Raw genomic sequence first — 72,089 nt, 5'->3', positions numbered from 1 at the left:
TTAGGTATATAAGCAATCAATGGTAGTAGGTGTGAAAACCTACTCATGAACTGGGCAGCTCCCATAACTAGAACAGGTTCAGATCTACACCAGGGCTGCTACATGGTCAGATAATATTTATGGACAAAACAGGGAAAGTAGTGAACAGCAAACAGACGTGAAGTACAACAGTGAGATTACTTACAGCTCCGTGGTTGCCTTATTTGAACACATCTGAACAACTGGCCACCTGTGACTGACTGAAACTCAGCTGCTGTGATTGGCTGAGACTCATCTACTTGTTTCCACATCCAGTTAGGTTACCGTTCACTATATATATATAGAAAAACCTTAAATCCAAACTCAAAATATGTAAGAAGGCAGCTTTAAGCTAAACTTAATTTAACACTGATGGTTTTACCCATTTTTAAATGTTTTATTTTATACATTTATTTTGTTTATTTGTTCCTTTGTGAGTTGCATCTGTCTTGTTATTTGGCTCTTCTGACTGGTTTCAGGAATTCTTTATATGAACTTAGTTCTATATATGAACTTTATATGAACTTAGGAGTTCTGCATATAAAGCCTATTTTTTGCATCTTGTAATATGTTAGTATAAAAATTACATATGTGGATTTTCTAAGCAAACTTCACAATTCTTGAAACTCAAATGTCTGTCTGAAACACAGATTTTAAAGACAGTCACCCCTGGTTTAAACTCATCCCTCTTATGAACTGTGTTATCTTGGAAAGTATATGAATCTACTTGAGTTTGAGTTTTTTCACCTAGAAAATTAAATACTAAAGTTAATAATTACTATACTTAAGTTTCCTAAGTCCTCAGTAAAAAGTAGCTATTATTAATTTTGTTTCTGGATATGAACTAATTTTTTTTCTGAACTATTATTCTTCCAAGTGTAGCATCATTGCAAACAAGGCCAGATTTAAGTTTAAAGCCCCTCCCAAAAATGTGCCCATTCATCCATTCATTCTTCAACATCCACACATATCATTTTGGATAGTTTTTATTTCAGCAACAAACAACTCTCAAATCTCCATCCTCAGCCAGCTGAAAATTCTGCTCCATGTCATTCTCAATCAGCTAGAAAGAGCAGTCTGTACCTGGAACATTGCTGGTCACCATGTCAGAAGGAAAGAGAGCATGGTGAGTAACACACTGGCCAGTACACAGCATCCACTCAGAAGTGACACAAGTCACTTTTGCTTATAGAGCAAGTCACAGGCTAGACCTCAATTCAAGGAGAGTGTGTGTGGAAGTGCAGTCTTTTCATGAGCTTACTGGTAGAAATGGAAATATCTGGTGCACTACTACTGGCACGGTATCTATTAAGCTCCAGCCTCTGTGCCAGACCCTGTTGTAGGTGCTGAGAATACAGGGTGAACACAATAGACAAAGTACTTATCTTCACGAACATGATATTGTCACTGGGGAGAGACAGTAAATCAGCATTGCAGAAGGGCCTGAAGTTTCAGAATGGCTTGTAACCTTAGAACATTGCCTGCTATCAAAACTCTCCTTGGACCAAATCCACCTAGCACCAGGAATCAATTTAATTGTGACTCTAGAATTCATAACAAAATCAAATAATACAGTTGAAGTGACTTCGTGTGGATTTTATAGACCAACTTCATGGCAGAGTTGACTGAAATAAATTTCCAGAACATTTTTAATTGGACTTCAAGCTTGTATACATGGAGGATACAGGGGCAACATATTCTCCCTTTGTTTAGATCACAAAGTTTCCTGCATGAACCAGCATGCAGGAAACTATCACTTGTGAATCTATCACTCTACATGGGTTCTTGATCTGAGTTCTTCAGGAAAGCAATAGCTGTCACTTCTTTAAAGTGCTGCCGATATAGGTGGGAATTGTATTTCACTGCATCTCATTTCAACCAGAAGTACAAGGGCAAAAATCACAGGATCCTTATTCATTGACAATACCGTCAATCCCAATTAATCAACACCTGGAGGATTCTCCAATAACACAAGTGTGCTAAATTCCGTTCCTATATACTCTAATAATAGTCTCATTTATATTCTGAGTGCATGGTTAGTGATTCTGCATTGCTAAATTTCATTAAGAGATACATGGGAGGGAGTTTTTGAAAAAAAGATCATCTTTTTGTTGCAAAATAAAAAAATATATAACTTGAATTGAGTCTATTCTCATTAATCATTAGCAATCAAATGACCTGAGCTTTCTCCTAAACTACACAAGCTAATAACTGACATTACCATGAACATAAGCAGAAACGTAACAGCATGGTGCCAGCCACCACTGTTTCTGTTAAAGTATAAACACCAAAATGACAGAAAGCCTTTGTAACCTAATAACTAAACATGGTATCCCTAGAATTCTCATAATATATAAAAGTCTAGAGATTCATGAATTTGGAAAACAAAGTTCTCTGGGGGCCAGCTTCCCATCTATCTGGAGAGCACTGCCTCATGAGAGTTAGGAGGGAATACCGCCTAGCTTGGCAGCTGGCTCTAAATGACTGTGCAATGTGCTAGACTCCTTACATAATTAAAAATGATGTAGAAGTTTAAATTCTGCTTTGTTCTTACATAAGCAGAATCTGTACAGCAAAAGAGAAGGACAATTTTTTTTTTTTTTGAGACGGAGTTTTGCTCTTGTTGCCCAGGCTGGAGTGCAGTGGTGTGATCTCGGCTCACTGTAACCTCCACCTCCCAGGCTCAAGTGATTCTCCTGCTTCAGCCTCCTGAGTAGCTGGGATTACAGGCATGCACCACCACACCTGGTTAATTTTGTATTTTTAGTTGAGACGGGGTTTCTCTGTGTTAGTCAGGCTGGTCTCAAACTTCCAACCTCAGGTGATCCGCCTGTCTTGGCCTCCCAAAGTGCTGGGATTACAGGCGTGAACCACCGTGTCTGGCCAAAACTTTTTAAAAGTAATTAGTCTGAATTAAATATACCAAGAAGAAAATGCTGGCATTTTTCTTTCTTTTTTTTTTCTTTTTTTTTTTGGCTTTTGGGGATAGTTTATTTAGATTTGTTTTCAACAAACTTTAACAGGCTTCACTGCCTTCTAGCTGCAGGCACTTATTCTTTGACCTCTTCAACAACATCCTAATGAGACTCCTGGCTTCCTCACTTAAGCACAACCCAACCCATTCTCCACATAGCAGCTAGAGTAAACTCTTTAAAAATATGTAAATCATATTAAATCAATCCCTCCCTAAAATCTTTCATACCCTTGTCATCAGAGAGTTCAAAACCCTGAATCTCCTTACCGTAACTGACAAGTCCCTGCAAACAGTGAACTGCATTTCCCATCTCATCTCTATTCTTTTCGTCTCACTGCGTACTCTTGTGGGTAGCAGTGGTTCGTTCACTTTCAAGCTGTAAGTTGGTTCATTTTATAAACACACGAAACATGATTGAGCTATTCACCTCTTGGTGGACATTCAAGTTGTTTCCAATTTTGGCAACCATGAATATTGCTGTTGAACACATTCTCATATGTAGGCACACATATTTGTGCACTTCTGTTGGGTATATAGCAAGGAGTGAAATTGCTAGCTTAAAGGGAAAGCTTTTATTCAGCTTTATTAGACAATACCGAATAGTTTTGCAAAATGGTTGTACCAGTTGACACCCAAACAAGAGAGAATGAGAGTTAACTGTACATTCTCTCCAACATTAACTGTTGTTAGTCTTGGGGTTTCAACCAGTCTGTTGTTGTAGCTCATTGCCGCTCTCTCCCTATGGGCATTTGTTGTTATTGTTGTTAATGTATAATTATATTCAGTTTGTGGCTTGCTTTTTTATTGTGTGTTCCTTGAAGTTTTAATTTTGATTAAATGTAGTTTTTTTTTTCTTTCGTGATTTGTTCTGAGTTCTCTCTAGGAAATCTTTGCATAACCATAGATTGTAAAGATGTTCTATATTTTTCTAGGAGCTTTATAGTTTCAGCTTTTCAATGAAAAAATGTTTCAAGTTAATTTTTAGATATGGTGTAATATATGGACCAATTTTCAATCGTTTTAATATATATATTTAATTGATTATGTGTTTTTGGCTGAACATTTTCCTTACCTTATTGAATTATTTTGTTGCAGCTGGGCACAGTGGCTCACATGTATAATTGCAGCACTTTGGGAGGCAGAAGCAAAAGCATCACTTTAGTTCAGAAGTTCAAAACCAGTTCTGGCAACACAGCGACACACACAACACACATTGGTCACAATTGGAGAATGCAAAACTAAATATTTTGAAAACTTATAAATAAAAGAAAACATTCAAGCATTTATTATGTCATTTTTTACCAACAATTTTAGGGAGTAACCAAATGCTAGATGAGGAAAAGAGTACATGAAAAGAAACAATAAAACTGAATATAGTAATTTAGCAACTTCTCATGAATTAATGAATGCCACTGATATTTAAATGGCTACTGACACATTTAAAAAAAAGATAACCAGAAATACATGATTCCTGATGAGAAAGACATAATTTCAGAAATAGTCTTGTCCTCCCCAAATTAAATCAACCAATCAAGCAAAATTATATCAAGCCTTTATATTCAACTACCAATTTACTAAAAAAATACTGAAGATGGAGGAAGACATTGTAAAGCAGACCAGGATGTAATCTGGAAAATCCAGACTGTGATTGTCAAAAATTCTATAGCAAAGATAATCTATTTTCTTCAATAAATAAAGTGTAAGAGAAAAAGAAGATGGATGAGAATCTAGAGAGCAAAATAAATGTAAGCCATCCTTTTTTTTTTTTTTTTTTTTTTTTTTTCTTTTTTTTTGAGACAGAGTCTCGCTCTGTCACCAGACTGGAGTGCAGTGGCACGATCTTGGCTCACTGCAGCCTCTGCCTCTGGGGTTCAAGAGATTTCCCTGCCTCAGCCTCCTAAGCAGCTGGGACTACTGTCGCGTGCCACCACGCCTGGCTAATCTTTTGTATTTTAGTAGAGACGGGGTTTCACCATGTTAGCAAGGATGGTCGCAATCTCCTGACCTCGTGATCCGCCAGCCTCAGCCCCCCAAAGTGCTGGGATTACAGGCGTGAGCCACCGCACCAAGTCTAATGTAAGCCCTGTCTTTTTAACCCATCATACCAGGAGACATATTTGGATCCTGATTTGAACAAATCATTTTTTAAACGACATTTATAAGATGATAGAAAATTTTAATACGGACATGATATTTTATAAGTTAAGAAATTGTTAAGTTTTTAATATGAGATAGTCATTTGGTGGTTGTTTTATTTAGAGTTCTTATCTTCTCGAGATATCCTAAAAATTTTCAGGATAAAACTACATAATGTCCGCGGCTTGCTTACTATGGGGGCCAGAAACTGGCGGGATGTAGATGAAGCAGGATATCTTGAACTGATGATTTTGGATCCTGGGTGATGGAAACACAGGTATTGGCATGCTATGAAGTCAAATGTACACATATTTGAAATGATTATTCAATATGAAAATTGAAAATACTATTTTTCATAATAAAAAGCTTATAAGTTCACAATCAAAGCAGCAATCTGGAAATCCTCAGGTGTTATTTGTCACAGAATAATTGACTCAAAGTAGAACTTGTCGGACCCCGCACTGTGTTGTGTATGAACAAAAGCAGAGTTAATTTTGTAGTGGTCAGATTCTTTTTATAACGTCAGGGGAAAAAAAGTGGTAACAGGACTGAAATATAGTGGTGTTACACTGAGAACCATTGAATTTTAAAGGTGGTAAAGAAAATATTAATGACAGTTTTAAGAAATTCTATATACCATATGCTAATAAGTTGCTTTTATGCTTTTTCTAGGGTGGTAATTCAAGCAAAATTCGTTAACATGAATGAAGACTATAATTTTTGCCATGTATGCACAAACATCTTACATATCAAAGAGAAATATAGCAATAAGAAGACATTAAAACAGAACAGAAAAGCTTTCAAATTTATTGTTTATTGGGTACAAAGAGGTATAATTTAAAATATATTTCCAGATTTCCGAAATACATTACCATAACTGAGTTAACCAATATACTCTACTTTGGCCAATGATATGCATTACCCTAAAAGATCATAGAAAGGAGACTTTTAAGAGACCGATCGTCTTGGCGGACAGGAGGCAGGACTAGATTGCCGCTCAGGACAGAGCAGAGTGCGGAGCTCACATTGTGAATTTTAGCTCCGGGTCAACGGTAAGAACAAGCCAGCAGTCCTGAGAGGACCCACAGACCTTCTGAAGGAAGCGGACTGCTCCTGCAGGACCCCGGAGACCCCCGCAAAAGTGTGAGGGCCCCAACTGCAGAAGTGGAAAAGGGAGACCCTCTCTCCCAAACACACACCCCACTGGGGAAGCTGAAGGTCTGTTTGCGGGAGGATTTCCAACTTCACCTGGAGCTGAGTCAATCCGGAGAGCCAGGCGAAATACAGGGGTAGAGAAAGCAGTGGAAAGGCCCGGGGGGCTCGCTGGGTCCCAGAGCAGCCCATTCCTGCTGGCACCACAGGCATCCATGGGGAGAGGAGGAGGGCAAAACTCCACAGGGAGAAGGAAATCTCTAGCTGAGCTTTGTAACAATTTGAACTAGGTGAGAATCCTCCTGGCCAGAAGTCAGAGGAGGGCACGAATCCGGGGTGCAGCCTCCACAGGAGGGGGAGGAACCAAGGCTTTTTCTCTCGCAGCTGGGAGGCGGGTCGCCTGGGGTAGGTTTTGAAGCCCGTTTCCCTCTCCGCCTGTAAACGGACTGGGGACTGCTGGGGGTGCACGGGGGCAGTGAGACTGGCCCTTTGGTTTGCATGGGAGCTGGGTGAGCCCTGTGATTGCCGTTTCCCCCACTTCCCTGACAACCTGCATGACTCAGCAGAGGGAGCCATAATCCTCCCAGGTACATAACTCCAGTGACCTGGGAATCTCACCCCCAGCCCCCACAGCAGCCGCAGCAAGGCCAGACCAAGGAGAGCCTGAGCTCAGACACGCCTACCTCGCCCCTACCTGAGGGTCCTTCCCTACCCACCCTGGAGGCAGAAGACAAAGGACATATGATCTTGGGAGTTCTAGGGCACCACCCACCACCAGTTCCTCTCCACACCACCACAGCTGATGCTCTCTGGAAAGCGCCACCTCCCAGCAGGAGGCTGTAACACCAGCACAAAAATAGAGCATTAAACCTTCACAGAGTCCATTGCACTCTCCTTGCCTCCCATCACCACCTCCACTGAAATAGGCGCTGGTATCCACGGCTGACAGACCCATAGACGGTTCACATCACAGGACTCTGTGCAGACCAGTACCAGCCTGGAGCTGGGTAGACTCACTGGGCGGCTAGACCGGAAGAGAGACAACAGTCACTGCAGTTTGGCTCTCAGGAAGCCACATCCATAGGAAAAGGGGGAGAGTATTACATCAAGGGAACACCTCGTGAGACAAAATCAAGAGGAAATATAGCAATAAGAAGACATTAAAACAGAACAGAAAAGCTTTCAAATTTATTGTTTATTGGGTACAAAGAGGTATAATTTAAAATATAATTATACCTTATATTATATTTTATATATAATATATAGAGAGAATCCAAATAACAGCCTTCAGCCCTAGACCTGCTCTCTGATAGATGCTACCAAATGAGAAGGAACCAGAAAACCAATCCTAGTAATATGACAAAACAAGGCTCTTCAACACTCCCAAAATCACACCAGTTCACCAGCAATGGATCCAAACCAAGAAGAAACCCCTGATGTACCTGAAAAAGAATTCAAAAGGTTGGTTATTTACCTAATCAGGCAGGGACCAGAGACAGGCAAAGACAAATGCAAGGAAATCCAAAATATCATACAAAAAGTGAAGGGAGAAATATTCAAGGAAATAGATAGCTTAAAGAAAAAACTAAACCAAAAATTCAGGAAACTTTGGACACACTTTTACAAATGTGAAATGCTCTGGAAAGTCTCAGCAACAGAACTGCACAAATAGAAGAAAGAAATTCGGAGTTCAAAGATAAAGTCTTTGAATTAACTCAATCCAACAAAGACAAAGAAAAAAGCATAAAAAAATATGAACAAAGCCTCCAAGAAGTCTGGAATTATGTTAAATGATCAAAGCTAAGAATAATTGGTGTTCCTGAGGAAGAAGAGAATTCTAAAAGCTTGGAAAACATATTTGGAGGAATAGTCAAGGAAAACTTCCCCAGCCTTGCTATACACCTAGACATCCAAATACAAGAAGCACCAAGAACACCCGGGAAATTCATTGCAAAAAGATCTTCACCTAGGTGCATTGTCATCAGGTTATCCAAAGTTAAGATGAAGGAAAGAATCTTAAGAGCTGTGAGACAGAAGCACCAGGTAAACTGTAAAGGAAAACCTATCAGATTTCTCAGCAGAAACCCTACAAGCCAGACGGGATTGGGGTCCTATGTTCACCCTCCTCAAACAAAACAATTATTAGCCAAGAATTTTGTATCCAACGAAACTAAGAATCATATATGAAGGAAAGAAACAGTCTTTTTCAGGCAAACAAATGCTGAGAGAATTCACCATTACCAAGCTACCACTACAAGAACCGCTAAAAGGAGCTCTAAATCTTGAAACAAATCCTGGAAACACATCAAAACAGAACCTCTTTAAAGCATACATCACACACAACCTATAAAACAAAAATAAAAGTTAAAAAACAAAAACAAAAAAACCGTAAGTACACAGGCAACAAAGAGCACAATGAATGCAATGGTACCTCACATTTCAGTACTAACATTGCATGTAAATGGCCTAAATGCTCCACTTAAAAGACACAGAACTGCAGAATTGATAAGAACTAACCAACCAACTAGTTGTTGCCTTCAGGAGACTCACCTAACACATAAGGACTCACATACACTTGAAGTAAAGGGGATGGAAAAAGGCATTTTATGCAAATGGACACCAAAGACAGCAGGGGTGGCTATTCTTATATCAGACAAAACAAACATTAAAGCAACAGCAGTTAAAAGAGACAAAGAGGGACATTATATGATGGTAAAAGGCCTTGCCCAACAGAAAAAGATCACAGTCCTAAACATATATGCACCTAACACTGGAGCTCCCAAATTTATAAAATAATTACTACTAGACATAAGAAATGAGATAGACAGCAACACAATAATAGTGGGGAACTTCAATACTCCACTGACAGCACTAGACAGGTCATCAAGACAGAAAGTCAACAAAGAAACAAGGGATTTAAACTATGCCCCTTGGAACAAATGGACTTAACAGATATATACAGAACATTTCATCCAACAACCACAGAATACACATTCTTTTCAACAGCACATGGAACTTTCTCCAAGATAGACCGTATGATAGGCCATAAAATGAGCCTCAATACATTTAAGAAAATTAAAATTATATCAAGCACTCTCTCAGACCACAGTGGAATAAAACTGGAAATCAACTCCAATAGGAACCTTCAAAACCAAGTAAATACATGAAAATTAAATAGCCTGCTCCTGAACGAACATTGGATCAAAAACAAAATTGACATGGAAATTAAAAAATTGTTTGAACTAAACAACAATAATGACACAACTTATCAAAACCTGTGGGATATAGCAAAGGTGGTGCTAAGAGCCCTTCATAGCCCTAAATGCCTACATCAAAAAGACTGAAAGAGCACAAACTGACACTTTAAGGTCACACCTCAAGAAACAAGAGCAAGCCAAACCCAGCAGAAGAAAGGAAATAATCTAGATCAGAGCAGAACTAGATGAAATTGAAACAAACAACAAACAACACAAAAGATAAATGAAACAAGAAGCTGGTTCTTTGAAAAGATAAATACAATTGATAGACCAAGAAAAGAAGAGAGAAAATCCAAATAAACTCACTAAGAAACAAAACAGGAGATACTACAACTGACACCACTGAAATACAAAAGATAATTCAAGGCTACTGTGAACACCTTTACATACATAAACTGGAAAACCTAGAAGAGATGGATAAGTTCCTGGAAAAATACAACCCTTCTAGCTTAAAATCATGAATATTAGATACCATAAACAGATCAATAACAAGCAGTGAGATTGAAACAGTAATTTAAAAATTACCAATGAAGAAAGTCCAGGACCAGACAGAGTCACAGCATAATTCTATCAGACATTCAAAGAAGAATTGGTACCAATCATTTCGACACTATTCCACAAGGTAAAGAAAGAAGGAACCCTCCCTAATTCATTCTATGAAGCCAGCATCACCCTAATAGCAAAACCAGGAAAGGATAAAACCAAAAATGAAAACTACAGACCAATATATTTGATGAATGTAGATGCTAAAATCCTTAACAAAATACTAGCTAACCAAATCCAACAACATATCAAAAAGATAATCCACCATGATCAAGTGGGTTTCATACCAGGGATGGAGGGTTGGTTTAACATACACAAGTCAATAAATGTGATACACCACATAAACAGAATTGAAAACAAAAGTCACATAACCATCTCAACAGATGCAGAAAAAGCATTTGACAAAATCCAACATATGTTTATGATTAAAACTCTCAGCAAAATCAGCATACAAGGAACATACCTTAATGTAATAGAAGCCATCTATAACAAACCCACAGCCAACATAATACTGAATGGGGAAAAGTTGGAAGCATTCCCTCTGAGAACTGGAACAAGACAAGGATGCCCACTCTCACCACTCCTCTTCAACACAGTGCTGGAAGTCCTATCCGGAGCAATCAGACAAGAGAAAGAAATAAATGGCATCTAAATCAGTAAAGAGGAAGTCAAACTGTCACTGTTTGCTGATGATTTTACAATTTACCTAAAAATCCCTGAAGACTCCTCCAGAAAGCTCCTAGAACTGATAAAAGAATTCAGCAAAGTTTCCAGATAAAAGATTAATGTACACAAATCAGTAGCTCTTCTATACACTAACAGTGGCCAATTGGAGAATCAAATCAAGAACTCAACCCCTTTTACAATAGCTGCAAAAAAATTAAAATACTTAGGAATATACCTAACCAAGGAGTTGAAAGACATGTACAAGGAAAACTACAAAACCCTGCTGAAAGAAATCATAGATGATGCAAATAAATGGAAACACATCCCATGTTCATGGATGGGAAGAATCAATATTGTGAAAATGACCATACTGCCAAAAGCAATCTACAAATTCAATGCAACCCCCATCAAAATACCACCATCATTCTTCACAGAATTAGAAAAAACAATTCCAAAATTCATATGGAATCATAAAAGAACCCGCATAGCCAAAGCAAGACTAAGCAAAAAGAACAAATCTGGAGGCATCACACTACCTGATTTCAAACTATACTGTAAGGCAATAGTCCCCAAAACAGCATGGTAGTGGTATAAAAATAGGCACATACACTAATGGAGCAGAATAGAGAACCCAGAAATAAACCCAAATACTTAAAGCCAACTGATCTTTGACAAAGCAAACAAAAATGTGAAGTGGGGAAAGGACTCTCTTTTAAAAAAATGGTGCTGGGATAATTGGCTAGCCACATGTAGGAGAAAGAAACTGGATCCTCATCTCTCACCTTATACTAATATCAACTCAAGATGGATTAAGGACTTAAGCCTAAGACCTGAAACTATACAAATTCTAGAAGATAACATTGGAGAAACCCTTCTAGATATTGGCTTAGGCAAGGATTTCATGACCAAGAACCCAAAAGTAAATACGATAAAAACAAAGATAAATAGCTGGGACCCAAATAAACTGAAGTGCTTTTGCTGGCAAAAGGAACAGTTAGCAGAGTAAACAGACAACTCACAGAATGGGAGAAAATCTTCACAATCTATACATCTGACAAAGGACTAATATCCAGAATCTACAATGAACTCAAACAAATCAGTAAGAAAAACCAAACAATCCCATCAAAAAGTGGGCTAAGGACATGAATAGACAATTCTCAAAAGAAGATATACGAATGGCCAACAAACATAAGAAAAAATGCTCGACAACTAATGATCAGGGAAATGTGAATCAAAACCACAATGTGATACCACTTTACTCCTGCAAGAATGGCCATAATCAAAAAATCAAAGAACAGTAGATGTTGGTGTGGATGTGGTGAACAGGGAACACTTCTACACTGCTGGTGGGAATGTAAGCTAGTACAGCCACTATGGAAAACAGTGTGGAGATTCCTTAAAGAACTAAAAGTAGAACTACCACTGGATCCAACAGTCCCACTACTAGGTATCTACCCAAAGGAAAAGAAGTCATTATTTGAAAAAGATACATGCATATGCATGTTTATAGTAGCACAATTCACAATTGCAAAATCGTGAAACCAACTCAGATGCCCATCAATCAATGAGTGGATAAATAAACTGTGGCTGGAATCTATGCAGCCATAAAAAGGAATGAATTAACAGCATTTGCATTGACCTGGATGAGATTGGAGACCTTTTTTCTAAGTGATGTAACTCAGGAATGGAAAACCAAACATCTTGTGTTCTCCCTGATATGTGGGAGCTAAGCTATGAGGACGCAAAGGCATAAAAATGATACAATGGACTTTGCGGACTTGGGGGAAAGAGTGGGAGGAGGATGAGGTCTACAAGACTACAAATATGGTGCAGTCTACACTGCTCGGGTGATAGGTGCACCAGGATCTCACAAATCACCACTAAAAAACTTATGTAACCAAATACCACCTGTACTCCAATAACTTATGGAAAAATGTAAGAAAAGAAAGGAGACGGCCGGGCGCGGTGGCTCAAGCCTGTAATCCCAGCACTTTGGGAGGCCGAGACGGGCGGATCACGAGGTCAGGAGATCGAGACCATCCTGGCGAACACGGTGAAACCCCGTCTCTACTAAAAAAATACAAAAAACTAACTGGGCGAGGTGGCGGGCGCCTGTAGTCCCAGCTACTCCGGAGGCTGAGGCAGGAGAATGGCGTGAACCCGGGAGGCGGAGCTTGCAGTGAGCTGAGATCCGGCCACTGCACTCCAGCCCGGGCGACAGAGCGAGACTCCGTCTCAAAAAAAAAAAAAAAAGAAAAGAAAGGAGACCTTTGTATTTACATATGTGTATGTGTATATATCTATATCTACATATATTTATCTGCCTCTTTATCCATATAGATATATTTAGCCATATATGTATAAATAGATCATAAAAGTAAAGGGCATATATTTACTTTCACTTTCTATGATTTTAGCAAAATACATAACATTGATATATGATTAGGCTGATGCTATTATTTTAAAAGAATTATGGAGGAAGTAAAACCAAAAACTGTATAATCATCTCAATAGATGCAGAAAAAGCTTTTGATAAAATCCAAAATTGCTTCATGATAAAAACCCTCAACAGACTAGGCATTAAAAGAACATACCTCAAAATCATAAGCACCATCTGTGACAAAACCACAGCCAACATCATACTGAATGGGCAAAAGCTGGAAGCATTCCCCTTGAGAACTGGAACAAGACAAGGATGCCTACTCTCACCAGTCCAATTCAACATAGTACTGGAAGTCCCAACAAGATCAATTAGGCAAGAGAAAGAAATAAAGGGCATCGGAACGGAAGAAATCAAACTATCTCTCTTTGCTGATGATATGATTCTATACCTAGAAAATCCTAAATACTCTGCCAAAAGGCTCTTGGAACTAATCATCAACTTCAGTAAAGTTTCAGGATACAAAATCAGTGTACAAAAATCAGTAGTATTTCTATTCACCAATAACATTCAAGCTGGGAGCCAAATGAAAAACACAATCCAATTTACAATAGTCACATAAAAAATGAAATACCTAGGGACACAGCTAACCAAGGAGGTGAAAGAGCTGTACAAGGAGAACTACAAAACACTGCTGATAAAAATCAGAGATGACACAAATAAATGAAAAAAATATTCCATGCTCATGGATTGGAATAATTAATGTCATTTAAAAGGGCATCCTGCCCAAAGCCATTTACAGATTTAACAGTATTCCTAACAAACTACCAACATCATTTTTTCACAGAATTAGAAAAACTGTTCTAAAATTCATATGGAACCAAAAAGAGCCCAAATAACTAAAGCAATCCTAACCAAAAAGAACGAAGCCAGAAACATCTTATTACCCAGCTTCAAAATAGACTACAAGCCTACAGCAACCAAAAAAGCATGATACTAGTACAAAAATGACATGTAGATCATTGGAACGAAGCAGATAATTCAGAAGTAAAGCCACACACCTACAACCGTCTGATCTTCGACAAACTCGACAAAAATAAGCAATGGGGAAAAGGCTCTCTATTCAATAAATGGTGTTGGGGTAGCTGGTTAGCCATATGCGAGATTGAAACTGGAGCCGTACCTATCAACACACACAAACATTAACTCAAGATGGAATAGAGACTTAAATGTTAGACCTCAAGCTATAAAAATCCTAGAAAAAAATCTAGGAAAAACCCTTCTTGAAATCAGCCTTGGCAAATAATTTATGACTAAGCCTTGAAGACCTATCTCTACAAAAACAAAAATTGATAATCGGGACCTAATTACACTAAAGAGCTTCTGCATAGCAAGAGGAACTATCAAGTGATTAAACAGGCAACCTGTGGGAGAAAATATTTGCAAACTATGCATCTGACAAAGGTCAGATATCCCAAATCTATAAGGAATGTAAATCAACAACCAAAAAAACAAATAACCCCATTAAAAAGTGGGCAAAGGACATGAACAGACAATTCTCAAAAGAAGACATACAAGCAGCCAACAAACATGAAAAAATGCTCAACATCACTGATCATCAGAGAAATGCAAATCAAAACCACAGTAAGACACCATCTCACACCACTCAGAATGGCTTTTGTTAAAAGTCAAAAGATAACAGACGTTGGCAAGGCTGCAGAGAAAAAGAGACACTTAACACCGTTGGCAGGAGTGTAAATTAGTCCAGCCACTGGTGAAGAGCAGTTTGGAGATTTCTCAAAGAACAACAGTTGAACTACCATTTGACCTGGCCATCTCATTACTGGGTATATGCAAAGGAAAATTAATTCTACCATAAGGACACATGTGTGTTCATTACAGTACTATTCACAATGGCAAAAACATGAAATCAAGCTCTGTGCCTATCAACAGTGCACTGGATAAGGAAAATGTGGAGGATGTCCACCACAGAATGCTATGCAGCTATAACAATGAGAAAATCATGTTCTTTGCAGCAACGTAGATGCAGCTGGAGGCCATTAACCTAAGCAAACTAACTCAGGAACAGAAAGCAACTATTGCATGTTCCCACTTACAGGTGGGAGCTAAACATTGAATCGACATGGACACAAGGATGGCAACAATTGACACTGGAGGCTACTGGGGCTTGAAGCAAGTAAAGGCTAAACTACCTACTGGGAACTATGTTCACTAACTGGGTGATGGATTCAGCCACACCCCAAACCTCAGCATCATGCAAGATACCTTTGTAACAAACCTGCCCATGTTCTCCCTTTTCCTAAAATAAAATTTTTCAGAAAATAAAATTATGAGGCCAGGCATGGTGGCACATGCCTATAGTCCCAGCTACTCCAGAAGCTGAAGCAGGATTTGGAGTCCAGCCTGGGCAACATAGCAAGATCCTGTGTCTAAAAACATAATAACAATACAATAAAATAAATAATAAAAATGAAAGTAATTTTGGGTAAATCTTCACTTGGATTTAACCCTTGTTGTTTATGTGGCTAGGCATCTGGAAAGCAGGTAACACAGGTGAGCGTTGATGCTGCAGTCTCGTGTCTGAGATCTGCAGGGTAGGTCAGACCAGCTGCAGACTCAGGCAGGATTTCTATGTTACTGTCTTGAGGTGGAATTCCTTCTACTCCCAGAAATTTCAGTTTTTGCTCTTAGGGTCTTCAGCTCATTAGAGTAGGCCCACCCACATTATTGAGGGCAACCTGTTTCACTTTTTACCAAGTCAACTTATTGTAAATGTTAATCCCATTCACAAAGGACCTTCACAGCAACATCTCTAATGATGTTTGACCAAAGTGGGCACTGGAGCCTTGCCGAGTTATACATAAAATTAAACATCACAGGCATATCTTTTCAACCATAAAATTTTTGAATGACAGAGACATTTGGAGTCAAAGATTATTTGTGCTATATAATTGAAATAGGTTAATAAACATGTTTTTCATTTTTTAGCAATAAGGAACCATATTTCTACTATGCTACAGAAACTCTGATTATGCTAAATGGTTACTTACTGAGCACCTACCACATGCCAGAGACTATGGTAAGTGCTGGGCACACGGCAGTGATCAAGTTCGATGTTGCTCTGAGAAGCCTGTAAGGGGGGAAGTGAACCTGACTGCAGCTGCCCGCTTGCAGGTAGATGGGTGGCCTTTTGATGAGGTGACATTTCAGCTAAGACTAGAATAAGTAAGACTTTGTCAGGTGAAGATGGAGATGGATAAGAACATTCTGGGCAAAGGAAGGAGCATAAACCAAAAGCTAGGAGTTAAGGAAATCATTTTAGAGAGCTGATTGGAGTCCCGTTTAGTACAAACAGCAAAGAGAAAGAGGTAGAAAATCAAGCTGGAAAGATGAGCTGAGGCCAGACCCTTACAAGCGACAGTAAGGACTTTTCAATTTTACCTTAAGGGCAGTAACAAATACATGCACTAAGCTGTCCTGTTATTTCCTATTACGTCAAAAAATGAAAGAGGGTAACTTATCAGAGAGGGAATGAATGCAGTGTAGAACATTACTTTCTGTCATCCTCATTGTTTAAAAACAGAGCATGTGATTAAACAAATCAATGAAGTAACACTTTGTCTTTAAAAAGATGACTCCATTACAATACAACTTCAGTCTAAAGAAACAGATCCCCGACGAATGTGGTCCCGGTTATGACATTTTTGTTTGTGATTCTGATCACTTCAAGAACCCCGCAGTACCTGCACTTTGTTTTATGATCCAAAATTATGTGGTTGGCTGTTCTAATCTCAAAAACGAAAACTCCTGGAGCCCCGTGAGCACCGTGGGTGGGAGCTGGGGTTCAGCTACGTCTTCCTGCTAAAATGACCTGATCGCTCCCACCCTGGTGTTGAAGTCCACTTACTTTTATTATAAGGGTTCAGAAGCCTTCTGAGAAAAGAATTCATGGTAGGTACAAGATTGGAGTGCAGATATACAAGCAAGTCTTATAAAGAAGGGCTGGGAGTGGAGAAACCAAAGGCCAATTATAAGGAAGCCCTGTGTGGCCCAGGAGTGTCTTCAACCCAATGGGAAAACAACGTGACAGTGACTCTGCGGGAGTCGCCAGACTTCAGACAGCAGCAGTCACAGCTGTGGAGGAACTGGACTCAACCCTGCCACGCTGGCGGCATGCAAGCTTGGAAGTGAGCCCAGCAGAAGTGTGGCCTTTGTAGGGGGATCAAAGCAATGGGCTCAGGGCCTGAACTCAGAAGAGACGCTGCAGAAGAAAGGGCAGCCTCGGCGGCCCTGTCCCACAGCAGCAGCAGCAGCAGCAGCACCTTAGACATGACCCGGACAACACCGCTGCAGCTGCGGCGTGAAGAGCAGGTCAGCCAGAGCAGGTACTGGCTTCCAAGGGCGATAGGAGGATCGTCCGGAATGTGCAGCGATGCTGTGATTTGCTCGAGAAGGGCCTGTACGGCAGGCTAGTGGTGTGGGTTATTTGTCTAGGCCTGCCCCGCCCTGAGGCTTTTCATCAGAGTGCGGAAAAGAGAGCGGTGAAGCTGTTCTGGGAGAAACGTCATGACTGGCAGTCTGAAACATCTCCTGGGGTGTCACTGTCCCAAGCACAAAGCTCAAGCCTTTGTGGCAAGGTCCGACACTTTATGAGAGCTGAAGCAAATGATAGCAACCCAAACCTTAAAGGAGGCTTCACTCCCCAGTATTTTACTCACCTTGGATGCGCCACATCAAAGCAGGCCTGTGCTATCGCTGTGAACACCTGCCTGCAGAGCCAGGATGGCCAGGGGAGGAGGGATCCAGCCTCGGCCAGACACTGGGCCGGAAACAGCCTCTGCCTATAACCATCAGCCACGATCCAATCGTTGGAATCCCAAAGGAAAATTGGAAGAGAAATCCCAGAGGGTTCCTGGGAGCTCCTCCTTCTCGGCAACTGCTAAACTACATTTTGCTTATAATTCAGAAACCCAGAGGCTTACCAAGGCAAAAAAAAAAAAAAAAAAAAAAACATTGTCTAGCTATGCCATTGCCTAAAAGAGTGGATGGAACCTTCCTGAGATTCACATCACTGCACGTGCCACTCTGGTAATTTGCCGAGGGAGCTGGACTTCTATAAAGGATGTCTGAGCTACTAATCTAAGAGAGAAAACTCTCAGTAGCCCCCAATGGTTGCATTCTTATTTAGCTGATAATTGGAGTATATATGTCCCTTTTCACCAGGCCCCCACGATAGACTATGTGAAGATCTGAATGTTATATACAGTTTCTTACTGTGAGGTGATCATTAGGCTCAGCAGAAAAAGAAGAAGAGCCCTAAGGGTTGAGCTGTGGGCACATGATATATTCACAATTGTGGGGAATAAAAACATTAGTGGATTGAAAATATTAAAATACAGTGGTCAAGAAGTTTAACACATTAAAAGAATCAGGATGAAACTTCAGAAGCTTCCCCCCTTACAATTGTCATATTTAATTGTAAAATTAAAACTTCAAATTGACTGCCACTAATTCATCTTTTTGGATAAATTGTGAGGAATTTTTTGGTGGAAAAATTACTTAAACCTGGCCTGATAATTATGAAAAAAATTAATAGAGAAATTTTCTCTCTTTCTTATGTTACCCTATTGTAATCATGTTAATTTCAATTGTACTTATTTCTGCTTAAGATCATATTTCATTTGCGTAAATGAAAAACAAAATCCAATAACTGCAAATGAATTTGCTATCTTAAGGAAATAACCAGTTCATTTAAACAGGAGTTAGACAGCGGTTTCACACTATCATATTGCTAGACAGATAAGACTTAGAAAAAGAGAGAAAGCCAATTGCAAAAGACTGTATTTTCTAAATATCGAATTCCTCATGGCATAGTGTGCTTCTGAAAGCAAGTTTTTAATTATTAAAAAAATCAAACAATATCAGACTTTGACTTTATAGATTAGACTATTGATGAAGTGCCTTTTCCGCTTCATTACTGTGAAGAGAATGAGTGTGACAAGGTCCCAGACGTGTTACTCCTCTTTTGTTAGATTTATTACTTCCTCTAAATCAATTCCCTTGCCTTCTCATGTGTGTTTTCACCTCCCTGCGTGGCCAAAACAAACTTTTTTAAAGTTCTGTTCAGAAAAGCAATTATGAGTAATAAGTTACAGTTACAAGCATCAAGGTACAGATGGTTTAAATCTAGAGAGTATTACTAACAGGGCTATGCAAAGAAAATGTTGGGATGATTTAAAAAATTGAAGATCACAGCCTGCTATGAATTTGTATAAATGATTTCAATGCCATCCATTATATCCTACAGGAAAGAATATAGAGCACACACATGAAGCTTAATATTTAAAATGATATTATAGCATGCATGTAGAGAAGTACATGTACCTTAATTGAATGGGTCAATAAATTTTTACATATGCACTATACATATATACACTTCCATATTGCTAGCACCCATGTCAAAATATTGAACACTGTATTAGATCCTAGAGCTGACATACAGCACCACACGCTAGGGCTGTACACAACAGAAACTTACGCCTCACAGTTCTGGAGGCTGGAAGTCCAGGATCAAGATGTTGGCAGGGGTGGTTCCTCTGGAGGCTGAGAGGAAGAATCTGTTCCATGCCTCTCCCAGCCTTCGGTGGTTGTTGAGAGTCTTTGGCATTCCACAGCTCAGAGATTCGTCACCCCAATCTTGCCCTTCACCATCGCGTGGACTTCTCCTATCTCTCTTCACACAGTCGTCTCTCTTTGCATGTCTGTCTGTGTCCAAATTTCTCATTTTTATCAAAACAGCCGTCCAACAGTGGATCATGGCCCACCTTAGTAATAATATTTTAACTCGATTCGTTCTGTAAATATAACGTCCCTTTCTGAGGCACTGGGGGTTAGGAATTGACCTTTTTAGCGGGACACAATTTAACCCATGACAAATGCCTATGACACCTCATATGGATCCTTCTTACTTCTCAGCGTAGACCAAACCCTCCCCGCAGAGAAGACCAGTGTTCTGACATGTACCACACAGATTCATTTTGCCTGTTCTTTAACTTCGTGGAATCATACACCGTGTACTCTTTTCTGGGGGCTTCCTTTGCTCAACTTATCTATGACATTCATCCATGTTTCTGTAACAGCGATCACTTGTTATTTCACAGCTGTGTAGTATTTATTCTCTTGAACATTTTGGCCGTTTCCAGTTCTTGGCTATCACAGACGACGCTGCCATTGGCTCTGGCACACATGGCCATTTCTCTTGAGCATATAGCTGTAGAATAGATGTGCTTTAGTAGATACTGCCATACATTTTTTAAGGATATTGTACCAAACTATGCTCCCATTGACATTTAAAGCTATAACTAACATTACACTTGTTCTTCTTTTATGGTTGATGTATTTCTCGGTCCTATTTTAAGAAATTTCTGCCTACACTATATCATGAAAAAATTTTTATGTATTTTTCTTAGAAGTGTTATCATTCTTCTTTTCATAACATTCTTCTTTTCATATCTTAAATTGTTTTTTGTGAATGGCAAGAGGTAGGGGATTAAAGATTAAGGTTCATTTTTTGCCTTACAAATATTCAATTGTTCCTGCATTATTTAATGAAAATACCATTTTCCCTTATTAAATTGAATTGGCAACTTTGTTGTAAACTAAATGACTTTAATTATGGAGGGGCGTATTTCTAGACCCCCTGTTCTGTTTCAATTGTTTCTTTATTTTTGCACCAATACCATATTGTTTTAATTACTGAAACTTTATAATAAATCTCAAAATATAGTAATGTAATTCCATCAACTTTGATCTTATTTTTCAACCATACCTCTTCTAGGTCTTTTATATCTCTATGCAAATTTTAGAATCAGTACTCAATTTACACAAGAATCAGTACTCAATTTACACAATTTAGACAAAACCTTAATGGGATTTTTCTTTGTATTTCATGTAATGCAAAGATTGACTTAGAAATAGTTGACATGTTAAAAATGTTGATACTTCTTGTCCATGAACATGGAATTTCTCTATTTATTTACGTTTCTGTAACTACTGTTAAAATATAAACCAATAATGCTGTAGCTGCTTTGGCTGAAATAAAACAAGGATTCTTTGTAATGAGGCAGAGAGAGTAAAACATGTGAAATCCATTGATTGCTTCTTTCAGAGGCCAATGAATGTATTAAATAGGTTGAAGCCAGAAGATATTAAATTGTTATACTCTATATAAGATATCATTAACATGGTTAGCTTTATTAAACATGAATGTATTCAAAATACATTAGAATTATTACATGGAACCATAAAATACTTTAATACAAAAGGCTCCCTATTTATCTTGAAGCAAGTATATTTTAAAAACAATTTTTCTTTCATAAAAAGACAAGTGTTCCAAATTTGCTGTCTTCTTCTATGAGGACAAGTAGCCAGTAGCATCCTGCCTAGCGTAACGTTCTCAGACTCAAAGTGTGCATCAGAATCACCTGGACAGCTTGCAAGACACAGATTGCTGGGCCACACGCTTGCAGTTTCTGACTCAGTAGGTCTGGAGTGTGGCCAAGGGTTTGCGTTTATTACAGTTTCCCAGGTGAGGTCTATGCTACTGATCCAGGCAGGGTACTTTGAGAGTCATTAACTTAGAACTTAGGGATATTTTTACATACACACACACACACTTAATCTGTACCTTTTAGACAAATGTAACCCCTTAAGAATAAATAAAAATGTAACTACATTTTTTATTGTGGTGAAATACATGCAAAATTTACAACTGTTAAGCATACAGTTCAGTAGCACTGAGTACATTCACACTGTTGTGCCACCCTCACTACCATTCACTGAACGTTTTATATTATCCCATACTAAATCTCTCCCCACTAAATAATAACTCTCCACTCCCCCTTCCTACCTGCCCTGGTAATCACCATCTACTTTCTGTCTCTATGTATTTGACCACTCTGGGCACTTCATATAAGCAGAATTATTCAATGTTTGTCATTTTGCATGATTTATTTCACTTAGCGTAATGTTTTTAAGGTTCTTGCGTGTTGTAGCATGTATCAGAATTTTACTCCACTTTATGGCTGAATAATATAGCAGTCTTTTTTAAAGCATGTGTTACATAGAGGGTATTTTGAATGAATGTGTTTTTATAATGTAATTTGAGTGTATTGGAAACAATGCGAGTCACCTGTAGATACTCTTTTATCTTCTCCTTAAAAGTTGAAAACATAATTTACAAACTTGTTTTAAAATCTGTCAAATGAAAGTCTTAAGTAGATTTTAAAATCATTTGTCAAAAATACATCAGCTTCCTTATAGTCTGCAAGGACAATTGATTAACATCAGGCAAAATTGAAAATTTCTAAAATCCTCTCTCAATTATTGAATGGAATTGCAAAATGAATGTCAGAATTTTTAAAAGGAGCCAGTTTTGATTTCTTTTTGTTAAAGTTCTTCATAAATTATCTTTCTCAGGTACAAAAACTATTACAATTGAGTAATGATTTTATCAAATAAAGTGAACTTAGGTCTAATTCTTTACATTGCTGTGTACAGAATATTAGGCCAAGATTTTTTAAAATAAGGTATTTTCTAACATACTGTTCTTTCTAAATTATTGATCATATTTTTGTAAAAGCAAAAAGTATTTGCTATTATTTGATAACAAATATTTTTAAAAATATAATTTCACCTTCATCTCACACTTTTCAAATTTTTATTTTTGCATGTTATAGATAATAAATAATGCATTAATAGAGTAATATTATAAAATCTCCACAAGTAAATAAATATGTATATATCAAAGATACAGACTCAAAAATTCTTATTAATAAAGTACAATCAAAAATATATGGAGAGAGGTGTGTGTGTGTCCGTGTGTATTTCCCTGCTCTAGTATTTAAGATGTCAAAAGTTGTCTTGGTTTCACTTAAGATGATAACTTTGAGGCACAGGAAATACTTTTCTCCTGAAGGTTAAGGTTAGAGTCTTGAGGCTGTGAGGTCACCTACCCTGAGAGTAGCTTTTATCTTTTGTTCTCTAAAGTATTCAAAATTCAGATACCCGCTCCCTCTCCCAAGAAACAAGTCGTGGAGAACTGTCGGACTGGGTGCGTGGAGAACTGTCGGACTGGGTGCGTGGAGAACTGTCGGACTGGGTGCGTGGAGAACTGTCGGACTGGGTGTGTGGAGAACTGTCGGACTGGGTGTGTGGAGTGCTGGACACAGGAGCCATTTCTGCGTTAATATTTGAGGTCACGTTCTCAATGGGAACAATTATCTAGTGACTCGAAAGTTTTCAAGTAGCTACTTGAACATGTGAAGAGCTGGCTAACAGCGTGGGACACGCGGAGAGCTGGCTAACAGAGTGGGACACGCGAAGAGCTAACAGCATTGAACATGTGAAGAGCTGGCTAACAGCATTTCAGCACACCGATGCTTCCGGGAAACCCGTAGAAATGAGCATACATATTTATTTTATCCTTCTGACCTGATGCAGACACGTTTTCACTAGCTACAATAGTTATCGTGGGACTAGAAATGTGAGAACAGATAAGGTCTATATGCCACCTGGAGAGGCCTGGCCTCCAGCCTCCTTTTAACGGGAAACTAGTGAGGGGAAGTGTCAGTGAGGAAGCTGGGCTCTGGGGCCTGGGCCTGGGGTAAATGAGGAGCAAAGACAACGGGCAGAAGGCCTGACAGTAGCTTCCGACTTCCAACTTTGGAAGTCATGTGCATTTTCACACAGGCTTCCCGAGAGTAGCCAGCCGAGATAAGGACATTCAGAAACCCGGTGGCAGAGGCGAGGCTCTCTGTGAACCAATCTATGTTGTTCTCTCACAGGGCTGGGACTTAGACTATTCTGTCCCCGCCGTCTGGATGTGACCGAATTCTGGCCAAGAAGATAGCGGCAGGAGCGATGGCCATGACTTAATAGCCTGCTACGAAACTTCTGCATCACTGCCCACAGTTTTTCTTCCCTGTCTGCGTGGAAGGCCGTGGGATTCGAACAGCAGCTCCGGGAAACGGAAGCAGCCTGGAGTCATCGCTTCCTGGGAAGTTGCCAGGGAAAACCTAAGGAGGGCCTAAATGAGACTATCTTATGAGTTTATTTTGTCAAACTGTTGAGATTTGGAGGATTTTCAAAGACGATTATTACTGAAGCCCAACTTAGTTGTCCCAATTCAAACAACGCTCCCCTTAATAAGTGATGAGAGTGGCAGCTCCACGGCACACAAAAGGGAGGGTGAGCAAAAGAAAAGAGTTTGCCTTTCCTGTCCCAGAATTCAAAGTGCAGGTGAGAAACTTCAAAGGGACCCTGGACATGAGACATTCCCGGGACTTGCTAGAATAGACTCGACTCAAGTCACTCCACTACTTGTCACCTGCCAGGACTAACGTGACCCTAGGTGCTGACAATAAGGACACGAGAGGTTTGGAAATGGCCAAGTAAAAAGATAGCATGGGAAGTTGCCCAAGTTTTGGCATCCTTCTAGGACACATCTTAGCCATTGTCCATTATAAGAATTGAATGAATATGTCTGTAGGATTCAAGTATCGGCATCTACCCCACTTCTGTTATGTGATTACTGAACTTGAGGAGTAAAGGGAGGAGAGGGCCGGTGGTTAATGCCTCCATATGTAATCTAGTATTGTATGCCCAATATGAATACAAAGTGTCTATGTTCTGCCTGCAGAAAATCCTGGAAGATAGTAGCAAAATGGGGACAAATGGCATTATTCTATGGTTCTTTGCCTGGGGTGGTTTTATCTGGAGATCCTTACCCAACTCCACCCTCATATAAATCCTTAGAGCTTTATTTTTATTTTTTCTCATGCAAATTTATAGTATACATGAGAAAACTTGTTACATGTACATAATGCATAGTGATCAATTCAGAGTATTCAGGGTGTCGGTCACCCAGGGACAATACATCTTTGTTAATTTATAGTCATCTGCTGTCAAATGTAGAATTTATTTTCTTCCATCTCATTATGTGTTTGTGCCTCTAACCACTTCTGTTTATCCTCCCCCTTCCCCCTGCCCTATGCTCCCAGTCTGTTACCTATTTTTCCTCTCTCCACCTTCTTGTGTTCAAATTTTTTAGCTCTCACATGTAAGTGTGAACACATGATATTTGTCTTTCTGTGCCTGGCTTATTTCACTTAATGACCTTAGGTTTCATGCATGTTGCTGCAAAACACATGATTTCATTCTTTTTCTATGGCAAAATAGTATTTCATTGTATGTATGCACCACATTTTCTTTCTTTTTTTTTTTTATTTTGAGATGGAGTCTCACTCAGTCACCCAGGCTGGAGTTCAGCGGTGCGATCTCGGCTCACTATAACCTCCACCTCCTGGGTCCAAGCGATTCTCCTGCCTCAGCCTCCCGAGTAGCTGGGATTACAGGTGCCTGCCACCACGTCCAGCTAATTTTGTGTTTTTAGGAGAGACGGGGTTTCTCCATGTTGGTCAGGCTGGTCTCGAACTCCCAACCTCAGGTGATCCACCCGCCTCGGCCTCTCAAAGTGCTGGGATTAAGGCATGAACAACTATGCCCGGCCACATCACATTTTCTTAATCCAATCATCCACTGACGGACACTTAGGTTGATTCCATATCTTTGCTATTGTGAATAGAGCTGCAATAAATATGCAATGCTGGTATCCCTTTGAAATACTGATTTCTTTCCCCAGTAGTGGGATTGCTGAATCAAATGGTAGTTCTGTTTTTAGCTTTAGTTTTTTGGGGAAATCTCCATCCTGTTTTCCATAGCAGCTGTACTAGTTTACATTCCCACCAACAGTGTGTAAGAGTTTCCTTTTCTCCACATCCTCGCCAGCATCTGTTATTTTTGTCTTTTTTATCATAGCCGTTTGGACTGAAGTAAGATGATATCTCACTGTAGTTTTGATTTGCATTTTTCTGATGATTAGTGTATTAGTCTGTTTTCACATTGCTAATAAAGACGTACCTGAGACTGGGCAATTTACAAAGGAAAGAAATTTATTGGACTTATAGTTCCATGTGGCTGGGGAGGCCTCACAATCATGACAGAGGCAAGGAGGAACAAGTCGCATCTTACATGGATGGCAGCAAGCAAAGAGAGAGCTTGTGCAGGGAAACTCCCATTTTTTAAAACTATCAGATCTCATGAGACTTATTCACTATCACAAGAACAGCACAGGAAAGAACTACCTCCATGATTCAATTACCTCCTACCAGGTCCCTCCCATGACATGTGGGAATTGTGGGAGCTACAATTCAAGATGAGATTTGGGTGGGGACACAGACAAACCATATCATTCTGCCCCTGGCCCCTCCTGAATCTCATGTCCTCACATTTCAAAACCAATCATGCCTTCCCAATAGTCCCTCAAAGTCTTAACTCATTTCAGCATTAACTCAAAAGTCCACAGTCCAAGATCTCATCTGAGACAAGGCAAGCCACTTCCACTTATGAGCCTGTAAAATCAAAAGCAAGTTAGTTACTTCCTAGATACAATAGGGGTACATGCATTGGATAAATGCAGCCATTCCAAATGGGAGAAATTGGCCAAAACAAAGGGACTACAGGCCTCATGCAAGTCCGAAATCCAGTGAGGCAGTCAGATCTTAAAGCTCCAAAATGATTTCCTTTGACTCCATATCTGACATCCAAGTCATGCTGATGCAGGGGGTGGGTTCCCATGGACTTGGGCAGCTTCATCCCTGTGGCTCTGCAGGGCACAGCCTCCCACCTGGCTGCTTTCATGGGCCGGCACTGAGTGTCTGCGGCTTTTCCAGGCACATGGTACAAGTTGTTGGTGGATCTACCATTCTGGGGTCTGGAGGACAGTGGCCCTTTTCTCACAGCTCCACTAGGCAGTGACCCAGTAGGGACTCTTTGCGTGGACTCCGACCCCACATTTCCTCTCTGCACTGCCCTAGCAGAGCTTCTCCACGAGACGTGAGAGCCCAGCCCCTGCAGCAAACTTCTGCCTGGACATTCAGACATTTCCATACATCCTCTGAAATCTAGATGGAAGTTCTCGAACCTCAATTCTTGACTTCTGTGCACCCATAGACTCAATACCACAAGGAAGCTGCCAAGGCTTGCAGCTTCCACCCTCTGAAGCAACAGGCTGAACTGTACCTTGGCTCCTTTTAGCTGTGGCTTGAGCGGCTGGCAGGCAGGGCACCAAATCCATATGAGAACACACTTGAGTGCCTGGAGTGCCTGTGCTTTAAGACTCTAAAGGAGGCCAGGAGCAGTGGCTCACGCCTCTAATCCCAGTACTTTGGGAGGCCGAGGCAGGTGTATCACCTTAGGTCAGGAGTTCAAGACCAGCCTGGCTAACATGGTGAAACTCTGTCTCTACTAAAAATAAAAATAAAAAATTAGCCAGGAGTAGTGGTACACACCTGTAGTCCCAGCTACTTGGGAGGCTGAGGCAGGAGGATCACTTGAGCATGAGAGGTGGAGGTTGCAGTGAGCGAAGTTCACACCACTGTATTCCAGCCTGGGCGACAGAACAAGATTGTCTCGGAAAAAAAAAAAAAAGACTCTAAAGGAAACACTGTTGAAGATTGAAGACTATGGATTTTGGGGTGGGAGCAACAATGGTCAGGGGTCTAGGTCGGTGAGGTCACAGCTGCCCGAGGCAGTCCTGACGTGGGTGGCTGCCAAGCTTATGACCACAGCAAAAACTTGCTGCAAACATGCATCCTGCCAGTGCTCACATGGCGGCCTGACCATCTGCGTCTGGACACCCTCTGCACCCCTTCCTTATCCTTACCCATGTTAACAATTGCCACCAAACTGATCATAGGAGCTCCCTGTATGAAACTTCTTCAACTGCATCTCACTACGTAGCATTGCTTCCCAATATTTTTGAAAGTTCTTCCAGTAGTAGAGGAGATGAAGCATGTAGTTCTGACAGGGTTAGGGTTATAGCCAAAGGCAGCCCAACACTTCAAAGATAAAATGTCTAACTTAAGTAACATGATTCACTTTAAAGATTAATGTGGATGTTTCAATCTATTCCATCTCTTTTTCCTAAGGAAAAAAAAAATTGCTGTTTTAAGTAATGCTTTAGCCATAAGTAAAATCATGCTCCAAGAGGAGGCGTTGCGTGTATATGTGGTTTCTTGTACCACTCTAAGTATGAGGACAGACATGGTCCGGTTAGAGAGGCATGGGCCTAAGTGACGAAGCCCAAATGTCTTTGCATGACTTTGTGACTCTGTGCGGTATGTCTCCAATCTCTCTGACCAGTCCTAACTTGTGCCGTGTCCTGTGCTCCAGCCTTTGACACTTTGACCCTGTTCTGAATACCAAGTTATTTCATTCTGCCATTCCTCTGTACACATTGCTTCCTGTCTTTTCTTTACTTATCCAGTTATTAAGTTGGTATTTGGTCTTCAAGACTCGTTCACGTTTCACCTTCTCAACAAAACCCTTTCCCACCCTAGACACTCCCTCCTTTTCGCATTCTCTCCATTCCTCTCTGTTGTCATGTTACACGCCGAATTTCTTTCTATTTCCCCTCATCATACTGGACTTCTTGAGGACAGGGCAGTAGCTCATTCATCTTTGTACCCTCAGCACAGAGAAAGATGCCTGGCGTATATTGCCTGATCAATAACCAGCTGAATCAGTGACATTCGTTTCTTTTATGCATATATTCCCCATGCAGGTGTTTTTATCTTTCACTTTATTCTAGTGTTATTTTTCCAATGTTCAGTTTTGATGTCATATTTCTCACAAGCCTACTAAGATATTAATTAACTATATGAAAAGTTTGTTCTTGTGACAGTTATGTAATGATTTAGTGCTGCACACGTATAAACAGCCCACGCTAAGAAATACGATCTCCTTAAGAGTTGTTTTCTGCTGCTGATTTGATCTGTATCTCTCAAGACTGTGTTTTCACTTACTTAAATTGAGTGTTTATCCCAGACAGATGGCCCCTACCAATCACAGAAACCAAGTTATTATAAACAAAATCTAATTGCAAAGACAATTTTTGCTCTTTTATTGCTTTTTTTATAACTTTGTGTTATCCATCTTTCAAAACACTGGTGGAAAATCATATGGTTCAACTACTTCAACTATCTCCTTGTCTTTGCTCAAGAGATTTAAGGTAGGAAAGAAAACATTTTATGATTTCCATTTGGAGAAAACTGTTCCGTTTTCATTATGTACTAGTTATTGAAAATATAGCTTCAGAATATTTAGTTATAAATTTCCTATTTAATAAGCTCAATTTTTTTTCTAGTCACATAGCGTAGTATTTCTCAAATTCAGATCTGTGTTATTCCGCTGCTGAAATTCTTCCTCAGATGGCCTTGAGAATGACACTCAAACTCCCGAGCATGGCCTCAAGGTCTTTCCAGCCAGGCCTCATCTGTCCCCTGGCCCTGGGTGCACACACACCACTATCACCACTCAGATCAGACCACTTATGCGTCCCAACATATTCTCATGTCTCTCTACCTTTACGCGTGTCACTTTCTCCACCTATGCGACACACACACATGCACACAGTCACACATACACACACACACACCCATACCCACACACACTCACACCCACACACAACCACACTCACGCCCACACACTCACACCCACATGCACACACACATCCACACACCCATACACACTCACGCCCACACACACACACGCACACAGTCACACATACACACACCCATACCCACACACACTCACACCCACACACAACCACACTCACGCCCACACACACTCAGACCCACATGCACACACACGTCCACATGCCCATACACACTCATGCCCACACGCACACGCACACACAGTCACGCCCCCACACACACACACTCACACCCACATGCACACTCATGCCCACACGCACACACACTCACACCCATGCCCACACACACTCACACCCACACACACACCCACATGCACACACACACACATCCACAGGCACACACGTTCACACACACTGTTACTTTTGCCCCATTTATGGTCTATTCCTTCTCAGCTCACCCTAAAGGTAGCCTCTTTCTGGAAGCCTTGTCTTTTTTTGGATTGTCAGTGTAATACACAGAGAAATAGATCTATATGTTCAATCCTGAAATTGGTTATAACTTAGTTAATTCAGCAACTGAAAATACACATTTAGAAATGTGCTTATTTGGCTGGGCACGGTGGCTTGTGCCTGTAATCCCAGCACTTTGGGAGGCCGAGGCAGGTGGATTATCTGAGGCTGGGAGTTCAACACCAGCCTGGCCAACATGGTGGAACCCCGTTTCTACTAAAAATACAAAAATTAGCCTGGCATGGTAGCAGGTGCCTATAGTCCCAGCTACTTGGGAGGCTGAGGCAGGAGAATTGTTTGGACCCAGGAGGCCGAGGTTGCAGTGAGCTGAGATTGCACCACTGCACTCCAGCCTGGGCGACAGAGCGAGACTCTGTCTCAAAAAAATGAAAAAAAAAGAAAAAGAAATATGCTTATTTGAATGATTTCCCTTGGCTACACACAAAGCCTAAAGTCATCAGAATCCCATGTGCTCCATTCCTCTCTTATTCTGTTAGCTAGGACCTTACATTCACCATCTGTCAGACACCAAGTAAAACCAACTCTGGGTCAGTTTTTAATAAGAAAGAATTAAAAATAGTGTCATTTTCACCTGCAACTTAGTTGTTACTATTCCTTCCTGAATAGGGCCATATGCAGACAGGACGGCTCTCCTGAAAGGTGAGCTCAAGTGTTTAAGACTTACTTTCTCACCAAGTCATAAGTGTCTTCAGGAGAGCCGTCCTGTCTGCATATGGCCCTATTCAGGAGGTGGAGTGAGTGGGATAGTCAGAAACTTTTCAGCGGCATGTCTTAAAAGCCAAATTAAAGAAAAAAAAATACCCAAAGAGATGGGACACTTGTGAAAGGTTTATTAATTTTCCGGATAATAAATCTGCTGTGGTAGATGAAACGTGCTGGGGAAGATGGAAAGGGGAATAGAAGGTCGGGACCAGGTGGTCTGTGTGTGGTCTAGTATGTCTGCAGTGGAAAGCGGAAGGACACAGGGGCTGCCACCCACAGAGGAAGTGGTGTCAGGCTCTGCACATTCTTTGACCAGCCTGATAAATACGGCAGGGAGAGCAGGCCATGCTTGTGCTCAAAGCCAGCCATTCAATGACATCCCTTCATGCACAGAATGAGATCAAAATCCATGGTGTGGCAAGTAAGGCCCTAGAGGCTCTGGCCTTTACCTACCATGAGGCCTACTGCTAAGTCTGCTTCAGTTACAGGGACCTCCGGTTTTTCCTGGATCGTGTCAAGCTCTGTCCTGCCACAGGGATTTTGCACTTGCTCTTACCTCCGCCTGGCAATCTTTCTCAGCTACTCATGGCTGACCCTCCCAACCCTTCATGTGGCCACCCAGTATCACCTTGTCAGCAAGCCCTTCTCGGCCATTCTAATTCATCCAGCACTTGCCCATCTCCATCCATTTCTAGCCGCGGAGATAGATTTATTTTCCTATGTAGCACTTGTTCCTACCTGACACTGTAACAAACGTGTTTTGGCTTTACTTGTTTACTGTCTTCCTCTCTAATTATAATGCAAGCTTTCTGAGGGCAAAGACGCACTTCTGTTTACTGTATGACCTATGACCAGAATCTAGACAAATGCCAGCCTCTGAGTGGGTGCTTGGCAGATTCATTCTGGAAAATGGCCAGGGCAGTGAATGAGCAGAATCAGCATGGGAGGGGAAGTTGTAAGAATTCTGAAAAGTTAAACACAGAGGACTGTAAACAAGGCACAGAAATAAGCTTTGGGGGACAGAGGCACCTGGTCTAAGATTACGATTGGAGAAGTCACCTCTAGAAGTCAAGATGAGACTGAAATAATCTGCTTTTATTTTCAGTTTCTGGCTGCTTCACTCAATAGCACTTTATTCATTTTTTTTAACCCTGTGTGAAGACAGAACTGTTTCCGCCTTATTCCCACTGAATTGTCCATGTGATCGGTATCAGATACCACAGTGGGTTTGAGGCAGACCTCCATGTGCCAATTCCAAAGGGAAATTTTGAAAAACAGGGGCCTTTCCACCAGATTCAAGATATAAAAATGACCACGATATAGGAGTTTGAGACCAGCCTGGCCAACATGGTGAAACCCCGACTCTACTAAAAATACAAAAATTACCTGGGAGTGGTGGCGGGCACCTGTAATCTCAGCTGCTTGGGAGGCTGAGGCAGGAGAATGGCTTGAATCAGGGAGGTGGAGGTTGCAGTGAGCTGAGATTGTGCCATTGCACTCCAGCCTGGGCTACAGGAGCAAAATTTCATCTCAAAAAAACACAAAAACCAACCAACAACAACAACAACAAGAAGAAACCCAGGATATGGAGAGAACAGCACTGTTTGGAAATATATTTCTTTGCCGAGAGCTGCCTTCTTCATCTCAAGGTGACAGTGAAGAGAATCTTCCATGGGAACACCCAGAGAGCTCTGAAACGTGTTCTCCACAGTCGGGAGGTGCAAAAGATTGGTGTCTGACTCCCATACCGGGTACACCGAAGGTGAAAAGTATACCCACTCCACACAGCTCCGTGGACATTTTCCTCTCCCAGGACTTACTGATCCAAGATATATGTCTGGGGACCAAATATGAACGACAACAAAGCTAGAGAGATGGAGCATGCTGAGGCTTCCCAAGGGAATTTCTGCAAAAGGGAAGGAAGACCCCAACACTGAGATTCCGTGAAGGGTAAGGTGCTGGAGGAGTTGACCTGAGGGTGCTGGAGGTAATGAGAAGACAGGACTGTCACCAGTGTCGTAGGGACTGCCACTGGAGGGAACACGTGAGGAATCTTCTAAACATCCCCCAACACATCCATGGGAGAGAAGATGTAACCATCTATAGTTACAGGGATGATGAAGCCACAGACAGATAAAGAAATGCCTTATCATCTTATCTCTGCCCCACCACCTTGCCTTCCCCACTGCGATGTAGGCAGCCATAAAACCAGTAGACACTGATAGGGGAGGAAATGAAGGAGAAGGGATGGTGTAAGCCAACAAGCTTCCTTTCTCTTCCCTCTCTTAACCAGAGGCCGGTGGCCACCCATTTCTAGCCTGAGCGTAGACGAATGGGAAGTTCCACTTTAAATGGAGATGCAAAGATGTAGGATTCTCTTCCTTTTTCTCTTCTCATCACTTTCCTTCCTGAACAATTTAGTGCAGGAGGTGAGAGACTGATTCTATACAGGGGAATTGATCAAATAAGCAAATGTATTCCTAAAGATTCTTAATACAAAGATCATCGTATCACAGTGGACGGAGTTACAAATATGGAAAGGAAGATGACTCAAATGAACGGATGATGTTGGATTGGAACTGGAGATATCCAGGTGAACTCAAGGCTCAGATGGACAGATACACATAGATGTAAATGCCTGTGTACTTATAGACATTTTCTAGATCCCTGCATTGAGAGACTCTGGGAGCAGTGTCACTGCAACATCAGTGAGCACACCTAACACCCAGGTCTTGCTTCTAAGTGATATTCTCAACTAACAGAAACCAGACCTCCTTGGAGAAATGACTGATTCCAAGAATGGAGCAAGGAAGTTCAAGATGAGGCTGGAATTCTTTGTGTCAGAAGATAAAGAAGTTATCGAAAATGTTGGAGACATGTTAAAAAAAAAAAAAAAGATGGAGAAGCCAGCTTTAATGCACTCCTCCTTGGTAAACTGGAGATAATTTGATCATTGGATAATAATAGTAATAAACTATAATCATTGAATAAAATAGGAAACCAGGAGTTATTAACAGAAAAATTTTATTTTAAATAAAATTTTATTTATTCAAATTAATATACTGAAAATTTGGTGAGGAATGGGATATTTACACAGTCTTGAAGTACTGTACTACAGAATATATATTAATTATTATTAAACAGGTGATGAAATGACCCTCGTTAGTTCTGTGTTAACGACAGGATACGCACGTGAGAACACAACATCCAGGCAGAGACCGGAACCAGAACCTAATCACGCAGAAACATCAGAGAAGACAAACTGAGGTGCACAGTGAAGTAACTGTAATCTTCAAACATGAAAGTCAAGAAAGAGACTGGGAAATTACTCCAAACTTAGAGGCTAAAGACACATGAAGCATACTTCCGATCTGGATTACTTTGCTAATGTAGAAACTAAAAGTTTCAGTGTCAATTTCTCGATTTTGATGGTTGTATTGGCATTTTTAGGTACAGAGGAGAATATGCTTATTTTTAGGAAATACAGACTGAAGTGCTGAGGGCTGATGGACCATGAGGTCAGCAATTTGCTCCCAAATGGTTCAGGAAAAATTTTCTCTGTGCTGTATTTGCAATAATTCTGTAAATTTGTTACTGTTCTTTAAGAATGAGAACAACATATAACTTTCTTCAAGTATCAAAGTTTTCTTTTACCCATCCTAACCCCAAATAAAAGATCTAGAACTGGGCCAGGCTCAATGGCTCACGCCTGTAATCCCAACACTTTGGGAGGCCAAGGCGGGGGGATCACAAGGTCAGGAGTTCAAAGACCAGCCTGGCCAACATGATGAAATCCCATCTCTACTAAAAATACAAAAATTAGCCAGCCATGGTGGTGCCCACCTGTAGTCCGAGCTACTCAGGAGACTGAAGCAAAAGAATTGCTTGAACCCAGGAGGTGGAGGTTGCAGTGAGCCAAGATCATGCCACCGCACTCCAGCTCCAGCCTGGGCAACAGAGTGAGACACTGTCTCAAAAAAAAAAAAAAAAAAAAAATCTAGAACCAGCCAAGAGCAGTGGCTCACGCCTGTAATCCCAGCACTTTGGGAGGCCGAGGTAGGTGGATCACAAGGTCAGGAGTTCAAGACCAGCCTGGCCAAGATAGTGAAATCCCATCTCTACTAAAAATACAAAAATTAGCTGAGTGTGTTGGCAGATGCCTGTAATCCCAGCTACTTGGGAAGCTGAGACAGGAGAATCGCTTGAACCTAGGAGGTGGAGGTTGCAGTGAGCCAATATTGTGCCACTGCACTCCAGCCTGGGCGACAGAGCAAGATTTCGTCTCAAAAAAATATAAAAAAAAAAGATCTAGAATCTCTGGACAGCCAAGTTACTAAACCCAGCCAGTCTACTGCATTAGAATAGAGAATTTGTGGGGCCTGCCATGGGATTTCATTCAGCAGCAAAGGAGCTGTGTCTTTTTGGATAAAGCTTATCAAAGTAGAAGAACAAATATATAATAAAGATGAAATTTGATTACAATTCATGCATTTTCTGCATACCAATTCCAACACCATTTATCCCTCCATTTAACATAAATTCTGGTGGCTGTTCTATGCCACCATGTTTGCTAGTTACTGAAGTTACATAGGGGAATAATAACCTTGAGTTGGTCAGAGCATGGTGGAGAAGACTCACATGATAAAAAAAGCAACATGGCATATGTGTTGTTATAGAAATATATATATATATATATAGCAGTTGAAAGCCAAGGGAAGGAATAATGAACTCCAAGTGGGTAATCAGGAAAGGTTTCACCAAAGAGATGAGATTTGGATCTGGGTCTCCTAGTTTGAAAAGAAGTCTTCCAGCAAGGCAAGACAGCGGCAGAGGGACGTTGGCGGTGGGAGGGATTCTCAGCAACTTGTGTCCTCTTGAAAGGACTTTGGATGTCTGGGAAACAGAGGAGTTCAGCATGAGTGGAAGGTGGTTTACTACAAATGGAATAGGGTGAGAAGGAGATTAGGGTGGGTGATTTGTAAGGTTACCCCATCCCTGATTCCACATCTTTCCAAGATATGTATTTTCACGTCAGAAAAACACACCAGTGAAGAATCCGTTTCACGGCCGTGTTTTCCCTAAGGGTTTGGCGGGCTGATAAAGGAAGGTGGTGGGTTGGGGGTGCAGTTTGTTCTCCCTGACTTCAAATGGGACTTCTGGGACTGCAGTTGGAGGTCTTGATGAATTGCCATTTACTCTGCCAAACCACCGCTTTGGTAAAAATTCAGATTGTTTTCCAGAAATTATTAAATGCTGTCTTAAACTCGTATTGCAAATGGTCATAGAGACAAAAAAGAATTATATTCTCCAAACTGGGAATTTATTCAAAAAATTCCATTTTCTCATGTTGTTTGGTTACATATCTCCGAAAGCAGATTTAGCTTTCTCTTTGCTTTTCCTGAACTGTAGCTAAGATTATATTTTACATCAAAATTTAAAATCTCTATATGATCTGAACCAAAAAGCTTCCAACTTTTGGGGTTTTGGGTTTTGTTTTGGTTTTGGTCTGAGGGGGCTGAATCATCTAAATGTTTCCCTCGTCAAACACCCACATGTAGGCAAAGAATAAGAGAAAATAAAAGGAAAAAGATTTATTACAATCTAGATTTCTTCCATTCTACTTCCTCTAGCAAGCATCACCCACGTGGTAACTTAGTTATCTAAGAGTCCAGAAGATAAGCTGAACATTATAAGCATTATTTAAAATATTAAACTTTGTGAAAACATAGATGTAGACGTTTATTGAAGATAATGTTTTCAAACAGATAATGTTTTCAAACAGTTACATAATCATTTTAACACAGGAATCCTAAGAATTTAATTTTTTCTGACCTCAAATACTTTAACAACACCAGGATATCTGGGTAATCATAGTCCCTCAGGGCTTTCAAATATGCACATTTAGTGAAGTATAGACTGGAAAAACTACAGTGAATACATTGGCATTAATCAGTGTATTTAAATATGTTTCCTCTTATTGCTGTAATTTGTGGTGCTTTGCTTTTGAGGTGACATGCTGCCCTTGGATTAGAGCACCTTAAAGTTCTAGAAATAGATCTAATGATTGATACATCCAACAGAACTGAAATACGATGTCCATGCTTGCAGGAGCCTTATAAAATGTGAGACACAACTGAACATGAGGCTAAAGTGCTAAAACAAGGTACTCATTTCCCCTTCTTTCCTCCTGTGCATTTCATTCTCCCTTTGAAGGCGACTGTGCACTCACAACTTCTTTTTTTTTTTTCTTTTTGAGACGAAGTGTCACTCCATCACCCAAGCTGGAGTGCAGTGGTGTGATCTCAGCTCACTGCAAGCTCCACCTCCCGGGTTCACGCCATTCTCCTGCCTTAGTCTCCCGAGTAGCTGGGACTACAGGCGCCCGCCACCAGACCTGGCTAATTGTTTTTTTTGTGTGGTTTTTTTTTTTTTTTGTATTTTTTAGTAGAGATGGGGTTTCACCGTGTTAGCTACACAAATTCGTAAACAGTAGAAGTGGCAATACTTGAATAGGCAGAAGAGAGTGTCCTGAAAGTGTGTCTGTCCCTGGGCAGCTGGAGTGATTGAGGGAAGAAGTCCAGCATCTGACCACCTTCACAGGGAGGTTCGCTCAGCACAGAAATTCTCTAAGAAACTGGGGAAGAGACGGCAAGAAGTTTCATTATTCCCACATACAGCACCCTGTTACAGTGATGGTGAAATAGTGGAGGATTTATGAAAGAATATTGTCATGATTTTCTCCTTTTTGGATCAAAAGGAAAGAAAAAAATTGTGTTATGTGACATCTTTCTCAGGAGATGCGAATTGGTTTTTAAACGGTTCAGATTTAGTGCTTTCCTGAGCACTAAATCAGGATCAACCAGATCTCCAATGGTAAAGCTATGGAGTGAAGAAATCCACTGGGAACGATAGAGGAACTCTGGGCTCTATGAAGCCATCTGAAGAGAAACATGGGAGGACAGGACTGTGAAAACAGGGACACCTGTGGCACTGGGGAGCCATGGCTGTTTGCAGTCTGCATATTTCTGTCTGGGCACCCAGCTCCTCCATTTCTCCCAACCTACCTGTCTCGCTCCTCAGAATATGAGGATTAACCCAGGGCCCTAACCAGGGAAGCTGTGGTCAAGGAGAAGCCAGTGCCTCTGCATCCATCCTGGAAGACACACTGGTGGGTAAAGACAGGGACATGGCCTCCTTCCATTCCAGGACCTTCGGAGCCGGGATGTTGTGTGTGTTCAGCTGGTTTGTCCCCCCAGGGGAGAGGGAGGAGGGAGGGAAAATAAGTGGCTGTAAACACACACACAGTGTGGTCTTTCTGTAAACGTGATAAGTAACATCCAACTTTGTGCACAGGACATGTTAGGATGGTCAAGGCCACAGTCCCTTGAGCCTGACCTGTAGAAAGTAACCATGGCAGGGCACAGTTGACCAGTGCTAATGAGTATAGCTGGCGGGGCAGGGCAGTGGTATAGATCTTGGTAAGACAAGCATGAAGAAACTCCAAGGTGAGTAAAATTACATCTTTGAAAGAAGGATCGCTTTCTCTCATCTCTAGTTAGGAAATTAAAGTTATTGCATGTGCACACAGCATTAAGCCTAAATTCACAAGAAGTGACTTTAAGTATACCATTTTACAGCAGGTATACAAGATGTGTCTCAATGGTCATTAATGAACCAAAATAAAAGTAACATAATTTAAAATGCTTGAAAAGTGACCTGGAGTAAATCTGCTACCTGCTCCAGCTCAGAGTAAGTGTTAATTATCTGAGATACTGAGGTACATACCTTTGTAAAAGGAAGCAGATGCAATCTGGTGTGCTCTTAGCTTAAAATTCCCACTTTGAAGAGGGCAAGGTGCAGATCATTCTGGATTTATATAAAGTAGTAAGAGCTTGGTTGGGATGGGGGGGGCGGTCAATGAATGTGAAATAAAGTTAGAAAGAGTCTTTGTATAATCTGCTGCTGCTGATGTGCCATAGACCTAGTGTTGTGGTTGACTGAGCCCTTTGACCTTAAGGACAGGAAGGGAGGGAGGTGGGAGGCAGGGAAGGGAGAAGACATGCTTCACCGGATACTAAATTCTGAACCAGCTGAGGGATTCACAAAAGATTCCAACCAGTGGAGATAAGGTCAGTTTTTATCACGGACAGGGCTGTTGAGACTGTGGCTTGGTTCTAGGGCACAGTAACGCCCTATCCCTGAATTCTGGGGTAAGACAGGCTTGCCCACCATTCAGAGGCAATGCTGACCAACCGCAGGTCTGTGACCCTAAGTTAGACAGCTGGAGAGAAAAGCAGAAAACCAGGGTGCTCTCAGCAGGAAAGAAGGGGCTTTCGCCCTAACAGGGTTTGGGTTTGTGTCCCTGCCCAAATCTTGTCTCTGTATAATACAAAACTCTCATGTCTCGGTGTTGGAGGAGGGGCCTGGTGGGGGGTGATTGGATCATGGGGGTGGATTTTCCCCTCACTGTTCTCGTGCTGGTGAGTGAGTGAGTTCTCACAAGATCTGGTTGTTTAAAAGTGTGTAGCACTTCCTCTGTCTCTCTTCCCCCTCCTCCCTTCCAGCCATGTGAAGATGTGCTGCTCCTTCATCTTCCACCATGATCGTAAGTTTCCTGAGGCCTCCCCGGCCATGCTTCCTGTACGGCTTGCAGAGCTGTAATCCAGTTAAACCTCCTTTCTGTAAACATTACCTAGTCTCAGGCATTTCTTTATAGCAGTGTGAGAACAGACTAATACATTCCCCAAATCACATGTCAAATAAGTTACTCCTCCCAGCCTGGGCAAAATAAACAGGATGCTTTAGGGGAAAATCCTACTCATAAACTAAAAGATTGGGGAATAAAGGCACCTCTTCTCCCTTTCCCCAATAGTTCTGTTGGTTCTTTCAATTAATATTTCTTGATTCAGGCTGGGTGCGGTGGCTCACACCTATAATCCCAGCATTCTGGGAGGCCACGGCTGGTGGATCACTTGAGGCCAGGAGTTGGAGACCAGCCTGGCCAACATAGTGAAACCCCCTCTACTGAAAATACAAAAATTAGCTGGTCATGGTGGCATGCCTGTAATCCCAGCTACTTGGGAGTCTGAGGCAGGAGAATCACTTGAAACTGGGAAGCAGAGGTTGCAGTGAGCTGCGATGGCACCACTTCACTCCAGCCTGGGGCAGCAGAGTAAGAATCTGTCTAAGAATAATAATAATTCTAGATTTAGTATTTAGTGGTTTGAGAGCCCAAGCAGCCTATAATAACAACATTACAATCACCTGTAGAGGAGACGTGAAACTTTACCTCTGCTTTCTTAGGTCCTGGCTGGACCTGAGAGTGAAGTTGACCTAGGTAGATTATCAGGAGAAAAGCATACAAATTTAATAGAGGTTTTACATGACAAGGGAGCCTGAATAAGGAACTAAAGACCCAAAGAAATGGCAATACCTAAATGCTTTTACATTAGGTTGAGCAAAAAGAAGAAACTATGGAAAAGTAAGTAAATTATGTGGGGAGGCTGCAGGAAGATAAGCATTATTTTACCAGGGTCTGTTCCTATGGAATTCTCTTCGCTATGGCTCCTGGTCGCAGAAGCCTTCTTTTCTCCGGTACAGGGAAGGGCATCTTTCACATGGGTGTTTTTACCTCCTGTTTTTGGGGAGAAAAGGGGAGAATGACACGCACTTCTTGTATCTGCTGTTTTTCAAGTGTTTCTAACTCAAAATAATCCTTAGGCCAAAGTGACACATTTTGGGGTGCACATTCTGGCACCCTTTACCTGTACATGGATCATTTATTCCAGAGGTTCTCAAATTTTTACAGAACTTTGGCATCACTGTGAGGTGACTGTAATAGCACTCAAGAGTTTGGGTTTCATCAAGTATTACTGAATCAAAATCTGCCAGCAGGAAACGCAGGCACTGAGAGCCAGCCCATAATGCCAAAGGCTTTGTGGAGCTCTTGCTGTGTCCTCGGGATGCAGAATTAAGCTGGAAACGGTCCCTGTCCACAGTCTTGAAGAGGAAACACACAAGTAGGCAAATAAATTCCAGCACAGTGGAAGGCTGTGACAGCAGGAGGATGGGAAATGAGCGGAGGAAGCCAATCGCCCCAGCTTCACAGGGGCTGGTTCTGACATTCACATCTCAGACCCAGAGGATCCTGGAAGGACTCCACATTGATTAATGGGCTCCTTTTCTTTCTGGCTTTGGGCTCTGCTCAGCCAGCAGGGCACCCCCGCAGGAGACAGAGAAGGAGCTAGGTGTTCTCCCCCTGGCTCGTGCCACAGGGTGGTGTGTGCCAAGGGGGGCTGGGTAGGGAAGCTCCTGACAACAGGACTCTTTCCTGGTGGCGGCACCACCGTGAGAGAAGAACAGGGGAGGCCCCAGCTTCCCTCTGGACCCTTCAGGCTGGGGGTGGCAGGGGCTCCCCACCACCTGAGCTAGTGAACTCTATACCCTGTCCATACCTATGCAAATGGTTCCCTTATGAAAGTCTCCTAACATTACCCCATCCACATGTGCCAGTGATTCCCTGACTTGTACAGGAATCAATGGCTTGGAAGAAGATTCTGAAATCAGTCATGGAGGGCTTAGGAAATGCTGCCCTGCCCGTGCTCCTGGTGGCACAGAGGCCGACGTCATGCAGAAAATTATTGACATTAATTACTTTGAGTTAACAATAGATTCAGATGAACCTCTCTGAAGTCGAGAATTTCTGGAAGCCATAAACCAATGTGTTTTACTGATATATTCCTCTTCATGAATGTACAACAGTGATATATCATTGTTTAAAATCTTTATCTTAATAAATCTACCTATTTCGGTAAGTACAAAGTAAAAATCTTGGGTGATAAGAAAGCACTTTTTCCCAATTTAGTTGACCACCTACATTGTTTTAATGAAACAAAGTAATGATAACTCATACAACCAATGGCATTTTAGATTCCACAAACAATGATAACGGCTTTTGGCCTGAGTTCTGCCTGGCCTGGTATTAATACTGTGTTCCCTGCCTCCTTCTGCAGCCTTGCACATCCTTAGCTAGCCTCTCATTTTCAACATTTCTGAATTACTTTATTTTAGATCCTCTCTTTTACATAGTTCAGGGCTTTGCTTTATAAGTGACCTTTTTTTTTGTCTTATTTCCGCCAAGAACATATTTAATGATTTTCACAAATCTTTTGTCATAGTTCCCTTTGTCATCTCTTGGTTGACTGAAATTTATTCTCCTATGGTTTCCTAAAGGAAAAGCCCATGAGAACAGTATTTTCTATCTTAATGCATGTTTAATGGTGTTTTACTGACTTTTTTTTTTTTGACATGGAATATCACTCTTGCTGCCCAGGCTGGAATGCAATGATCTCAGTTCACTGCAACCTGCGTCTCCCGGGTTCAAGCAATTCTCCTGCCTCAGCCGCCCTAGTAGCTGGGATTACAGGCGCCTGCCACCACGCCTGGCTAATTTTTTTGTATTTTTAGTAGAGATGGGGCTTCACCATGTTGGTCAGGCTGGTCTCAAACTCCTAAGCTCAGGTGATCTGGCCGCCTCAACCTTCCAAAGTCTGGGAATACAGGTGTGAGCCACCACGCTCAGTGTTTTACTGACCTTTTTACACAAAAGGACAGTTTGCCTTCAACTTTCCTCTTTTCAGTATTTTGCAGGTGTTGTTTTGCTACCTTCTAGTTAAATTTTGCCAGGAGGAAACTAGAGGCTAATCTTTTACCTGCCTTGCAAGTCATTTTCTTTTCTTTTTTTTCGTTTTCTTATGTTGCTGTTTGTTGTTTTGGCCTTACTGACTTCAAAACTTTATCTCAAAGCACAATGATTTGACTAGAATCATTTCAGTGTTTACGATTCTAGTCCTGTTTTCCTAGGGCATAGTATACCTTTCAGTATGTTGCTTGCTTTTAATTTCAGGAACATTTTTTGAATTAACATGGAAATAATCATTGTTATTTTGTTTTCTCTTTAGGATTTTAATTTTTGTGCATCACAAATTCTTACCTGGTTTCTGATCTATCTTTTTTCCCTAGTCCTTTTAATTCTTCCTGTGTTCCCATTTCATTGAATTCGCTTTTCTCATCTGGTGTCCCTATCCATTTGTGCAGCTTCCATTTCTATTCGTGCAGCTTCCATTTCCATTCATGCAGCTTCCATTTCTATTCTTCCTAGTGCTCCTTTTGATGTCATTTACTTTTCATTTTTTCTTAAATAATAATTCTGAGTTCTCTAAGCTCATGTTTCATCTACTGTTATTTAGTCATCATTTCCTTAAGTTCTAAAATACCTGATTTGTGATTCTCCTGCATAGAGGTTATTTATTAAGATTTTTTTTTAATCATAGAGAAACAGTCACTTTAACAATCTGCGCTGTGACAATGTGTTTTCTGGTGAGTGTTATTTCTCTATTGAAATTTTATTGCTTTTTTTTTCAAAAATTTTCACGTAGTAGCTTGCGTCAGTGATGCCCCAGCTCCTTCCTAGCCGCTGTTTTTTTTTTCCCCATCATTGAATGACTTAGAATTTGTGGACATTTCCTGTATAAAGGAGGGGTCCAGGGAACCTTCAGATTTTTACTGTGAAAGATTCTGCCCTCTGCTGCCGTAGAAACATAGCTTCCTGCAAATGTGGCCAGTTACTGTATTTCCCTCTCTCTCCTTCTTTTTTGATATCTCATTTCCTCTAACTCTTTGAGCCAAGCCAAGTTCAAGAAGGCTTCTCCCTTATACTCTGTTTCTCCATCCCTTGTTTCTAACAAGGAATTCAGCTGTATGTTTCAGTTCAGCTGTATGTTTCCATCGTTTTTGGGAAATGTGTTTTTCCTAGCTTTTCTAAAGATCTGCTACAATTTAGCTCACCTTCAGCTTTTCATTATTTTACTCTTCAATCTTGCTTGCATGCTTCTGCAAGATCTTAGCTGTTTCTAGTATCCTGTGCATGCATTTTGTACTAGAGGGGATACATCTATCTCAAAATGCTCAAAATGGAGGTTTTGCTCAAAATGGAGGTTTTCCTTTTACGATTTCCAGGAGGAGAAAGGGAGAGATGATGATCTATGCAGCAATGCTCATAGTGTACATCCACTTAGAAATGTTTTAATTTGATTTATGGGAAATATTTTCTGTGGGTATTAGCTTTTGGTTAATATACTATACAGAGATGCTGCTTGACTTACAATGGGGTTATGTCCCAATAAATCCATTGTAGGTTGAAAATATGGTAAGTTGGAAATGGCTTTAAAGGATAAGATGGTCAAGATGGTGAAATGCAGAAGCCCTAACTCGTGTGCGATGGCCATTACTGGTTTGCAACTTCATGCTGGGAAGTTGTCTTGAGTTTCATCTCAAGAATAATTGCCTTCATCTCATCAGAAGCAGGAAACACAGATGAGTGTCTGTAGAAATGAAGAGATGGGAAACACAATATCCAAAAAACTGCAGGCAACACAGTCCACTGTGCAGTACTGGCTGTTACCCCGCTGGTCGTGGGGCTGCCCGGGTGCTGCGGCTCACTGCTCCTGCCCAGCAGCAGGAGGGAGTATTGGACAGCACGTCCCCAGCCCTGGAAGAGATCAAAAGTCAAAAGTGGAAGTGCAGTTTCTACTGAATGTGTATCACTTTTGCAGCACCCTAAAGTCAAAAAATTAAGTCAAACCATTTTAAGTCAGGGAACATCTGTCTAGCTGTAGGACAATTCTTGAAGAACTAAATGCAGGGCTCCCAGCATGGTGCAAATATTAGGGTAACATTCAGTTTAATTAAATGTCAAATCATAGGGTGGAAAATGACAGTGTCTTTGTCCAAAAAGCAGATGCAGAAGCAGCATAATCCACAGAAATTTTCCATTTCATTTGCGACCCAGCGGCTAGAATCCATTATCTGTTAAGTATTGTTCCAGGGCTTCAGCCTCCCCCACAGATTTCTCCTGTTTTTACTGTTGCTGCAGGGACTGGCCCCGTCTTCTGAGGGCCAGGCCTCCGTGGTGGCTGCACACCTCTGCCTTAAATACTTTCACACTTGCAGAAAAGGACCTTCTTGAAGTAAAAAAGACACCGTCCTCTTCTGCATGGGCCAATGCTCAACATACACATGCATAGAAAAAATTTCCAGGAACTAATAAACTAAGCACCGGGCAAATAAAACAATGCATGACCTAATTTCACCTCTAAGTTCGCTCTTGTGTAGGAGAAGATAAGCATTTCTTTCACTGTGAAGTTGGGGTGGTATCTAATAAATCAGAATGAAAACTCAGGTTTCGTAACAGCAGTGATTTCTCTTCCAGAAAGGGCTCTGAATACCTTGCTACTTACTTGAACATGCTGTCCTTCAAGGCAGGAACTGAGGCAGGGCTCACACCTGTAATCCCAGCACTTTGGGAGGCCAAGGTCAGAGGACTGCTTGAGCCCAGGAGTTTGAGGCCAGCCTGGGCAACATAGTGAGACCCAGCCTCTACCAAAAAAAAAAAAAAAAAAAAAGTTGATGCTTGCCTGTAGTCCCAGCTACTCAAGAAGCTGAGGTGGGAGTATCACTGGAGTTCAGGAGGCAGAGGTTGCAGTGAGCTGGCATCACGCCACTGCACTCTAGCCTGGGTGACAGAGTGAGACTCTATCTCAAACAAACAAACAAACAAACAAATAAAACAAAGTAGGAGATGATATCCAAGCCATTTGTGATTTGTTCTGACCTTCCAATCTGTGATTTAGGTATTGATTTAGAACGCATTTTATTCATCCCATAAAAATCTCTGCCAATTCTTCCTTTTTTTTTTTTTTTGAGACGGAGTCTGGCTTTGTCACCCAGGCTAGAGTGCAGTGATGTGATCTTGGCTCACTGCAACCTCTGCCTCCTGGGTTCAAGTGATTATCCTGCCTCAGCCTCCCAAGTAGCTAGCTGGGATTACAGGTGCCCACCACTACGCCTGGCTAATTTTTGTATTTTAGTAGAGACACAGTTTTGCCATGTTGACCAGGCTGGTCTTGAACTCCTGACCTCAAGTGATCCTCCTGCCTCGGCCTCCCAAAGTACTGGGATTACAGGTGTGAGCCACCACACCTTCTCAGAACAATGTATTCTTTAACTTTTTGTATGCTTTTTTTAGATTGAAAAATTTCAAAATTATAAGCACATTAAATGGTTGAAATTGGACATCAACGTTGAGCTGGAGAAAAATCAATGGTTCCTTCTGATGTGAAAGGAAGCAACAATATATAAATACAGGTCTATGTCTTCATTTCTCCTTGTAACAAAAATGGGGTTATTCAGTGTTGAAAATTTCCTTAGGCAATTCCCCAAACAACTACTTAAAAATACCCAGAGGTGGCCACTTGTTCTGTGCCTACATCAGACTCCAAAAAAGGAACAAACACTTTCAGCAATGCTGATTGACCCTCCTATAAGTTTCTCTCATTTTAAAACATGGGAGAATCATCACTTCTCACTCAACAGAAGAGGTCAGGTTTAGGACCGTGCTGTGTTTGTTTTATTGCTACTATGTAAGCTAACTTTGATTCTGGCCAGAACGATCAGCTTATGTTTATATCAGCTTTAACAAGATCTATAACTGTTTTCCCTCTTCACTATCCTGGCTATATGTGGGATATAAACTTCTGTGCTTCTTACCAGGAAAAAAAAAATCCAATTTCAAAGACTCAGGTCTAACCACCAGGTGACTTTAAAATCAAATTATTCTGTATAATTTTACAGAATGACAGCAAGTTTGTTGAATGATACGATATTGATGTATATATGAATTTTTAGTTGGAGACTAAAATCTGTTTTAGAAATAGACCCAGTGCTTTTTAGAAAGTATTTAAATTTTTCCCATTGATCGTATAGTTCCCTAAAGTTTTAGCTTCTTAAAAAATCTAAACAGCATTATGCTTTTAAAGAAAGCAAAGTGGGACGTTTGATTATGAGATGTAAGGAATGCTAATGTTTTATAGTTATGTCTTCGATAATCAGCTTCTAACTTTTTTTTTTTTTTTTTTTTTTTTTTGAGACGGAGTCTCGCTCTGTCCCCCAGGCTGGAGTGCAGCGGTGCGATCTCGGCTCACTGCAACCTCCGCCTCCCAGGATCACGCGATTCTCCTGCCTCAGCCTCCCGAGTAGCTGGGACTACAGGCGTTCGCCACCATGTCCAGCTAATTTTTGTATTTTTAGTAGAGACGGGGTTTCACCATGTTGGCCAGGATGGTCTTGAACTCCTGACCTCATGATCTGCCTGCCTCGGCCTCCCAAAGTGCTGAGATTACAGGTGTGAGCCACTGTGCCCAGCCCAGTTTCTAACATTTTTAATAACCATCATACAATTGAAACAAGGTGCAACTGGACTCATGGGGTCATGGGTCCATTTCCTGACTGCGGGTTTAGACCATCCAGCTTGTTCTCCTGCCACCCACTCTTCGCATGGAAGGATGAAGCAAGTGACAATCAGCCAACATGTGCTCAAATGGCTAGATGTTCGATATTGAGTAGAAAAATCCTTACACATCAGCTGAGTTTTTCAATGTTTACCCATATATTTTGGCACAGAATAAACCAAATCTGTGATTTTTCAGCATGGTATGGTTGTAGAGTTCATGAACTATTATTCCATCTCGGGAATACGTTGAGGAGTAAAAGTAAATTTTATTATTGCAAAAGATGCAGTAATATGTGGTATTTTGTTTTAAAAGTGAAAACTTACTCAGCAAACGCGTGGCATACAGATGGTGAAGAGCTGATTCAGTAAAGGTTTGGTTTCAAGAAATCCTGGCCCACCTAAGGAACCTCCAGGATAGCAAGGTTTATCTTAAAGATAAAAAAGGATCAAAAGACCCTCAAGAATGAGGCACCCACCCCCTCTGTCTCCCTCTCCCTCGGGAGCCATGCAATTCCTTGCAAGACTGTCCGCTCCCCACCTATGACTGTTCTCTCCCTTCCCTCAGAGTGGGTTCTTCACCACAGCCGCTTGTGCTGGCCTCACATGGTCACTTGTGCCCCACTTGATCGTAGCTCATTGGCCCCTCTTATCATTTCTCAGCCCCAGATTATTGACAGATGAATGGGATTTTCACAGTTTACCTTTTCAATGTGGCTCTGCATCCTTCGCGAACCTATGGATTCGCTGCCTGTGGAAGAATACAGACGGTTACAAACTCTGTTCTTCTGCCATCGAAAGATGAAATCTGGTTTCCCTCCCTTAACACTGGCTTTGCCTTTGAGATTTTTCTTGATGCATAGAATACAACAGAAGTAACTCAGAAGAACTTCCAAGGTTAGGTCAGAAGGAGCCTCGCAACTTCTATCTGGGTCTCTGGTAGAACCACACTCTTGCCCTTGGAACCATGAGCTGCCACTTTGCTAGAAAGACCTTGTGAAAGGCTCTTGGACAACACAGATAGGAGAGGAGTCCAGCTGAGTCTTGCCTTCCAATGCCCCCGCCAAGATGCCAGCCATGGGAGTGAAGCTGTCTTGGACCCTTCAGACCAGATCAGCTATCAGCTATTGAATACCATCCACCGTCCCGAGTCAATGCCATGTGTAACAGCATCACCCACAGGAGCACTACCTAAATCTCTGACCCACAGAATTATGAAATTTAATACAATAGTTGTTTTAAGCCACTAAGTTTTAGGGTAGTTCGTGATATAGCGGCAGATGAAACGCCTCTGTTCACAGCGGCTGAGACTCAAATGGATGCAAGCCAAGCAACCTACGTCTACCCCAGCAAGGACAGTGGGTAGAAGTTTCCTTATAGAAAAGACTGCATGTCATCAGGAATCATAATTGAAATATCTAAGTTAATTCCTATCCTAAATTTCCCTTGGGGATATAACAAGGAGAAACAGTATTAAGTTACAGCTAGACTCTAGTGGGATTTAGATTAAAAATACAAAAGTACATCTAGATGCTAGATGAGACTAGTGATGTCATGAGCCAGACTGAAACTTAATCACATTAAGAAGCAGGTAATCATATTCAAACTTCATTTGTACTTGGTAACTTAAGGATAATTACATCTCACAGCCAAGGACTATCTTTGTCAGTCTCATGTTTTCATGATCATCTGAAGCAGAGAAATTAATAAATTTTAATGATGCCTCAAATTTTTTTGAAACTTAGCCTCCATGTATTTTGTAGATATTCACTTAAAAGTGAAAAATATTATGCAAAATTCAGTTATGTGTAGATATTTTTGGAGAAAAAAACCTTAAAACTTAGAAACCAGTTACATAGTCATTATTAACTCAACACAGATCATACTGATATATTTCTCATGTTTCATGCCCTTCCTTAAAGACAATGATTTTTTCTTAAACATCAAACATTTCAGCCTTTACATATTTCTCCAGAAACCACCACAAACATCCATATAATGTATTCACTGTCAGGTTTATTTTGACTTGCCTTCAAAACAGTTGACTCTGAGTTTAGTTTGTTGATTCACAGAAAAAAAAAAACAAAAACCTGAACGCCACCAAGAAATCTCCATGGATTGTTAAAAAAAAAATTAAATGTGAAAAGAAGAACCTCTGATCCTTGCCCAATGTGTCCTCGATTTTTCCCTCAGATTAATTAAGAAAAGCATGTTAATTATAGTGGATTCCAAATGTGCTCACCTCCAGTTAGTATTTTTCTAAGTATTGACTATTTTGGCCGGGTCCAAGATCACCTACTAGATTACAAGCTCCTGTGAGACCCAGAGTCCATGCCTTTCTTGTCATTGACCAGATAGGGAGAAACAGGAAAGCTCTGTTCATTTTGCGGGGTGTGATAACTCACATTTCAACTGTGCTGAAGGTGCCAGTGATTGACATTTGCTATTTTTACCATCTAGCCTCTGTTTATTGCTTTATTCAAAATAGCTTCTCCTTGAGGAGAACAGCCTCCCCTATTTCAACCATCTGATCTGGGTGGACAGAAGACCCACCTCCAACTGCAAGGACGAGACATCACGGGCTTCAGTTGATCAACAAATCTCAACACCTTTGCAGACAGATTTGCTTAAAAATGTCCCAATAGTCCATAGCCAAGGTGGTATGTTTTAGGGCTTCTGGATAAATACGAGCTTTTTTTTCTCTGGCTTGCAGGAGCTCCGGAAAAGCAATCTCATTCTTCTCCTGAGTGTGAGGTTGGAGATCTGTAACTACAGTCACCAGTTTCCTGCCAGGTGGGAACAGCCTGCAAGGGATGCAGCTGAAAGCAGGAAAGGTTCGTGACATAGACACAAGCTGGATGAAGCCTCACCTCAGGTGTACATCTGGACTTTGCCATTTTATGAACCAATAAGTTCTCTTATTCCAAAGGTGAGTTTTATTTTGATTTATATTTTGCAGCCAAAATATTTCTACCTTCCCTTTCACCACAGGACCTTTGAATGATTTAGATATAAACTTCGAGCTCCATTTAGGTCGGAGATTTTTGTCTGTATTGTTCACTGATGAATCCGCCTGCCTTGGACACTGCCTGGTAATATTAGATGCTCTGTAAATATCTGTTGATAAAATGTGTAGACTCAGTTCAGCCTTTAAGAAGATGAATATTGTTAATAACACATGCCTAATGAAAGAATCTGAGTACATATTCCTAGAATACACACATAAAATTTAAAACACCTAAAAATGCTTAAATACATTTAAAAAAACCCCAAAACTATAATGATTGGTGAGATTCAGCCAGTAGTGTGTTGCGACTGGCTTGTCCTGGCTTTGGAGACTGAGCTGTGTATATCTCTTCCCGATTCCGCACCCAGTGTCTTCGTGCGGGCAGCCTGAAATTGATCATAGGGGCGTTTATGCCATGGTGATTGGCAAACACTACAAATGAGGGGTTTATTTCCTCTCCTCTGCCCCACCCTCCCAGAGGGCCAGTTCAGCATTATTTTCCCTAGAAAAACCTTTTAGTGTAGTGAACACTTTCTTTTAAACAAATAAAATCTTCCAATTTCAGAGCTGGAAAGAAACTTTGAAGTTTTTGACTTCAGTATCCTAAGTTGACAGGCAAAGAATCTCTCCGTGAGCTAAGTTAAGGAGGTGATAGCACACCCCGGACCCGCGATTTGCAAGATCTAAATCACACAGCCACTCCGCAAGAAAAAGCGTGGAAAATAATCCAAACACATGACCTCTAGTGAGATGCCAGGCATTTATTGGGGAAAATATGTCCCTCTAATTATGCAATGTCAGGGATCACTCTAGATGGGGGTCGTGTGGGTCAAATGTGGTACCAGGATCCCTAGATCTGGCCAAGCCTCTCCCAGGCTCACTGACCTGCAGGAACTGAATGCCCAGTTGCAGCCCGGTGTGCTGTCTCTGCGAGATGTGTGAAATGACTCGGCGTTTCCTGCTGTTTCTCAAAGGTAAACTCACAACAGCCCTTGTGTGGCAGGCCAGTTCTCCCTGACCATCACACAGACAGCCCTGACAGTCACACAGACAGTCCTCCCTGACAGTCGCACAGACAGGCCTTCTGACAGTCGCACAGACAGCCCTGCCTGACGGTCGCACAGACAGGCCTGCCTGACGGTCGCACAGACAGGCCTGCAGAGCACTGCAGTTACACAGACAGATTTCTACAGCACGGCCGTCACATGGAGCACTTAGTTAAACTAGGGAAATCAGAGCCCAGACATCAAAGCTAGAAATGAAACATACGGTCAGTAGGAGCCTTACGTGTGCTTCTCCCTAACCTAGAGCAAGCTAAAATAATAGACAGTCTTACATTCCTCGTGCCAGGACCCACCTCAGGTCAACAAAATCTGAGATGAGTCGAGGTAAGACGCAGCTGTTTGAATAGATTCATTGGAGAGTCTAAGGCAGCTCTGTGGACCAAGCTGTAAAGGAGATAAAGTAGAAATGATCACTCCGGTGCCACAGGAGACAGACCTGGAAGGTACCGGGGCCCTCACAGCTCAATCAGACTTAGCAGGCATGTTTTTGCCTCTGACCTTCTGGTTGAAACAAAATTAGTTACCAATAGACTTAAGCACTGCTATACTGCATGCAGACACATAACCCCAACCTATATCAGCACTAAGAAAATTGTAACACTTTGAGTTTGGTGGAATTTTCTCTGGCCTTCTCCCTGTATCCAGTTACAGCAATAAATTCCTTCTTTCCTAGCTTGTGTGCTTCTTGTTACTGGGCCTCGAGAAAATGCAGCAAGATCCAGCTTGGTTCCGTGAACACTTGTGCACCAGAATCGAAGGCCTAAGGCAGTAAAAAACCTTGATCTTTGTGATATTCTGTGAGCCAAGAATAATGACTATTTGGGCTTTTTCTGGGAAATAAAATCAATAAATGAACACACATAAGAAGAGATGAAGAACATTGTCTTAAATTTACTACAAAAAAAAAAAATCTCGCTTTCCCACACCTGAAGATGATAAAACAAGGCATTAATGTAAGCACAGACTGATGATTCCTGGTGTAATGCAGGCTGCGTCTCTTGGTTTTCCCTGGAAGGTGCCCTGCCAGCTCCCAGCTAGGACTCCAGGCATCCTCCACACTGCTCCCTGCCCCAGGCACGGTTTCCTTGATGCAGCCAGGAGCGTGTGGAAGGAATGAGGGCACTGCGGTTCACTGCCATCCCAGAAAGGCTGCTGTCCCTGTCACTGACGTCTAAGAGTAGTCTGGCACTGGCCGCGTGTGGTGGCTCACTCCTGTAATCCTAGCACTTTGGGAGGCTGAGGCAGGTGGATTGCCTGAGCTCAGGAGTTCAATACCAGCCTAGGCAAAACGGTGAAACCCCGTCTGTATTAAAATACAAAAAAAAAAAAAAAAAATTAGCTGGGTGTGGTGGTGTGTGCCTGTAATCCCAGTTACTTGGGAGGCTGAGGCAGGAGAATTGCTTGAACCCCGGAGGCAAAGGTTGCAGTGAACCAAGATCGAGCCATTACACACTGCACTCCAGCATCCTGGGCGACAGAGTGAGACTCCGTCTCAAAAAAATAAAAATTAAAAAAAAAGGAGTAGTCTGGCACAATTGAAAAAGCAGTGTAACCCTGATTATGTCAACTTTATGTGGATAAATCAGGTGTTATTTTCGTTATTTTTTTTTTTTTTTTTTTTTTTTTTTGAGACGGAGTCTCACTCTGTCACCCAGGCTGGAGTGCAGTGGCACGATCTCAGCTCACTGCAAGCTCCGCCTCCCGGGTTCACGCCATTCTCCTGCCTCAGCCTCCTTAGTAGGTGGGACTGCAGGTGCCCACCACCACGCCCGGCTAATTTTTTGTATTTTTAGTAGAGACGGGGTTTTACCGTGTTAGCCAGGCTGGTTTCCATCTCCTGACCTCGTGATCCACCCTTTTACCCATACTTAGTTTTTGTGTTTTCCTTCCAGAGGGAAAAAGAAACAAATGCCAATCTAAAAACATATGGAGTTTCTATAGTCAGTCGATTTTTTTCTTGGCTGATTGATTGATCAGTAATAACCTTGCACTTAGCATGACCTAGGTAATGACATTATTTCTATCGTTATTGCATTTTCCCTATTTGGATAATCAATTAAGTCAACAATATTTAGAATTTTGCTGCTCAGACTGAGTCACTGGAAAAAAATATAAGCCAGTGAAAATATAGACCCCAGATTAGAGGCCCGGTCAGGATCAGGCCATGGCTGGTGGAGTGGAGTGGAAGCCTCAAGAACAGGGAGAGGCTCCTGTGCTGGCCCAGGGAGGTGTCATGGCAGGTGCCGCATCTCTCCTTTGCTCAGACACCCAATGCGTGAATGCTTGGGACGACTGTCTTCTTCTTTTTCTTTTCTTTCTTTCTTTCTTTTTTTTTTTTTCAGACGGAGTTTCACTCTCGTTACCCAGGCTGGAGTGCAATGGCGTGATCTTAACTCACTGCAACCTCCGCCTCCCGGCTTCAAGTGATTCTCCAGCCTCACTCTCCCAAGTAGGTGGGATTACAGGCATGTGCCACCACACCCAGTTCATTTTTTATCTTCTTTTTTCAGTAGAGATGCAGTTTCTCCATGTTGGTCGGGCTGGTCTTAAACACCTGACCTCAGGTGATCCACCCGCCTCGGCCTCCCAAAGTGCTGGGATTACAGGTGTGAGCCACCGCACATGGCCTCTTTTTTCTTTTATTTATTTATTTATTTATTTATTTTTTAAGACAGTTTTGCTCTTGTCACCCAGGCTGGAGTGCAGTGGCACAATCTGCTCACTGCAACCTCCACCTCCCGGGTTCAAGTGATTGTCCTGCCTCAGCCTCCTGAGTAGCTGGGATTACAGGCGCCACCATGCCCAGTTAATTTATTTGTTTATTTATTGTATTTTTAGTAGAGATGGGGTTTCACCATGTTGGCCATGCTCGAACTCCTGTCCACAGGTGATCCACCTGTCTTGATATTTAAAAAATATCTACTGTAAAAATGTGCTTAATGAGGAACACATATGCATGCTGGCTAGAGAGAACTGAAATAGGCTCTGCATCAATTACTCACGTTAGTCCAGAAACTGTTCTACAAATGAGCACTGGACTTGGAGAAGCCCACGCCAGCCCTTGACATCCTGGATACTATAGGAAAACTGCCTGCCTCCCAGAGCTCTTGTTTTCTAATCTCGAAATGAGGAATTGGAGTAAGAAACTCTAATACCCATTCGTATTTTAACATTTATTGGTTCTGAATGTTCTTACCCCCCTGTAGTGCTGAGCCAGTTTCCACAGAGAATCTAATATGCATATTTCCATCAGCCCAAAAAGGCAGGTCTGCTGGAAGAGTGGAGGAAGGACAGGCGCTCATCGAGTAATCTCCAAGGAGAGGCCTTTAGATATTCTGGCTACTTAACTTAGAAAATTAAGTATCATTAGCATTGGCATGATTGTTCAAATGACATTATCAATTTCTAATACATAGATCAACAACTCAGGCATTGATTCAGCAGTTATTTGGTAGGTGTCAAATGGTCTCTCCGTGTTCAAATATTTGAAGTCTAGTGGTGGGGGTGCTATTTAAGGCATTGTAAGACAGTACTGCATTAATAGCAAATAAGCTGGTTAGTTCAGGGAAGAGGAGAGTTCATCTGGACATGTATGTTTCATAAGGCCCCAACGGGGAGAGCGGAGTTGATACTTGGTCTTAGAGAATGTATGTGGCTTGAATAAGTGGGGGAGTGTTCACAGGATATTTCCTGGAGGCTGAGATAGCAAAGGGGGACAGACCTCGAGGAAGAGTGTGCCTGCCAATCTGAACACAGAAGAAGCTTCCTCTGGGCCAGTGGAATGGCAGTGTGGGAAGGGAGCCTCGGCGCCCACTTCTGGAGACAGGACATGTCAAGCTAAACTGCCAGTGATGACCCACCCATAACTGTCATACTTCCCAACGCCGCACACACACAGCATTATCCACCCATAACCATCACACTTCCTAACGCCACACACACACCGCATTACCCATCCATAACCACAGCATTACCCACCCATAACCATCACACTTCCTAACGCCGCACACACACGGCATTACCCATCCATAATCACAGTATTACCCACCCATAACCACCACACTTCCCAACGCCGCGCACACACCGCATTACCCACCCATAACCATTACACTTCCCAATGCCGCGCACACACGGCATTACCCACCCATAACCACCACACTTCCCAACGCCGCGCACACACCGCATTACCCACCCATAACCATTACACTTCCCAACGCCGTGCACACGGCACATTTTCCTTGACAGGAAACTACAAGTGTTCCTACCTAGTTTCAGTATCATTTTAAACTTTTTCTAGTTTGACTTGGTCAAAAAATAAAGCTTAGAAATCTCTACTTTGTGCCCTTTTTGTAGAAAAGAAATAAAGCATTTCGAAATGTTAACACAGTGGGCCGGGTCCAATATATTAAACATGAAAACCTTAATGAATGGTAGATACACAGTAATCTTCCCAGCTATGATTCCTGGAGATTTTTTGGACTGAATTCAGATGAGGCATTCTAGACAAAGGAGGGGAAAGAAAGTATGAATGGACAAAAGGTCAAGCTAAGAAGGCAGTAAAGCTTTTATAATTTAAATTGTAAGAAATAGTTGGTTTCAACAGAATGAAGGATAAAAACTATATGATTATTTCAACTGATGCTGAAAAAACAATGGATAAAATTCAACATCGCTTCAAGATAAAAACCCTCAAACAACTGAGTATAGAAGGAACATAACTCAACATAATAAAAGCCATATACAACAGACCCACAGTTAGTATCATACTGAATGGGAAAAATCTGAAAGCCTTTCCTCTAAGATCTGGAACTGACAAGGATGGCCACTTTCACCACTGTTATTCAAGATGGTACTAGAAGTCCTAGCTAGCATAGTCAGAGAAGAGAAAGATGTAAAAGGCATCCAAATTGGAAAAAAAGTCAAATTATCCTTGTTTGCTGATGATGTAATTTTATATTTAGAAAAACCTAAAGACCTACAAGAAGACTATTAGAACTGATAAATTCAGTAAAGTTGCAGGATACAAAATCAACATATAGAAATCAGTAGCATTTCTATATGCCAATAGCAAATAATGTGAAAAAGAAATGTAGAAAGTGATCCCATTTACAATAGCCACACATAAAATTAAATACTTAGGAATTAACCAAAGAAGGGAAAGATCTCTGTAATGAAAGCAGTAAAAAATATTGATGAAGGAAATTGAAGAGGACACCAAAAAATAGAAAAATATTCCATGTACATGGATTGGAAGAATTAAAATTGTTAAAAATGTTCATACTATCCAAAGCAATCTACAGATTCAATGCAATCCCTATCAAAATACCAATGATGTTCTTCACAGAAATAGAAAAAACAATCCTAAAATTTATATGGAACCACAAAAGGTCTAGAATAGCCACAGCTATCCTAAGCAAAAAGAACAAAACTGGAGAAATCACATTACCTCATTTCAAATTATACAGAGCTATAGAAAGCAAAACAGCCTGGTACTGGCCTACAAATGGACACACAGACCAATGGAACAGAGGAGAGAACTCAGAAACAGATCCACACACCTACTGTGATCTCATTTTTTACAAAGGTGCCAAGAACATACACTGGGGAAAAGACAGTCTCTTCAATAAATTGTGCCAGGAAAACTGGACATCAATATGCAAAAGAATGAAACTAGACTCCTATCTCTCTCTCACCATACACAAAAATCAAATCAAAAGAAATTAAGTAATTAAATCTAAGACCTCGAACTATGAAACCGTTGGAAGAAAACATTGGGGGAAAATCTCCAGGACATTGAATCTCCAGGTCTGAGCAAAGACTTCTTGAGTAATACCCCACAAGCACAGGCAACCAAAGCAAAAATGGACAAACGCAATCACACTACATTAAAAGGTTTCTGCACAGCACAGGATATAATCAACAAAGTAAAGAGACGATCCACAGAATGGGAGAAAATATTAGCAAACTACCCCCTCTGACAAGGGATTAATGAGCAGAATATATAAAAAGCTCAAACAACTCTACAGGAAAAAAATCTAATAATCCAATCAAAAGTGGGCAAAAGATTTGAATAGACATTTCTCAAAAGAAGACATACAAGTGGCAAACAGGCCTCCCAAAGTGCTGGGATTACAGGCATGAGCCACCTTGCCCGGCCTCTCTATTTTTAACTATGCAACAAAAGATATTCCACCAGAAGGTATCTTCAGTTCCAGTTTTTTGTTCTGTGAGAACTTGGTTTGGAGATAGGGTTGGTAAATTGTTAAAAGTGTGTGGTATCTTTAGTCATTTCCCAATTTGCTAAATTACAAAGGATGAGCTTTTTGATAGATTACTGGGTGGCCAATCTGATTGATAAGAAGCTCAAAGACAAGTCTGTTCCTCAATCACACATTTTTAATCCTCGAGGCCAGAGGGTTAGTCTTTTCTTTAACTTCCTTTTTAATTAATTTTATTAATCTGTTGCAGATGTTCTTTTGATATATCCACATTGGTCAAGGAAGCTAATGTCTTGGCACAAGATTATGTCTAAAGCCCATAACTTAAAGTCAGACGGGCTAAACTTCACATAAACTGCATACACCTTGGTATCGCTCCTCCTCAAAACTTCTACCATCTCACTACTTACAGACATTCCAACTTCAGAATCCACGCCTTGTATGAGGTGACTGCCACCTTCTGCTCTCTGAAAATACTTCCCTACTTTTAGGTGTAAAAGAAGCAGTAAAGCGTTTAATCTTATAAAAATTCATTTCTGCTAATATGCTAGCCCCTCAGGAAACAGTCTTAAATCATTACAAAATTTGCATTTTTTAACATTTTGGTGCAATTTAGGTCAGTGAGGGGAAATCTCTCCAGGTCAGCCTTTCGTTTTTGTTGCCACAGATTGTTTCACAAAGATGATAGCAGTTCCAACCAAGAGCGCCAAGGGGCTACTCCCCTCAACACATCACAATGCACAGGATTAAAAGAAGAGTTTCCCAAAAACATTGTATCCAGTACATTTAGATTAGGTTGAATCTTCTAACTCAAGCAAAAAGGCATTATCTTGCTTCCATGCTTATTAAAATCTTGGTGTTTGTTTTATAGTTTTAGTCTTTAAGCTCCCCAAACCCAAAGATTTTTGAATAATTCCCCATAGTTTTACCATGTATAAAAACGGCCTTCAATTTTATAAGCTTCTTTGATCTCTGCTAGGCCAGCATGCTGAGGGGATAAATATCAAAATTTAAAAAGAAATTCTCAGCCAGTAAGAAAAGATAAAGATTAATTCAGTATGTTACTATACATTCAACAATTGACACAGCTCTATTATCACTTTATGATACCATCCGCTGACCATCATTCTTCCTTCTAGAAAGGCTTTAGTGGTAAGAAATTAACTAAGAAAGAGAAAAGGAACTTTTAACTTGTCCTTACAGAGATGATGGGTGGAAAAGAAGATAAAGAAACTTATTACTGAAAAATATAAACTGGATCAACATCAGTCATGTTAAACAGATTAATGCTTGTTTTCCCAAAGTATTTCTTGGTATTTAGAGTTGCATCCCTGTTCTCTGCTCACCCTGAGCTGGGCCCAGCCTCTGGAGTTGTGGTTTGAGCAGGATCAGCACTCTACTAGCCACCTAGTTTCTCTGAGTCTTAAGCATCCTGTTTTTCCCAGGCAGCCAGAGTCCTCAGATTTCTTTTCTGCATTTTTTGTTGTTTTCTAATTTAGAAAAAGGGTTGCACTCTGTCACCCAGACTGGAGCACAGTGGCACAATTATGTCTCATTGCAGCCTGGACTTCCTGGGCTCAAGCCTCAGCGTGCCTCAGCCTTCTGCCTCAGAAGTCCTCCTGCCTCAACCTTCTGAGGAGCTGGACTGCAGGTGCACACCACCATGCCTGGTTAATTTACCAATGTTTTGTAGAGATGGGGCCTTGCTTTGTTGCCCAGGCTGGTCTCAAGCTCCTGGCACAAGTGATCCACCTGCCTCAGCCTCCCAAAGCTCTAGGAGTACAGGTGTGAGCCACCACACAGGCCCAGAGTCCCTGATTTCTGGGGCTTCTTTTCAAGTTGCAATAACAGATGACTGACAAGATGGATATGTAATCACCTAATTTAACCCTTAACCCTGCTCCCTGGAGCAGAGTCAGCTGGAGAATTCAGAGTAGCAGCGCCCAGGTTTCTCAGGTAGGCAGGCTCGGATACCCCCTTTGAATGTGGTTGTTCTTTTCCTTCATGGCATGATTCCTTGTTTGTGGTAAGCTCCTAAACTAATATAAGGTTTTAGAAATCATTTCACCAAAGTGATTGCTTTGGTAAAGGAGAGAGAGGGATATATTTGGAAGAGACAGGAGGGTGCTGAAAATGTGCTATTTCTTAGCCTTCTTAGGCCAAGAGTTACACTATAATATTGTAGTTACAATGATGTGCCTACTTTGTGACACATTCACAGGAGTGTGCATTTCTGATTTGTACGCTTCTGTGTTTTATTTCCATTTTAAAAGCTTAAAAGTAAAAGAGTGGCATGCCCCTGTAATCCAGCTACTCAGGAAGCTGAGGCAGGAGAATCACTTGAACCTGGGAGGCGGAGGTTGCAATGAGCTGACATCATGCCACTACACTCCAGCTTGGGCAACAGAGTGAGACTTCACCTCAAAAATAAATAAATGAATAAATAAAAATAAAAGAAAGCTACAGAATGGTATCTGTGTGTTATCCTCTGTGATTTGCAGAAGTTTACTCTGTACACTTTTAAACACACAGATTATTTCTGGAAAAACACACAAGAACTTAGTATTAGTGGTCGTCAATAATGGGAAGTCAGGGAACAATTATGGGATCTTAGTAGAAACCTAACATTTTTTGTGTAAATCTTTATGTACTCTTTAAATCTCTCAACATTTGTGTGCATATATTTTCAAATAAAGAAATCAACATTTACCAAATAAATAAACTAGAACCTAACTGAACTGAAAAAAGTGGGCACTGTATTGAGGGACATTTGTTTGATGTGGACGAAATATTCAGAAATGTAGTGATGGACGTGTGTAGCAAAGCAAGGAGCAGATTGCAGGAGGTCCAGAACCCCGACAAAGGAGCTAGACCAAACCAGCACTGAGCTTGTCTTTCCCAGCCTGACTCTCCTCCTCCAGTCTACCCCTTCTCAGTATTTTTCATCACAAACCACCCAGTTGTATAGACTGCACGTGGACTACCCAACCACAACTTCTCCTTATTCCCCACCATCAGAGTCACCACTGACTCCTTCACGGTCTAACTCAAATGTCTGTTTTTAATATGTCTACCTTCCTTGATGTCCGCAGATCCTACCCTTGGCCAAATCACCACTGCCTCTCCCCGACATATCACAGTATTCTTCTGACTTGCTTTCTACTTGCCCCTTTCTGTGCCTAAAGAAAGCACTTCAGTGGGTTTGCACTGCGCGTTGGTACCCCCTGAACCTAAAACAGAAGTTGAAAACAGTGGAGCTGGCCGGGCGCGGTGGCTCAAGCCTGTAATCCCAGCACTTTGGGAGGCCGAGACGGGCGGATCACGAGGTCAGGAGATCGAGACCATCCTGGCTAACACGGTGAAACCCCGTCTCTACTAAAAAATACAAAAAACTAGCCGGGCGAGGTGGCGGCGCCTGTAGTCCCAGCTACTCAAGAGGCTGAGACAGGAGAATGGCGGGAACCCGGGAGGCGGAGCTTGCAGTGAGCTGAGATCCGGCCACTGCACTCCAGCCTGGGCAACAGAGCGAGACTCCGTCTCAAAAAAAAAAGAAAAAAAGAAAACAGTGGAGCTCTGCTGGCCGTGGTCAGCAGCGCCCTCGCGGACGTGGTGCTGCCTGTCCCGGCCTCACGTGGAAGCAGTCCTGCGCTCTTCCGTGTTCCGGCCGCTCTTCCGCGTTCCGGCAGCTTTTCCGCGTTCCCGCCGCTCTTCGGCGTTCCGGCCGCTCTGCTTTTCTCAGGACCTTGAGCTTAACTCTCTCTTTCCTGACTTAGAAACTTGGAGACGTCGTTCCCTCCGCCTGGAACCCAATTCCAAACGATCCTTGTGTGGTTGGCTCTGTTTCTTTAAGTCTTGATTTAAAAGTTACTTCCAAAAAAGAGACTTGCTCTGATGACATTCAGTGTTCCTCCCTCCCAGCCGTCTGGACCGCGGCTCACTGGCCACGGCATTCCTCTGCTTCCTTCTGCCTGCCGCATTACAGGCCGCTGCGGGGGTGCAGGGGGGAAGCTACTGCAAAATCCATGGGATCGGCCGGGCGCGGTGGCTCCCGCCTGTCATCCAGGGCTTTGGGACGCCGAGGCAGGCGGATCACAAGGTCAGGAGATCGAGACCATCCTGGCTAACACGGTGAAACCCCATCTCTACTAAAAATACAAAAAATGAGCCAGGCGCGGTGGCGGCGCCTGTGGTCCCAGCTACTCGGGAGGCTGAGGCAGGAGAATGGCGGGAACCCGGGCGGCGGAGCTTGCAGTGAGCCGAGATCGCGCCACCACACTCCAGCCTGGGCGACAGAGCAAGACTCCGTCAAAAAAAAAAAAAAAAATAATCCATGGGATCACCTATGTGCTAACATATTTTCCCCATTTAAATTAGTCCTGAAATTCTCAAGAGAAATTGTGCAAGTGAATCCCTTTAGCTCTGTGCCTCTGAAAAAAAGACAAAGAAAACAAATGAAAAGCAGTAAGTGAACTGAAGCTGCAAGCCTGCTAGGCCCTGGGCCCAGAAACAGATAGAAGCACCATGATTTTATTCTTGGGGAAGGACCATAGCTCGGCTCACTGAGACCTGGCCAGGAGCTGGGCTCTCAGCCTCAGGAAAGCAGCCTGCTGATGCTGCTGCCTCAGAGACTTGTGTGAAACTGCACATGTGGGGAGGTGAGAGTTCACACACAGCCTCACTGCCAGCACTAGAGCCTGGCGCCACTGCATGTGCAGTAAGCTCCCAGCACAGCGGGGCAGCCGTCCGGGGTCACCATGGATAGATGACCACTTTCTTGAGTTGAGCCTTGGGAAGCACAAGGAGGATACGGGAAAACATTAAGCAGAAGATAGAAGAGAGAGAATTATTCTGCTGAAAAATGAAAATTCCAGCCTGGCATGGTGGTGCACACCTGGAGTCCTTGTTACTCAGGAGGCTGGGGTGGGAGTATTGCTTGAGGCCAGTAGTTTCAGGCTGCAGTAAGGTATGATCTTGCCTCTGTACTCCAGCTTGTGCAAAATAGTGAGACCCTGGTCTCAAAAATAATAATAATAATAATTTCCAAGCCAAATTCAAAACCAAAATTTCAAAACACATGTAAAGAAATGTCACACAAAACTATTAACAATTGGAAAAAAAAGACATCCCATACTAAATAAAATAAAGCAAGCTGAAAGAAAAACACTTTAAAATGTGTACCTGAGGATACTAAAAAATGTTGATTATTCTATTAAAAGAACAGAAATTATGAATTAAGCAGCATGATGTATGGGCAAGAAAAAGAACCAACTAGAGCTCTTGGAAATGAAAATACTGCTTATGGATTTTTTAAAAACTCAAAAAGCGGTACTTGTAGTTAAATTTGGTAAATTTAATGCATATCTTCCTCTGTATCCTCTGCTCACTAAAATAATGAAAAAACAATTTTTAAAGGCATAATGAAAGACATCAACAAAATTTTTGAAGTTGGAAAGTGGATGGACTTCTTAAGGCAGAGACATAACTCTGTAAGAAGGAGAGTAACAAGAAGTAAGCCCACATGCAACAGAACCCTGAAAAGTTAAACCATTTGGGGCACAATGAATTTCTGCAGGATGATGTGCGGAGTGTGGCTGGGACAAAGTTTATAAAAGAAATTCAGGCACCTTATATCCCAAATGCAAGCCAAAAAAGAGTGGCTTAATTTCTGAAGAGGCTGAACCACAGAAGGTCTGGCCTTGGAGGGATACCAATCTCCGCCGAGGGTCTGTTAAGATGATGTACTGAAAACAGGGATGTTAGGTAGGCATTTGCATACCAAATGGAGAGGTCTTCCATTTCCAGCTCACTTCCCCTACTTGGCTTTTAGAATACTGATCTTAGGCTTCTAATATACCTCCACCCACCCCACCTCCACGACAGCAACAGGAAACTCGTTTCTTGAGAAAACTGAGGAGCTCAAGAAAAAAAGACATTTAGATGCTCCCAATGGAAAAGTCAGCATGCCAGATTTCCAGTGTTCTCCTAAATTCATTCTGTCTTCTGCACTGTCTTCTCTACCCTAGGAATCTGAGCTGTAAAGGCTACATAAGTGATCCTCACTGCCCTCTGGCTTTTTACTGGGTTCAACTACTAGGGAGCCCAACAATATAGATGCAAGGGTAGAAGGAGAATACATCAAGAGCGCTTATGCACTGGCTTCCCTACATACAGGACTGCTTTCTGCTGACTGAGCTGTTGGTCAGGCATCTTGGTTTCTCTTCCAAGACTCTCATTTTCTAAGCTCTGGTAATCATGTCTTCCCTCCATCCCTTTGAGCCCAGGAGTGGTAATAAACTCAGAGTATTTCCCAATTCCTTGCGTGTTTTCAACACTCTGTAAATGCCCAACGGGTTCTTTGTGCCTGCTGCACAGATAAAACCAATTCACTGAGACAACAGTATTGCAGTAGAGAAAGAGCTTAATGCTCACAGGGCTAGACAAGTGGTATGATGGGAGTTAAATACCCAACTCAGCCTCCCTGAGAACTCAGAGGCTAGGGTTTTTATGGATACTTTGGCAGGGGGCTAGGGAATGGGTGCTGCTAATTGGCTGGGGAGGAAACCATAGGGGTGTAGAAAATGCTCCCTGTGGGCAGAGTTAGTCTCCAGGTGGGGGTCATAGGACCGGCTGAGTCATGAGTCATGGGTCTGTTTGGGGTCAGTCTGTTACCAGAATGTGAAAGTCTAAAAAGCATCTCAAAACCCCAATTGTAGGTTCTACAATAGTGATGTTATTTACAGGAGTAATTGGAGAAGTCACAAATCTTGTGACCACTGGCCACATGACTATGGAGCAGTCAGATATCATAGGAAAGAAATCTAGGGGACAATGGTTGGATATCATTTAACTACACCTACATCTTAGCAGAGTTCAGGCCCCTTCCATCATCCTAATCTTATGGCCATTCCTTTATCTTACAATGGTGGCTTCAGTTCTCAGACAGTGGCCTTTCATTAGTCTTACAAAGGCAGTTTCAGTCCCCAAATAAGGAGGGAGTCAGTTTTAGGGGGGAATTATTATCATCCTTGCTTCAAAGTTAAACCAGAAACTAAATTCCTCCCATAGTTATTGTATTAGTCCGTTTTCATGCTGCTGATAAAGACATACCTGAGACTGGGCAATTTACAAAAGAAAGAGGTTTGTTGGACTCACAGTTCCACAGGCCTGGGGAGGCCTCACAATCATGGCAGAAGGCAAGGAGGGGCAAGTCACATCTTATGTGGATGGCAGCAGGCAAAGAGAGCTTGTGCAGGGAAACTTCCCCTTAAATACTGTCAGACCTTGTGAGACTTTATTTGCTATCACGAGAACAGCAAGGGAAAGATCTGCCCCCATGATTCAGTCATCTAACATCAGGCCCCTCCCACAACATGTAGGAACTATGGGAGCTATTAGACGAGATTTGAGTAGGGACACAGAGCTAAACCATGTCAGTTATCTTGACCCATGCCTAGGAATGAGTGAGGACAGTCAGCCTGCAAGGCTAGAAGCAAGATGGAATCAGCCATGCTAGACTTACCTTGCTGTCATAATCCTTGCAAAGGTAGTTTCAATTCTGTCTACATCATTGTAAGTTGTCATTTCACTCAATTTTCCTAAAAATTGTCCTAATTGAAGCGCCATCTTTTTTTCCCCCAGGACTCTGACACTACCAGTTCACTACATTGTGGCCCTCTCAATGAAATCCTCAAGCCCTCAAATTCAGCTCTCACCTACAGAGCATCCAATCAGCTTTTTAGTGGTTCATTTTCAACCATGAGTGGACAACCAAGAATTAATCACCAGACACATAAAAAAATCTTCCAGCATGAAAGATAGACCAAAACGAAGAGCAAAAAGATACAATGAGATGACGTGAAAAGAAAGGAAGAAGACAGCCAACATCTCTCCAACAGGAAACTTAAAAATAAGAAAATGGAAGAAAAAATAATCAAAGAAAAATTTCAAGAAAATGTCCCCAAAGTGAAGGACTTCATTGTAAAAACAGCAAAAATACAGAGATGCTGCTAAAAACTTCCATAAAGCAAAACAAGTCACATCACAAATCAGAAGGATGGCCATCTTCTCAACAACTTTGGAGAAATTCCTTACACTGATGAAGAAAAATGACTTGCGACCTAGAATTTTATAATTAACCCAACTATTAATCAAATGTGAGAATGGGATTATAATTCATAGACAGGTAAATGCTCGAAAATTTGCTGCAGTAGACAGCTTCTAAGATGACCCCAAATGTCCTGACCTCCTAGCACTGATGCCCTTTACAAGATCTCCTCCCATTGAGTATGAGTTGGACTTAGTGACTTACTTCTAATGAATGGAGTATTGGAGGAGTCATGGGACACCGCTCTGATGTTAGGCTATAAGAAGGCTGTGGCGTCCATCGTGGGCACTCTCCGATGTTCTCTCTGCGTTTGCTTACTGTGGGGGAGGTCAGCAGCCAGGCCATGAGGCAGCTCTCTGGAAGGACCCACACAGAAAGGGCTCAATGCTTGCCAACAACCATACGAGTATGCCTGGAGGAGTCCTAGTGTTTATTTTTTTAATATGATATAGTTTCTCTTTCTCAGTTTATTGTAACACTTGTAACCAAAATAGGTCTGTTGCCCAATTCACATGAAAAGTCAACACCCTGAGATATGGGGCTGCAGCACAGAAAGGGGTTTCATCATAGGGCTGCTGAATGAGGGGATGAGAGGAAACCTCAAATTCTTCTCTCTGGGGAGTATGAGGGTGGGGTTTTTAACAGAATTTTAGAGTAGGCTGAAGTGTAAAGATCATGGATTGGTCAAAGAGTACAAGATGAAATGCTGGGACAAGAAGATGAAGAAACAGTATTCCCATGTTGATTTGGTTCCTCTGTGGGGTCTTCAAACTGGTGGCATTGACTATTCCCCTGGAATTCAGAATCTGCTTAAGCACTTCTTAAACATAAGCCTTATGATTCTAAGGTCAGAAATCCTCCCTATAGGAACAGTGGGGATATGAGTTCTTAGTACGTGGTGTGACAGGCCTTTCAGTTACAAGGAAGTGGGTCAAAGCACAGCCTGGCTAATGCTTAATTACAACAACATTTCTGTCCAGAATTCTTGTTAACACTGTCGGGACAGCCTTACTGTATTAAGTATAATAATCACATTGAAAATTATTTAAGCTTTCCTCAAAAAGACAAACCATAGACCATTTGCAAAGCATATAATTAATAGAGGGATAATGTTCAGGATTTGTCAGAGTTTGAAAAATATATTAAAAAGATGACTGAACAGAAAAATTCTCAAAGAAAACAAATAGGCAAATAACAGAAAACACACACACACACACACACACACACACGTGGCCAGTGAAGAGATACCCAACTTCACTAATAACCCAGGAAATAAAAATTTAAATGAAAGCTGACACCATTTTCACCCATCCATTTTGTAAACATTATGAAATCTTTTTCACCAACCTAATGCTAAAAAGGAAAAAAATTACAAAGTCTAGCATTATAAAGTATTGTGGAGATTTTGAAAAGTAGAAATACTCACCCATCACTAGTAGGAGTACAAACTGGAAAAACCATTCTGAAAGTATTTTTATTATGTCTATGAAAGTTACCCCCAAAAAGTACAAGTTCTACAAATGAACAATTTTACTTTTTACATATGTCATATTAATACCTTACACATCTGCACAGTGAGACATGTAAAATAATGTTGTAAGGACAAATAAAGATTAAAAATGATAGCCTAAGTCTCCTTGTTGAAAATAAGGTAAGAAACTTCTCACTCTCCCTTTTCTTAGAACATTTACTTTAGAAAACTTGTAATTGTAAGTTCCTTTTCTGTCTCTTTGAAAGGTACCTAAATCTTTTTCAAAGCTCAATAAGCCTCTTGCCAGCTTTGTGACCCAGGAACGGCTTTCTCAAGCACCTGGAAATCACCTCTTTGTAAACACTGAGTGAGACAGTGCCTCTGTGGCCCAGTTTCTGGGGGAGGGTAAGAGCCTATCTTTGGGGGATGCCTTGCTGCTAGTTGCAAAACTACCTCTTGTCATAAAAATAAATGTTTATTTTTCCCTCATTTAAAAGTGATTACCAGGTGAATTTAGGAAGAACTGTGTGTAATAAATGGTGCTATCACATTCTCTCACTTGAGGGCTAATTATTACATACCTTGAGAGCATGTATGTAATGAATTGTATCTGCTTGGTTATACAAAGGGGTGAGATTTCTTTCTGTCTTTGCAATCTCTTTGTGGGTTGTCTGTGATCTACAGCGCATTCTGATTTAATGCCTATTCAATTTTTAAAAACTGTTTTCTTTCTCTACTACCTTTATGAAGAGGTTTTCTAGGTTGGGAGAAGATTTTGGTTTAAATTAAATTTCCCCAGCAATGTTCATTATAGCATTCTTTGTAATAGTGAAAAATATAAGTACTTTAAAATATCCAGTTGTAGAAGAATGAATAAATTATCATAAAATAATACAATGCACTAATATACAGCAGTTAAATAAATAACACACTATGTGTCAAAATGAGTAATCTCAAAAACATAATATTCAATGAAAACATAGTGGCAGATAATAGAGGTATCATTTTGTTTCCATAAAATTGAAGATACTAAATATATTATGTATGGTTATACGTAAAAATAGTAAAGATAAAAAAATAACAACAGGGCCAGCATGGTGGCTCATGTCTGTAATCCCAGTGTTTTAGGACACTAAGGTGGTAGGATCACTTGAGTCCAGGAGTTCGAGACCAGCCTGAGCAACACAGGGAGACCCCCGCTACACAAGAACAAACAAACAAAAATTAGGTGATTGTGATTGTGTGTGCCTCATGTCTCAGTTACTCAGGAAGCTGAGGTGGGAAGATCCCAGGTCTTGATCCCAGATCAAGACTGCAGTGAGCTGTGATCGCCCCATTGCACTCCAGCTGGAGCAACAGAGTGAGACTCCATCTCTTAAAAAAAAAAAAAAATGAAAACAAATAGCAATAGGAAGCACATCCACCAGTCTGTAATTACCATTACCTGTGGCGCAGAAGGGAGGGTAATTATTTTGGGAATGAGAAAAAAGAGAGTTTGACTGTATCTGTAACAATTTATTTATTAGAATCTGAAGCAACATATAGCTAGATTGCAACATATAGGTAGTAATCTGGCTTTTAGATACAGAAAATAGTATGACTTAGATTGGTGGGTGTTCATCATATTCTTCTCTGTATGTTCAAAAATTTTCAGGACAATAATATTTTCATAAACAAAAACAGAGTTCCTGGATCAAAGAAAAACCATTTTAGAAGACATTTTCATCCAAAAGTTCTACCAGTGAGTGGAAAGTATTTCAAACACATTGTCTACACACAAAATCTGGAGACCTAACTCTCTTTACCAAGGAGGAAAACTGTCTCTCATTCTCAATTTAGCAGGGCAATCTCATGATGGGAAACATTTCCTGTGGGTTTTCAGTGGCCAGTGAAGAAGTAGAACAAAGCACTTGCTACCTGGGTTACCTGTTAAGTCCACAGACCCTGCCAGAGCATATCCTGGTCCCTGTGATGCCATGGAACACAGCAGTCAGCCTGGGGACACCATTCCTGTCACCACAAAGCGGTCCCAATCCAGACTCCAAGAGAGGATTCTCAGACCTTGCCCAGGAAAGTTTTATGGATGAGTCCATAGAGGAAAGTGAAAGCAAATTTATTAGGAAAGTAAAGGAATAAAGAGCCCAAGGTGGGCAGATCACAAGGTCAGGAGTTCGAAACCAGCCTGACCAACATAGAGAAACACTGTCTCTACTAAAAATACAAAAATTAGCTGGGCATGGCAGCATGCACTTGTAATCCCTGCTACTCAAGAGGCTGAGGCACGAGAATCACTTGAACCCAGGAGGCGGACGTTGCAGTGAGCCGAGATCGCACCACTGCACTCCAGCCTGGGCGACACAGCGAAACATCCGTCTCAAAAAAAAAAGAATGAAGAATGTCTACTCCATAGGCAGAGCCACAGCCTGGGTATACTTACAGTTCTTTCTTCATCATATGCTAAACATGGGTGGATTATTCATGAGTTTTCCTGGAAATAGGTGGGGATTTACCCCAGAACTGAGGGTCCCCTTTTTGGCCATATAAGGTAACTTCCCGATATTGCCATGGCATTTGTAAACAGTCCTGGCGCTGGTGGTAATGTCTTTTAGCATGCTAATTCATTACAATTAGCATATAATGAGGATGACCAGACATTACTTTCTTGGTTTTTAGTTTTCATTTTAGGCTTGGGGGTATATGTGAAGGTTTGTTACATAGATAAAGATATGTCACGGGGGTTTGTTGTACGTATTATTACATCACTCAGGGATTAAGTTGAGTACCCAGTAGTTATCTTTTCTGCCCCTTTCCCTCCTCCCTCAAGTAGACCCTGGTGTCTGTTTTTTCCTTCTGTGTGTTCCTAAGTTCTTATCACTTAGTTCCATTTACAAGTGAGAACATGCAGTGTTTGGTTTTCTGTTCCTGTGTTAGTTTGCTAAGAATGATGGCCTCCAGTCCCATCCATGTTCCCACAAAAACATTATCTCAGTCCGGAGCTCACTTTCATTGCCATCTGGGTTTGGATGGGTTTTGGCTGGTTTCTTTACTGTGTCGTGTTTAATCAGCTGGATCTTTGTAACCTGTATCTTTGCCAACCTCCCCTCCATCCTGTGACTATTCCTCCTGGGAATGCAGCCCAGCAGATCTAAGCCTTATTTTACCCAGCTCCTGTTCAAGATGGAGTCGCTCTGGTTCCAATGGCTCTGACATTCCTGTCTTTGTTATTATTGTGAATACTTTTTTCAAAGTGTAATATATTTATGATATCAGTTATTAAGTAGCCCTGACACTGAGATAAACCTTGTTAGCATCTGCTGCTCACTCTGGATGCCTCCCCTAGTCATACAGCCTTTACGACTCCCATCCTATTCTACTTTTCTATTGTCCTGCAACACATCAAGGAATCCAAAGAGATCCTAGAGATAACCCATCCTCAATCAAAACATTTTCCTCTCCCCTTTTTCTTCTCTTTTCTGTCTTTCTTTCTTTATTATTATTATTATTATTATTTTTGAGACAGGGTCTCACTCTGTCACCCTGGCCAAAGTGCAGTGGTACAATCTCAACTCACTGCAGCCTCGACCTCTTGGGCTCAAGTGATCCTCCCACCTCTGCCTCCCAAGTAGCTGGGACTACAGGTGTGCACCACCACATCTGGATAACTTTTTTGTATTTACAGAGACAATGTTATGCCATGTTGCCCAGGCTATTCTTGAACTCCTGGGCTCAAGTGATCCACACACCTCGGATTCCCAAAGTGCTGGGACTATAGGCATGAGCCACCACACCCAGACTCCTCTTTTCAAATGTTGTCCTAAAATGTTCTCAGAAATAGGACAGCTATCAATAGCTGCAGTCTTAACCCCCGTTTCTTGCAGCTGGAAGGTACCAGAATATGCCATCCCAAAATATGCCTCATTGGTGTGTGCGGATTATATTGAGCCAAAGGCAACTGAGAACCAACAGAGGAAGTAAGGGCCGTTTACCTTCTCCCAGTTGCCTGAAAACAGAGTATACATTTCCCCCTTTTGTAACAAAAGTTTTCATTTATAAAGGACATTTTTATCTCTAAAGGTGTCTCTGTATCAGGAAGAGAGTTTCTTCCTATTACCTGGAAACGACACTTATCTGCATAGCAAGACAGCACTAATTTACCATAAATTTCCTCTCCTTACCTTCCAGAATTCCTCCACCCACCCCTCCAAAGCCCCATATTCTCTTTTTAAGCCTAAAATGGTATAGAAACCTCAGTCATCTGACCACCTCCTTAAGTGTCAATTTTTGTGAAACTCCCATGCACACATATACAATTAAACCTTTTTTCTCTTGTTGATATGTTGTTTGTCAGTTTAATTTCCTGGGTCCTGGCCAGAGAACCTAGGAGAGCAGAGGGAAATGGTTTGTTCTTCCCCTACACTGCCCTAAGATATTAACAGGAAGTAAAAGCATATTCTCAAACCCTCATGATACAGGATTTTTGTTCTTGGTCACTTTGCAAGCCAGGGATCCCCAACTGGTAATGCTCCAGCTCATCTGTATTATAGCTTGTACCCGTGTTCGGCAGTTCCCGAGCTCTTGTACTGTGCTTGAGAAAAATGAGGATATGCTGGACATTGAAGGGTAAGGAGGGCGGAGAAGAATTTTGAGTGATGGAGCAGCTCTCAGTGGAGAGGGGACGTGGGGGTGGTCCCTGACCCCCACAGTTGGGTAGTTCTCCTCATGTGGCTGGGCCCAGAGCTTTTTATGGACTCAGAATAGGGGAGTGCATGCTTATTTGTTTGTGAGTATGCAAAAAAGGGAAAAGCAAAGACATCACTCAAAGGTGGGCATGACAGTGTAGAAAATCAATTAGGAAAGGGTAGGCATATGTAAAATAGGTGAAGGGTGGGGATTAATCAGAGGAAAGTGTGCCAAATGGGAAGACAAGTTCTCAGTCCAGTTTGAGGAT

The 72,089-nt window shown here is 41.5% G+C and overlaps 1 long non-coding RNA gene across 1 annotated transcript; it reads right to left on the bottom strand.

Moving 5' to 3' along the window:
• Positions 1–40,302: 40,302 nt before the first annotated feature.
• Positions 40,303–69,807, bottom strand: LOC112424011 (uncharacterized). Its single transcript, XR_003014621.2, has 3 exons — positions 69,579–69,807; positions 47,982–48,028; positions 40,303–40,566 (listed from the first exon to the last, which is right to left on the bottom strand). It is a non-coding gene; the product is annotated as an uncharacterized lncRNA (long non-coding RNA).
• Positions 69,808–72,089: the final 2,282 nt, after the last annotated feature.

This window comes from Macaca nemestrina, chromosome 3, assembly GCF_043159975.1.
Source record: "Macaca nemestrina isolate mMacNem1 chromosome 3, mMacNem.hap1, whole genome shotgun sequence".
Classification (NCBI taxonomy): Eukaryota; Metazoa; Chordata; class Mammalia; order Primates; family Cercopithecidae; genus Macaca; species Macaca nemestrina.
This window is presented reverse-complemented; position numbering and strand designations above follow the sequence as displayed.